The sequence below is a fragment of the Rhinatrema bivittatum genome, chromosome 14 (assembly GCF_901001135.1).
Source record: "Rhinatrema bivittatum chromosome 14, aRhiBiv1.1, whole genome shotgun sequence".
Taxonomy (NCBI): Eukaryota; Metazoa; Chordata; class Amphibia; order Gymnophiona; family Rhinatrematidae; genus Rhinatrema; species Rhinatrema bivittatum.
In genome coordinates, this window is record NC_042628.1 from 26,594,017 (window position 1) to 26,666,105 (window position 72,089).

At 41.9% G+C, this 72,089-nt stretch overlaps 1 protein-coding gene across 1 annotated transcript; it reads right to left on the reverse strand.

Annotated features, from left to right (window-relative positions):
• Positions 1-19,263: 19,263 nt before the first annotated feature.
• C14H16orf72 (chromosome 14 C16orf72 homolog) lies at positions 19,264-52,129 on the reverse strand. The gene is made up of 4 exons (XM_029576292.1): positions 51,720-52,129; positions 50,533-50,613; positions 42,613-42,888; positions 19,264-23,005 (listed from the first exon to the last, which is right to left on the reverse strand). The coding sequence occupies exons 1-4, from the start codon at positions 51,913-51,915 to the stop codon at positions 22,761-22,763; spliced, it is 798 nt and encodes a 265-aa protein (XP_029432152.1). The 5' UTR covers positions 51,916-52,129; the 3' UTR covers positions 19,264-22,760.
• Between the last annotated feature and the right edge of the window lie 19,960 nt (positions 52,130-72,089).

Here is a 72,089-nt window from a genome sequence, read left to right on the forward strand (position 1 = left end):
CAAATCATAGCTACACAATGCATGGTTCCACATTTGATATCACTACCCAGGAAAAGGATCTAAGCATCATCATGGATAATATTTATTTATTTGTAGGGTTTTATATACAGTTATAATATGGTGAAATCCTCTGCTCAGCAGACAATGACAGCCAAGAAACTAGACCTAAAGTTATCTGGATAACCTAGCCGGATGTACCCAATATTTGGCTAAGATAGCTGGATAACTCAACCCCTCCTATAATGCTCCTTTTTTTTTTTATCTGGCTAAATTATAGTTGGATAACTATAATTTAGCCAGAGAAGTGGCAGAATATGCCAGATTTGCCATTTAAATAAATAAATTAAAATAAATTTAGATGGATAATTTTTGAGTTATCCATCTAAATGCTTTTGAAAACGGACCTCAGGGGATCTCTGAGGGAGTGGTAGGGATTGCAAAGTTGATTTGGAATGAATGAGCAGACTAGATAGGCCGTATTGTCTTTCAGCCATCATTGTATGTTTCTTGATCCCTGGCAGTTGCCTCTCATCCAACATGATTCCTGGGGGTCCTCACTCCCTTTATGGGCTGTCATTCACTCCTGAACCAGGTCAATCATGGGTTTCTTAATTTCCTTCATTCCTTTTCCCCTCATATTGACTCACATTCAAGTGTCAGTAAAAGGAAAAAGAAAGAACATGAACAAACACAATTGTTTCTCCAATTTGATCAAAATATTTTAGCTGCATTATCAAGCCAAGACAATCATATATTAGGCACTACCAGCAAGAGAATGAATGGGGGAACTCCCAGTGAAATCCTTTATCAATTGCATGACATTAATTAAGGAATGGATGCTTAAGAATGGCCTGTTCTTGAATACTGGAAAAAACAAATTTTATGGATAGGCAAGCAACCATTCTGCCAGGATACAACCGATTTACTGAGTGAGGGAAAACAGCTCCACTGTCTTACAGAAATATGGAGTCTTGGAGTCATACAGGATTTGGCTCTTACATTAAAACCTCATATTAGTCAGTTAGCTCATACTGCATTTTATTAGGGATGTGAATCGTTTTTTGACGATTTAAAATATCATCCGATATATTTTAAATCGTCAAAAATCGTTAGGGCCACGCTACAATACCAATTCCCCCGATTTATCGTCAAAAAATTATAAATCAGGGGAAGGGGGAAGGGGGAAGGGGGAAGGGGGAGGGCAGGAAAACAGGCACACTAAAACCCCCTAAAACCCACCCCCGACCCTTTAAATCCCCCACCCTCCCGAACCCCCCCCCCAAATGCCTTAAATTACCTGGGGGTCCAGCGGCACACTAAAACCCCCTAAAACCCACCCCGACCCTTTAAATTAAATCCCCCACCCCAAATGCCTTAAATTACCTGGGGGTCCGTAAAGGCGGTCCGTAGCTTAAATTACCCCCGGGTCCGTAGCTAAATCGGGGGAAGGGGGAGAGCAGGAAATCCGGCACACTAAATCGTGGTGTCTTCAGCCGGCGCCATTTTGCAAAATGGCCGCCGCAAAATGGCGGCAGCCATAGACCAATACGATTCGACGCAGGAGGTCGTTCCGGACCCCCGCTGGACTTTTGGCAAGTCTTGTGGGGGTCAGGAGGCCCCCCCAAGCTGGCCAAAAGTTCCTGGGGGTCCAGCGGGGGACCTGGAGCGATCTCCTGCCGCAAATCGTTTCCGTACGGAAAATGGCGCCGGCAGGAGATCGACTGCAGGAGGTCGTTCAGCGAACCCTCGCTGAATGACCTCCTGCAGTCGATCTCCTTCCGTACGGAAAATGGCGCCAGCCATACGCGTATGGCCGGCGCCATTTTCCGTACGAAACGATTCGCGGCAGATCGCTCCAGGGCCCCCGCTGGACCCCCAGGAACTTTTGGCCAGCTTGGGGGGGCCTCCTGACCCCCACAAGACTTGCCAAAAGTCCAGCGGGGGTCTGGAACGACCTCCTGCGTCGAATCGTATTGGTCTATGGCCGCCGCCATTTTGCGGCGGCCATTTTGCAAAATGGCACCGGCTGAAGACACCACGATTTAGTGTGCCGGATTTCCTGCTCTCCCCCTTCCCCCGATTTAGCTACGGACCCGGGGGTAATTTAAGCTACGGACCGCCGCTACGGACCCCCAGGTAATTTAAGGCATTTGGGGTGGGGGATTTAATTTAAAGGGTCGGGGTGGGTTTTAGTGTGCCGCTGGACCCCCAAGTAATTTAAGGCATTTGGGGAGGGTGGGGGATTTGATTTAAAGGGTTGGGGGTGGGTTTTAGGGGGTTTTAGTGTGCCGGTTCACGATTTTAACGATACTCTAAACACCCAAACGGCGACGATACGATTCCCTTCCCCTCCCAGCCGAAATCAATCGTTAAGACGATCGAGGACACGATTCACATCTCTACATTTTATAAATTGAAATTAATGAGATCAGTTAAACCATTTCATCCGAAAGGCTTATTTCAGTTGGTCATTAGTGATGGGGTACATTGATTATTGTGCAGTTTTACTGGTAGGCCTACCGGAAAGTTTGTGAAAAGGGTTTTACAGCTCGTGCAGAATCCTGTAGCCCGAGTCCTTTGATAATCCCCCAAAGTCTGAGCATGTGTCATCCAGGCTGCAGCAACCGCATCTGGTAAAATGGCAGGCTACGTTTTGGCTTTTGGTCTCAGACCATAAACTGCTGTACTCTGAGGAATTTTGTGCACTGAATCACAAATTGCCATACCTAATAGGACATTGCGGCCCCAATGAGCCTGCTTGTTAGAGGAGCCCTCATTGAGCAGAGGTAGAATGGTTCGGACGCGTGGGAGGGCGTTTTCTTGTGCAGCGCCAGTAGCTTAGAACACTTTAGCCAGGCATCAGAGGGAAGTGCAAGATTGAAAGGTCAGATAGGATTTGAAATGTTTTTTTTTTCAAGAAGCATATTACCAAAAGAAGAGTGATGCATACCAGATATTTTGATGCATGAAGTGTTTGTTTTATGGTGCATGTGCCATTGTAATCCACCCTAGACAAGTGTTCTTTTTGGATTTCTAAATCAATAAAAATGTCCTCACTTACAATCATCAGCATCCAAAAACGGCCCAAGAATATAGTCTATGCTTAATGACACATGTAAAATATTTTGAACTGGGGAAAACAATTGATGTGTTTATTCATTTCCCCTCCTATTGCCAGCTTCAGTCCTCTTTCCTCCTCTCCGCCATTCTACTCACTTGGTTGGTGCAGGTCTCCTCTCTCGCTGTCAGGGTAGCCAATCAGTGGGAGAGCAGGTGGTAGAGGCAGGAAATGCTCCTCACTACTGCGCTTTTTTTTCCCCCTCAGGGTGCAGCAGCGACTGCTGAAGGTTCACATAGGCACAATCAGCCCTTCTCTTCCCCGTGCCTCCCAACAAGCAGCAACACGATTTATGGCTCATGCAATCAGCCCCCCCAACAGACATGCAGCATTGGGGTTGGAGGTCCCCTCTTCCCCCCCCCCCCCCCATCCCCGAGGAATGCAGATTGGAATTTCTGGGAAGACAATGGGGTCTGCTCTCACACGCCCAACCCATTCTTTTTTCTCCCCCACCTAAACTCATTTGCATCCCTTCTGGCAGACCATTTGCGATGGTCTCACATCTCCTGGGGGGGGGAGGGGGGGGTCTGCCAACCTCAGTTTGGAAAACAATGTTATAATTTTTCCAAGTATGTTGTGAAAAAGGCAGGGAAAAGTTAAATACCTTCAACAGCTAGGAAGTTTATTGAACTACTGAGGTTGCCAGTGGGCTCTATATCTGCTAATACTTCACCTGAGTTGTGCAATAACATATTAGATGACAGCAGATAAATATAAAATTGGCCCATCCAGTCTGCCCAGATGAAATTCTGCTACTTTGGGTACATGAGCCTATGAATTTCATATGCAAATCAACACCAGTTCTTCCCCACCCAATCTTGGGGTCTTTTCTCTGACCTCTCTCCCCTTTCCCCCACCATCATCCTCAATATGCCGTGCCCAAACTCTACTAAACGTGCTATCCTCCAAGATCAATACTTAATCCAACACGCAGGTTCCTTCCATATCTTATTCCCAACTTTTGTAATAATTGCCATAGCTCTCAAAATCAACAAGGCTATTATCAAAAATATGCTGCCTCCCTAAGCTCATTGAAGTTTGGGTTTTAACCATGGTCAATGCATGCAGGTTACTCCAGCTTCCTTGGTGTAACCTTGCCGATCCAAGGTAAATAAACGCTCCTTGCACGGTAGGCCGATGCCTCCTTGGAAGCCTGATCTAGTCACACCCCTGCTGTTTAGGATTATGCATGGATGTATAATGCCACTTTCTTAGGGACATAAAAACTAGAAGGCCATGTATGCTAAAGGTCAAAACCAGACTAGAGTAGCTGAATCAATAGGAATGGAGATTGCTGCGTGGAACCTGTAAGTTTCCAACTGCCAGGCCTATTATTAAGAAATGTGAGTTACACTACCTTCAAGGACCTTTGTTTTCACCGTTTTTATTTTATTTTTCCTGTGAATATAATCAGTCTTTCTTACAATGAACAAAACTAAGTAAAAGCAGTGGGAAATAAGCAAGTCATTCATTTCCACTCCTTCTCTCCCATTTTTGTTTATTATAACAAACACTGAAAAATAAAATCTGAACGGAAAAGGCTCTATGCATCTTGTATGTGCATGGCAGAAGTGCTCAATTTTCATTTCATCAGTTAAAGTATTTTGGCAGCAAGGTGTAGATGCAGTTTTGCAACTCTGACCAGTTTTCAGGCAGTTCTGATTTTTCTAGCACCTGCCTTGACTTCAATAAATGTTATGTAACTTTTTTTTTTTTTATGTTTCTGATAGTTAAAATGGCTATTGGGAAGCATTTAGAGATATTTTTATAGTCTTCCTCTGCTTTGTGAGAGTGAATTATCTTTATTTTCAAATGTACAACCTGAGAGGTTACACTGACCTGTCTATTTATTCAACCATGCACTTCACTAATTAGACTCCTACAAAGTCAAACTATTTGAGCTTTAACAACCTTTAAAAAAAAAAAGTAGGAATGAATTAACTGGAAGTTTCCAAACTTTTGCAAATGGCATAGTATCTTTTTATTTTCAATCTGTTAACATCAGCAAATAAATAGTAATTTTCAAATAAAAAGTTGATGTGTTTAACTTCCTACCATGTAGGAGTTCTGCCATGTGTCAGCTTCTGTTCACTTAGAGATTCATTGAAACATCCCAGTTGACCAAAAGGTAACTAAATTTTTGCATACAACTGGAGATACTCACCCCATGCAGAATAAGTTCCCAAAAATTAGAAACATGCAAACAAAAACTGATTAAAAAAAAATATGGTGCAATATTGGAGAAAAGTAGACAGCCCCTGTTAAGACAGTTGGCTTCAGGGAGATATAAGTAAGGAGCGTATGAGAGAGTGAGAAAACATGACAGTATGCCTACAACTCCCACTCCTGAAGAGAAAACTAACATTTGCTAAACAGTAGAGCAGAAAGAACAAACAAGAACAAAAGTAGTGACATCTTGGTATTTAAAAAAATCCATCGAAACATTGACAGCAAATGTACAAAAATTGCAAACTTCAATTAAAAACAAAAATCACAGTCTGATGTACACTAAGAATATTTTTCTACCTTTATCTATTTTCTCATCATACTGTTTTCAGACTTCTCCAATTTCAGCTGGTCTGTCTTCACCAGATAGCTTTTCTTTGATCTCTTTTCCTTCAAAGTCTATTCTCCTTACTCCATCTCTTGCTTCCCTCCATCTCAAACTCCTACACTATCCTCTTCCTTCTATCACCAATCTCTTTACTCTGCATCTTGCTCCATCTTACACCTCACTCCTCTCCCCTTCCTCAACCTTCTCACACAAATCGCCCTTCCTACCTTTCTAATACCATCTAACTCCTGCTGCTCAATGCTTATCATCTTCTCTATTCTGTTGTAATTATGTTGAATTGTTGTATTTTCAGTTTTGAATTTGCTATTTGATTGTGTTATTTATTCTCTCTTCAAACCTGTACTATCATTGCCCAGTTGGCATCGATTCCCCACCCTTATCTCCTTGTTTCAATGTATTTTCCAATCATTTTGTTAAAATGTGAACCGGCATGATGTTTCACACTAATGCCGGAATATAAAAGCTATTAAATAAATAAATAAAATAAATGCTACATCTATTCTGTCTGTAGCCCAGAACTTCCTTTCTCTCACTGCTCCTCGCAGCCCTCTTGCCATTGCTCCCTTACCATCCCTTCTACCAAGTCCCTTTCTCTGCACTCATTTCCTTCTCTCTCTAGCACCATCTCTTTCCCCCATTCTCTCCCTCTTCTTCCCAGCATCCCCTCTACCTCATTCCATCTCACGTTGCAAGGTGAAGGGAGACCTGCAAAGTACGTTCTGCCAGTTCTCACCCTGAGCATTTTTAAGACTCGTGATATTAGCTTAACCAGTCAACCAATGAGTTTTAAGAATGCTCATGACGACAACCAGCAAAAATGCTCTTTTCCGGCTTAAGCTTCACTTTGGCAGCTGGTGGCATTGAGTTCGCCTGTCACCCCCTTCCAGCTCTGTGCTTCCTTAACAAACTAAAATGAATAAACAAGCTGCAGCTAACAAAGAAATTCCATAGGGACAGCAGCAGAAGCTGGGGGAGGAGAGGGGAAGAGAGGAGGGGCTAAGGACAACAGCACTGCTACTAAATTTCAGAAGCTGTGACCACGTATGCTGCCACCACTGGCTGTGCCTTCCTATCTCCCCACCCCTGAGGGTGCAGATGTAAGCAGAGCTCCTGCTTGATCACTGCTGAAACTCATTCAAGCCCTGCCTAAATTGGCAAACAAAACCCAGGTGTAAGGTTCAGTAAATATTGTTAGTGTAGTTATTGGATATCATTATACCTTTGTTCAGAATAAGAAATTTTAAGAAAAGGATTTAAGCTAAAAAAAAATAAATAAAGTTTAGATTAGCCAAAAATAGAAATATGTTGCCCAGCAGAATACATCAGGGGTAAGAATCCATCCAGTTCTTACCCATGATGTATTAACAAGCATGGCATCTCTATAATGACAATTTACTTGTCACAAGAGTGACCGTAGCTAACGAGAGATTTCCAGAAGATAATGAACGTGTATGCATGCAATGGTATGTAAAACAGAGGGAATTTCATCCAGTATAAGCAAGGGTCTTTTAGATTTGGTTTTCAATGTGTTAGAAACAAATGCTATTCATAAAGTTAGCATTCAAAGAGCTATAGGTTTAGTCTCATCATGCCATTTCTTATTGCCACAGTGGGTCAGATCAAAGATCCATCAAGCCCCTCATCTTGTTTCCAACAGTGGTCCATCCAGGCTATAAGTACCTGGCAAGTACCCAAACATTAAATAGATCCATCCTTTGGGCCCCACCCCTGGGACATCTGGAATCTGGTCATGGTTCTCTCTTAGATTATTACATGCCCATAACCCAGGCTATGGCTCCCATTGGTGGTCACCAGGCTTTGCTACAGTAGAAGCTTCAGCGATTGTGTAGACCAGATGCTGCTTGCACTCCTCAGTATCTTCCACCACTTTACAAACTCTCTTCTTCAGAGTTTAAGGACTCCATGCGGACCTTCCTTCCAATACATTCATGTAAACTACTGCACCACAGAGCTAGGATATTGCTAATACAGGAACTCTGCCTGGAACTTCAAAAAAGGTACCTAATAATTGGGGGTCTTTATCTGGCATAGTGTTAAAAAAAAAAAAAAAAAAAATCACCTTAGTTTTCTTTAGGCTATTGAGAAGCTTCCATCACTATAGAATGGTGCAGGAGGTGTACCACCTGACCACAGGCTAGACTGAAGCTCTCAGGGCACGCCCTACCCAGACATCACTGCTAAGGCTCCCAGAGGTTCCAGGAGCAGCAGCACATCAAAAACCTGTTCTTGAAGACTTGTGGAGGCTACCCTCCAAGAGGAGTGGTTCCTCTGACTGGATTCATAGGCACACACCAGCAATCCTGGATTTTCCAGGCCATGACTGCAGGACCCAAAGGACTTCTTACTGCAATGGTAGCAGTTTGCCATGTTATGGTCCAGGCCAAAAACCTGTTGCAGACTACACTAGGGATCACTGATCACCATCTGTCACCCACAGATACAAGACCGGCCACTGCTGCCTGGGTTCTTGGGCCTTTTCCCTAACATCTTGAAATTTTATTTTTTTTTATTTTATTTTTTTAGGATAGCACTAAGCAGTGCTATTGAGAAGCTGCCAAAACAAAATGAGAAAAAACTGGAATGAGGCAGCAAAGAAAAATACAAAATTCAGGAATATTTGAAGAGAGGCAGACATGTGCAAGGAAAAGCTCTGATACAAACTTGGAGTTAACATAGGAGCATGCATACAAGAACCACCGTGCATACTCAGCAAACTTTTCTGAGCCCAGAGCGATGGATCTGTTCAGTGCCATCTATATCACATCACCTACACCCTGGTTAATTCAGCCCTGCTTGGCGAGGGAGAATTCATGTTTTATATTTCACACCTTTCAACTATCAATCACTTTCATCAACTATTAATGCTACTGTAGTCCTCATTTTAGAAAGTGTTGCCCCACTTAAGATAGTGAAATCTCTTAGAATCTCTGCTTATGTTTGTAGGTTTTCACATAAGTTCATCCTTTTAAAAAGAAAGCTTTATCAAATTGAGTGCTGTTTGGCATAAGATCCAGAATAGACAAGATGAGTAAGATACAGGTTGAGATGAAATTATAAGAGATTGAAGCTACAAAAAAAAATAAATTGCCCTTCACAGCACTAGGCTACTTTAAAAATTATTTCCAAGTTATTTTATATTGTTACAAATTTAATAGAGCCACATATCAAGCAGCAACCCAGAGAGATCAACTGTGAGATGTTTGGGTAGTTTTCCAGATCAAAAGTTGGCATTCTTTAAGACACCATGCACTCTACTACATACCAGCTTTCATCTCCTACTGTAATATGGGATAACTTTCATACTGCTACATCTAGCATAGATATTTGATTAAAGTGATATCAAGTATTACCACCTTTCAGTTGCCCAAATTCTCACTATAATCATAGTCCTTTAATTACATTCTCTTCAGAAAGTTCCACACCTACTCACATCGTCTTTAAAACCTCTAATTTGAAAATTTGCCTAGTATAGGGTATCAGAGAAAGCTTTAGCAAAATCTAGCTAAATTATAAAGCAAGATTTCCTATATTTCATTTGCTAATGTTCTTTAAAAAAATTTTAAAACATGGTTATATATACACACACACACACACACACACACACACACACATTTTGCAACAGCAGATGTTATCTGTTGGGGCATGGTGTGATGTGCATGCACGTGCCAGTGCACCCGCCCACTACCTCCCTCCCCAGCGAGCCTAAACATTTATGTGCTCTTGGATCCAAGAATAGATGTATGCATACTCCAGTCCAAGCCTCTGGACTTCTTGCTGCCCTAGCCACTAGAGGACAACAGCTGCAGGACCAGGATCGATACCAGAGCCAGGTAAGTGGCCTGGAAGAGAACAGCAGTCAGCTAATAGCTGCTGGACTTGAAATTAAAGTCTGAAATAGTCACAAGACAGGAGGATTGGAAGGAGCCTAATGGCAGGAGAGGATCCCAGATCAGGGGGCTGGCCTGACCAATATCCAGGGTGGAGAGAGACTAGGGGTGGACAATAATGGTGGGAGTATGCCTGGGATGCGCAAGTGCTAAGCATCTTTGAGCTGCATTATCTTCCACTGAATTTTTAAATGGGTGTCAGTTAGTGGAATGTTGCAGTTCACCCAGGATTTGCCTCTGGCACCAAATTCTTCTTATGGATGCCAGGGCATCCCCACTGCTATTTATGCCTAAATCCAAATCTGCTACAATGGGGGGGATCGAGGTGTAGCAAGGATGAAGAAAAGTCAGCATGGGGCCTTCAGCAAGCCTCTTGCATTAAGGGACCCTGCGATGCCCCACCCCTTCACAGGTTTCTCTGGTAACAGGAAGCTCATGTGAGAGGGCTGCAGCTCCAGCTATGACTGAGCTAGAGGTGGAAGGGGACTCCATGAGAGGATCTGGGCGAGGGATTAATCTGATCCCCCCCTGCCACAGCAAGGAAAGGGAGGTTAACTTCTCCTGCCCCATTGCCTATGCACATACACCCCAGTAATCTGGCTCTACTTGAACCCATGCCAAGTCTCACTAATCATGTCTCTTTCCTCCCCCCCATGTGCAATGATTTAGGATATCAGTTTTAGATCACAAATTGAAGCTACATCTACATGCTACCAATCCTGAAAAACCATTTCCAGGCCAAACAACCCCTACAGTATCAGGTAATCACTTCTGTCACAGGTGGTATTTCAGCTGAATTTTATACTGTATTAATTTCCACAAACTACTTTATCAGCTCCTAGTTTTCATGGCCCTATTATCTTTGAAAGTTGTTTACAAAAAGCTTGTTTCTCATTTCCCATCTGTGGTAGTATAATTTAAAAAAAAAAAAAAAGTTAGAAGCAATTTTAGTTTAGCCATATTTCATGGTTAATTTTACAGAGTTGGAAGGCTTCCTCTTCCCCTTTAATATTCATTTAAAAGGTACTTAGATATTTCTTCAATTGAGCCAAATGTGATTTATCCTTTTATTTTTCAATGGGCTTCCAAAATGGTATACATACTTCATAAGTTTGTCCAGTTCACAAGGCCTTTTCAATTGACAAAGCAAAAAGTTTATAATAGGTCTCTTTTGTTGCAAATCAAGAATGAGGCAGAGTATACACATACAAATATTTAATATCCCTCCAGGGTCCTTTCCCTATTCATTTACATCCCCACTTACAAGAGCTAGTCAATTTATTTTTATATTCCACTTTTCAGTACTTCTAAGTGTACAGCAAAATGGTGCAATGTCAACAGGAGCTTTTAAAATACAATTATTTGCTCTTGCCTGTTTTACTTGTGTCATCTTAGATATGATTAAAGTTCCTCAACTTATCAATGACATGGGTAAGGGTCATGAAATGAAACTCCAGAGGGGTATCTCAGGACCAACAGAAAATATTTCTTCATAGAGAGGGTGTTGGATGCCTGGAATGGCCACTGGGAGGAGGTGATGAAAACCAAAACAGTGAAAGAATTCAAAACTACATGGGATAGATACTGTGACCCCCTCAACCCTGAAGGATGGAAAAGAAGAAAGCATAGATTAACTTACTAGTATGGTGGTTACTACCCTTCAACCAATAAGCCTTAATAGTGTTGCTGCAACTCCATCCTTACGCTCTGATTCAACATCAGAGGAAAAGGGGAAATTGGATTCATACAGCAACCAACAAAAGCCCTAACTTATACGATAGGGAAAAACAAGGGTAACTTACTGATAGTAGTTACCACCCTAACCCCATAAGCTTGGATACTGTTGATGCAAGTCTAACACTAGTTTCTGCTTCAACAGCAAGGCATAAGGGGGAATTGGATTCTACCACCAACCAATGAGGATCTTGTCTTTTACTGTGTGGGAGACTGATAAGCATGGGGTAAGCTATAGGGAACAATAGATATTACCATAAGCTTACTGGGCAGAGTGGATTGTGCATTTGGTCCTTTTCTTTCAACATTTCTATATGCCACTCAATTCTGGATAGTAAGGATTAGATTCAAAACTGGCCTTAGTAAGAGTGTGTGTGTGTGGGGGGGGGGGGGGGGGAATCTAAACTTACCCAATTAGAGAGAACACCTACGTCAGGATATAGGATCTTTGCTTGTGCAGACTGACTTATACAATTGCTTATCCCTTTCATACCACCCCCAATTACCCAATTGCTAAGTACATCTGCTCAATTAATGTAAAATGGGATTTATTTTTTTTTAAACACTAGAACAGTGGATGTCATATTTCAATGTTTATATGCAGGCCATCATTCTTGCTCCTAATTTCAACCTGCTACATGTAGCCCACCATCAATATCTAAGGTTCACCCCACCCTTTAAATCAAGCTTCCTGCATCATAGTCAAAACAATGAAGCTAGGACCTGCTCCATTTTATTTTCCTATATTTAAATAAAAAGGGAATGTTGCAGCACCCAGCCAAAAAAAAAAAAAAAAAAACCAAACCCACACACTTGGGCCTGCTTCACTAACCTTCCCTTTTTCTCCCCACAGAAAAGGATAAGGGGGAAAGCTTTAGTAAGTTGGGTAGATAAAATGTTTTATATACTAAAAATACTCGAAATTAAATGCATGGAGTAATAAGATCTTTTCCTCAACAGCAATGTATGCTGCTTCTTTAAATAACATTTTTGAAGAAAAAAAAAAGAAAATGCCTAGCTAAAACACTTACCGATGCATGTATTTACAAAGGATCGTACATTACAGCTGGATAGAAGTTGAAATATCTACTTAGAAAATGTATTTTTTTACTTTTTAGTTAAAAGAGCAGTCCCTGACGAAGGCTGCGACACACAGGCTTGTATCAGGCAGGCAGAGTAATGCCGATAGATTTGGACAGAGCAGATATGACAGACTAGCACTAGAGCAATGGGTAAGGATAAGTGTCTTCAAAATTTTCATTGGAAGGGGGTTATAATTTAAGTGGCTTATGGACATAAATGTTAAGTGTTAAACCCCGTGATTAAATTTGCCAAGCAGATACATTGTTACACTTTGCAATTAAAATCTTGCATTCTGTGAACAAGTTAAAAAACGTTTTAAATTTAATGCTTATGTTTTCTGCTCATTTATGAGGGTTACCACTTAAATTATACAGTGGTATTCATATATGTGGTTCACTTAATTCCTGTAGCTAAAATACTGGCAGCAATTGGAGAAAATTACTTACCTGATAACTTTGTTTTCCTTCATGTAGCAGATGGACTCAGGACCAATGGGTATAGTGTATTCCTGATAGCAGTTGGAGACTGATCAGATTTCAATCTGATGTCAGCCCTAGTACATATACCCCTGAAGGAAGTGCAGCTCTTCAATATTCTCCTCAAAACGTATTGTTGATATATGTATGACTGAATAATTTGAACAACTTAATTAACTTTATAACTTTGATACCTTAATTTGAACCAGTTGAATTGATTATAGCAGGAGACCGCCAGTACCCTCAACCGAGAAACATAGACACCCAGTAGGATGGGTGTCCTAGATGAAGGAAGGCATGGCTGACCTGTGAATCACTCGCTCTCGGGGATGTCCCCCAAGAATTCCATAAGTAACGGCAGCCGTGGCTGGGATGCTGAGTCCATCTGTCTACACTAAGGAAAACAAAATTATCAGGTAAGTAAATTTCTCCATTTCTTAGCGCGTGGACTCAGGGCCAATGGGATATATAAAAGCTACTCCCGAACTGGGTGGGAGGCTGCCCATGAGCCACTTCGTACTGCCCTTGCAAATGCTGTGTCCTCCCGAGCCTAAACATCCAGGCAGTAAAACCTGGAGAAGGTGTGGATGGAGGACCATGTCACTGCCCTGCAGATCTCGGGGGGAGTGGGGGGGGGTGTGACAACATCTTGGTTTCTGCCCAGGACACTGCCTGGCCTCTAGTAGAATGTGCCTTGCCTGCTTCTACATAGGCTGCCTTGATGACTTCTTTGATCCAGCAGGCTATGGTTGCTCACAAGGTCACTTCCCCTTGCTTCTTCCCGCTGTGAAGGACGAATAGATGGTCTTTCGTACAGATTCCACCCTTTCCAAGTATCAGACTAGGAGTCTGCCGACATTGAGATGGCGTAGACCTCGAGCCTCTTCTGAATTCTCATGCTCATCTGGCGATGGTAGCGAAATGGTTTGGTTGAGATAGAAGTGAGATACCACTTTGGGGAGGAACGACAAAACTGGGCTTAACTGGATGGTTCCCAGGGTGAGTCTGAGGAACAGCTCCCAGCAGGACAGTGCCTGTAGCTCGGATATACAACAGGCCGAACAGACTGCCAGCAGGAAACATTAGTTAAATAGTCAGAGAGAGAGAGACAGGCCACAGAGAGGTCTGCAGGAGGTTCCTGCTAGGAAATCTAGGACCAGGTTGAGGTTCCAAAGAGGCATCAGCCACTTTAGGGGTGGGTCGGAGCTGCTTGACTCCTTTCAGAAAGTGGGAGACATTCGGGTGAGAGGCTATGCTGCCGCTCTCGCTCTTGTCTCCGTAGCATGACAATGCGGCCACCTGTACCTTGATGGAATTGAGAGACAATCCCTTCTGTAGGAATTCCAAAATTGCAGGAATTTTGACTGATCGTAGTATGGCATCGTGGTCCTCGCACCAGGCTTCAAATACTCTCCACATCCTTATATATGTTAGGGATGTGGAGAAGTTGAATGCTCGGAGTAGGGTGTCAGTTACTGCCCCCGAGTATCCGCTCTTCCTCAGGCGAGTCTTCTCAATGGCCAGACTGTAAGATAATCAAGCTAGATCCTCATGGAGGGTCCCTGTTGGAGCAGGTCTGTGTGGAGGTAGAGAAAGGGGGCTCCCTGTCAGCAGTTTTCGCACATCTGCGTACCACAGTCTTCTTGGCCAGTCCGGGGCCAATAGAAGTACTGGTCCCCTGTGGTGTTCTATCATGTGGATTATTGCACCCAATAGGGGCCACAACGGGAAGACGTATAACAGTCTCCTGCGGCCAGGTCTGTACCCAGGTATCGATTTCCCTGGGATTGGGGTTCTCGCCTGCAGCTGAAGAAACTGGGCACTTGGGCATTGGACCGGTTTGCCAGGAGGTCCATGTTTGGTGTTCCCCAACGGTTTACTATCAATTGGAATGCTGTGGTCGACAGCCTCCATTCTCCTGGGTCTAGACTTTCTCTGCTCAGGTAATCCGCAACGATGTTGTCTTTCCCGGCGATGAGGACGGCCGAGATCTCTTGAAGATTCGCTTCTGCCCATGACATTACGAGGTCTATTTCCAGAGACACCTGTTGGCTTCTGGTTCCTCAGACGGTTGATGTAGGCCATTGTGGCGGCGTTGTCTGATATTACTCTGACCGCTTTGTCTCAGTCTGTGAGCGAACCGTAGGCAGGCTAGTCTGACTGTCCGGGCCTCTAGGCGATTGATGTTCCACCCCAATTCTTTTGTTCCATTGCCCTTGAGCGGTTAGCTCCTGGCAGTGTATTCCCCATCCTCATAGGCTGGCATCTGTAGTGAGCAGGATCCAGGATGGTGAGGATAGTCTCGCTCCCTGGCTGAGATGGTCTTCTTGTAGCCACCATCTTAGTTGGGTCTGGACTTTGTCCGGGAGCTGAAGGCGTAGGGTATAGTTCTGGGACAGTGGCTTCCATTGTGATAGTAGTGAGCGCTGTAGGGATCTCATATGAGCTCTTGCCCATGGCACTACTTCCAGTGTGGATGCCATGAGGCCGAGGATCTGTAGGTAGTCCCATGCTGTGGGGCGAAGCTCGCTCAACAGGGTTCGCAACTGGGTCAATTTCGATCTCCTTGTCTTGTCTGGTGTCGAACTGGACTCCCAAGTATTCCAAAGATTGGGAGGGCAGCAGACAGCTCTTGTTTGTGTTGACCATCCACCCAAGGCTCTCCAGTAGAGTTTTGACTTTGTCGCCTGGTGGCTCTCCTCTGGGGATTTTGCCCTGATCAGCCAATTGTCTAGGTAAAGGTGTACGTGGATTCCTTCCTTAGTGTTGCTGCCACCACCACTATGATCTTGGTAAACGTCTGGGGTGCTGTGACTAACCCGAATGGTAGTGCCAGAAATTATAGTGACTGTCCAGGATCATGAAGCGTAGAAAACGCTGATGCTCTTGATGGATCGGAATGTGTAGGTAGGCTTCAGACAGATCCAGGAATGTAATGAACTCTCCTGGTTGTATTGCTCTTATTAGCGAGCGTAAGGTTTCCATGCAGAAGCGAGGAATCTTCAGGTGACTGTTGACCGACTTGAGGTCCAGGATGGGCCTGAACGTTCCTTCTTTCTTGGGAAGGATAAAATAGATGGAATAATATCCAGCATTTACTTGTTGCGGAGGCACCGGTGTTATAGCCTCTAAGGCTAGTAATCTGGTCAGTGTAGCTTCCACTGCCATCCTCTTGAAAGGGTCGTGGCAGGGGGATTCCACAAACCTGTCTGGAGGGAGGTGGTGGAAATCCAGGTAATATCCCTCTCAAATGATGGCTAGGACCCATTTGTCCTAAGTTATCTTGACCCAACTTTGGTAGAATAGGGCAAGCCTGCCTCCTATGGCTTCCTCCTTTGGATGGGTCGGCTGATTTTCATTGTGGGGTGCGGCTGGGGCCTGGGCCTGAGCCGGCTCCTCGTTTGTTGTGCTTGTTCCAAAAGGACTGGCTCCGGCCTGCGGGCCAGGTCGCTTGATATGTGCTTCTATATGGGTTGAAGCGCTGTGATCCTCTGCCCCTGGAAGTTCGGGGGAAGGGTCACTGGTTTCTCTTATTCCTGTCCTCTGGTAGCCATGGCAGTGGGGACTCGCCCCATTTGTTGGCTAGTTTCTCTAGTTCGCCTCCGAACAGGAGGGTTCCCTTGAAGGGCATCCTTGTGAGTCTCATTTTGGAAGATGCGTCGGCTGAACACTTTCGGAGCCAGAGTTGTCTTCTGGCTGCCACGGCAGATGACACTCCTCTAGCTGTGGTTCGCACCAGATCCGAAGCGGCATCCGAATGATACTGCTGGTTCCAGGGCTTCCCCAGGAGTGTTGTTCCTGGTCTATGACAAGCAGGCGCGTGTAACCACGGCACAGCAGGCCACGATCTGTAGAGACATAGCGGAGACGTCAAAGGACTGTTTGAGGATAGATTCCAGACGTCTGTCTTGAGCATCCTTGAGTACTGCTCCTCCCTCCAATGGGATAGTGCGCAGAACATTGCATCCACTATCTGACATGCCAGGAGATCTTTGACAGCTGGATCCAGAGGGTACATGGCTGCCAGAGCCCACCACCCCCCCCTTTGAACATAGTTTCTGGGGCATCCCATTCCAGGTCAATTAGTTGCTGGACCACTTGTAATAGTGGGAAATGACGAGAGGTCTGACGGAGTCCCTCTTCTAGTAGGGGGTTCGTCTTAGGTTCCCCTGAGGCGCTTGTGCCCGGGATAGCAAGCTCTTTTAAGCTGTGTGTGATCAGGTCTGGAAACTCGTCCTAGAAGAAGCGTCTCATGGTTCGGTGGGCCTCTGTCCCCGGAGGGAGTTCCCCTTTCTCCAGGGGTTTCTGAATCCTCATCCGAGTTGTCCGTGTCCCCGAAGGTGGGGCTTTTGGGTGGTGGGATCACTTCCCTGGGCATAGAGGGTCCCGGGATGTTGAGGTCCTCTGGTGGAGCTTGAGGCCGTATTATAGGATGCCCCGGTTGCATGTAGACGAAGGTATGCAGACCTTTGAAGAATTCCACCCAGGAAATAGATGCTGGGTCTAGACTAAACTGTGTCCCTGGGGAGGCCCTGCTGTGCAATGCTAGGTCCGGCGTACTGTTCGAGAGACTGGAACCCGGTACTTGCTGGGGAGAGCCATGAGTTGGATCCCGTAGGGCTTCCTTACACTGTATACAGAGGGCCGTGGCTTCCTCATGCTGCACAGCTCTAATGTGGCATGCTGGGCAAAGGCCCTGAGCCTTGAGTTTCTTTTCCAGTGGTGCCGTGGCTTGTGCGCGTAAGATACAGTTGTGCGCTCCGGTGTGTCAAAGTGGTGCGCGCTGTTGTGCGCACAGATCAAAGTTATGCACCCAGCCCAGTAAGCGCGTGGCTATGCGTGTCGCTTGTGTGCACAATACTTGGGTACGCGATGTTGTGCGCACAAGGTATATGTGTGTGCACGGATCGGAACAGTAGACAGGGCAGCGAACAGATCAAAATGGTGACTGCGACCACGCGGACAATATGGCGACCACCTCAGAGGGTCTCCACCTGAGAGGACCCTCGTTCTTACTGGGGTCTAGCTTGCTAGGGTAGATCAACCAGGTGGCACTGGTCCCGGCTGGTGACCTGTGCGACTCAAGAGCTTTGGAGACCGGAAACTTTTAAATAGATTTCTACCTTACCTTGTCTCGGTGCTTCCCAGTCTCGTTCCGGGCGGTCTCTGGCTGCGGGGGAATAGAGACCTTCACCACCGCACTCAAGGTTGCACCCGTTGCCTCTCAGCCTCACCTGATGTCGGGGGCTAGGTCCCTGCCAAGGCTTACCTCCAAGGTATCGTGGAAATCACCTCGGGAATTCTCAACTGGAGGAGGGACCCAATGGGTGTCACCGCAGGAGAGCGGGGCTCGTCTGTAGAGGTAAAATTTCTTATTTTGGTTTTCTTTGGTAAAAATACTAATGCTGTGCGAGCATGCATAGAGTCCCTAACTGCTATGGAGACAAAGTACTAAAGAGCTGCACTTCCTACAGGGGTATATGTACTAGGGCTGACATCAGATTGAAATCTGATCCGTCGTCTCCAACGGCTATCAGGAGGACACTATACCCATGGGTCCTGAGTCCATCTGCTACACACTAGGAAAAGCAAGGTTTCTCCAGTGCCTGGAGATCCTAAGAACTGGTGAATGACCACGCTGTTAATATGCAAACCAATCAAGGAATCTGATTTGCCTATCCTTTACAATAAGGGTCTCTTCCACATTATTCAAATATATTTTTATAATAGAAAAATGCTAGCTTAGTTTGAAAGCATACCAATTTTATAGAAACATTGTTAATATTAAAAGGATTCTAATACTCAATTGTTCAGCAAGACAGCATGTATTACTACCCCAGAAGCTCACTCCTAGCCCCTTTTTTGAAGAGGGGAATACAGTTTACCCCGCAAGGGTCAATAAGAGACTTCTGTAACAGTAAATGGACCCATCTTGCCTTATGAAAAGCTGTGATCAGTATACAACTTTAGATTCAGGACGGAGAGATGGGTAATTAGGCATATGGATAGCTTTGTTAGATCTTGCTCCGACCGATTTTTCTGTAAAAAAGATAAGCAGGTAAAAGAAATCAAACTTTTGGCAACTGGTAACCAGGAAATATCAAAATTCTTTTCATACCCAACTTTAATGATGAAATGGATTTGATGAAAAACTTAAGTAAACCATGATTCAGCAAATGAGAAAAGGATAGATAACCGTGAAATGTAATGTGTTATTCTATGCACAAAATCTGTCCAAGTTGTATTAAAAATAAGCATGTTAGAATCTCTAAAGGGTGCATTTCTAATATTTTGAAAGGGTAGAAAGTTAGTAAAACTAGTTTCTTCCCTCTGAATGCCTTAAAGAAACCACCACAAACAAGCCCTGTGTGTTGTGTTTAGTTTTTATTATCTTTATGGCTTTAAATGTTATATATCAATCAAGTTAGGTATACCACATTTAAAATTAGTAAAAGGGTAACTGTAGACCTTTTCTGCATAAGTCAAAAATCAGTCATTAAATCATGTAAGTAACTCTAAAAATGGAGTTGAAAGAAAAGAGTTGGAAGTAATTGACAATCATACCTGGCTCACCAGCCCAAAGGGCAAGATGGACTATATGAAATGTTGCACATGAGAAAAATGAAACAGACAAGGTCCACTTAAAAACAAACAATCTTTGGGCCATAATTCAAACTTGCAGTATCTGACAGTTCCTGCTAGTTTTCCCTGCTATTTCTCAGTTTAAAAAAAAAAAAATCACATTTGATAAGTTAGCCTGTAGCTCAGAGTAATGATTTGTTTTTATTTAAAAAAAGGTAGGACATGGCTGTTGTGCGACTACCATCTCCAGTCCCAAAATCATGTTTAGCCTTCCAGCAGTACTTCACTGCAACAGCAATCTAACATTTTAGAATTTTACTGTTTGTGAAGGGGATAAATTGACTGCAGTGAAACTTAGTAAAAAAGTAGAAATGATTGCCATAGCTAGAAAATGTTTAATGAATTTTTCAGAATGAACACTGTATCCCTTTAATGATTTGAACAGCAAAAATGATGAAGTTGCACACCTAAAAATTAGGACTAACAGGAGAAATTGGATTACTACATCGATCTCCCCATAAAAATGTAAATACTACAAACCAAGACAAAAACCTCAAAGTGCTATTAAGTATATTAAAATAACGCCAAAAAGTATTCCCATTTTACAATGAATTTTATGCTGTTGGCACAGAAAGTGACATTTGAAACCTGAGCTTTAGCTTTCAATACTTTCACTGTAAATAGCTCCCTATAACTAAATATTTGCTTTAGCTTTCATGTCTAATTTAGGAGGAAGCCACAGAACATTAGAAAATATAGGGGGTAAAATTTAGGAAACTGACATATGATTATCCAAATACAAGAAGCATCCTATGTATTAAGTCCATGGCACCAAAAAAAAATAATAATAATATATATATATATATACTGGCGTGAATCGTACTACCAGGAATAGGATAACTAATTGCCAATGTTAAGGAATAAAAGGTAGAATTAGCCTAATATAAAAATGGTGAAGCCTCATCAGGTTATGTGCTCAGATATCCTAGCTTGCAAAAGCAGCATGAACATACAAACTTCAAAGCAAATGGAAATACAACAAATTAATCAGAGAACCATGAGATTTAGTGCCTTTTACACTTAATTGACTTCATGGTTTCCAGCCACTAGACCGAGCATAAACAGGTATTTTTGTAAACTTGCAATATTGTAGCTAATATAGGTAAGGGAAGTCTCCTTTGCAGTTGGGGTGGAAGTATGGTGAGCTGTAAACAATCTGCTTTCCTTTACCCCTTGTAGTCAGGTGGCTTATGAGCCCCATAAATCAAGTGCTGTCTTCTGCTGCCAGTTACAGAAATGTTGGTAGCAAAACAGAACTTCAGCTATCTGCAGCACATCCAATACAGGAGGAAAGTTTACAAAAAAAAAAAAGCCTTTACTCTTAGAGGCAGATGTCAGAATCTGTTTCAGCTATTTTCATTTCTTCAGCAATTACTGATATAAGCACCTCCTGCCAACTACTTTCAAACATAAGGATGTAACATTATGAAGATTTTTTTCTTTTTAAAACTTCTATACAAAAGTCATAATTTCCACAATTTTTTGCTGAACAGCTAATTTCACATACCTGATGAAAGGTAAAAATGCAACAAAGATGAGCGAGTGCCTACAATTCTTTATATTAATTCTAAGTCATTCTTAGTATTTGAAATGTGAACTTAGTTATTCCATTGACAAATTTATGTATTAGTAGGTCAAGAACGGTGCTATTCACTAGCACTTTTGACAAAACTAGTCTGGAGAAGTGTCTAAAACCAGACTAGCAGGCTTTCAAAAGGTTGTGCACTGTTAAGATCTTGAAGGTTCTGTTATCTGCAAGTGTTTTGTGTTCGCTAGAACAGGAAATCACCACAATTGGGTTTTTTTTTAATTGGTGGTACAAATTAAAGAGATTTTTTAAATTTCAATAGACTACAGAAATACTTAATTGAAAATCTCGATAGAAAGAGGGGACCTTTTCACACCAGGATTTAAAACTGACTAAAGAGATCTCTAAACAAGAAAACAGATAAAGCTAACAAATAGAATCCCTATGTTGCAAGTTTTGTTTAACCACCGAACATGCCATTATAAGAATTCAAGCCACTGGAAGATGAACTCAAATCTTCAATGGCATTATGTATGTTCAGAAAACCATTCAATTTAAATGCTTCTCTAACCTGTTTGTACAACCTGCATGGTTATACTTTTTTGTTGTTGTTTTTTTTTTGGGGGGGGGGGGGGGGTGGAAACAGACAGATGGGCAGAAATATTGCAGAATAAAAAAAAAGAAAAAAAATTGACTGGATCAGAATTGTCCTAAGCAGATAAAACGTGTACTTTCAACAAAAATGTGCTTACTTCCCAAAGTATGAATTACTTTACAAGCCATATATAAAAGGGATACAACTGCATATAAATATCTACCCTTCACTAGCAATGAAAAACAAAATGATCATTTTCAACTACAGAACATTTTCCTTTAAAAAGGTGGATCAGTATTTAGTGCAGTCTGTACTGTTTACATTTACAACCACAAGGATACCAGCACGTAAATGAGTGCATACACATTCTTAAACTGACAAATTTAAAGCCTACAAGGTTAATTGGGGAGAAATTTAATATTGTTACTTCAGAGCACTAAAACACACAAAGTGAATCCAATAAAGATCCTCGTATTGATTCAATATTAAGTATTAATTGCATGACCATCATAGCACCTCTCTACATTATCACACAATCACCAGAATCATCAATTGCTTTTAAAACTGAAAAACGGGTACAGTCCAATATTTATAACTTGCACACTGTTACTATATAGAAACTAGGTGCATGGTAGTACAGTGCTGCGAGAATGGAAGCCTGCAGATTTGACAAAAATGCCAAGTCATGTTTAGACAATTTCAGTCAAATTGGCAATACTGTTGAAGCAAATACTCAACACAGCGGGAAATAAATGACAAAAAAAAAGCATTCTATAAACCAAACATCTGATATTTCCTTTCCCTTGAAGAATACAAGTAAGGTCACTTTTAGCATTGGAACAGATACATGTTCGCCTATGATGTTCTTGCTAACTACTACACAATATCTGATGTCCTCTGCCATGAATATAGTTTAAAGAAAGCCATAGCTACAAAAAGGCATCTATTGTAATACCTAGAACTTCCTTTATCGCAATCATTATTGAATTCACTTGTTTTAAACAGTGAAAAAGGGAAGATGGCCTCATGTTTCCTTGTCAATAGTATGTTGAGGATCAAGTGGCTTTCAAGCAGCATGGTGAGTTTGAAATTTTGTGCAGTTTAGATCATTCGGTTGCGTTTATGGGTTGGCGAGTCTGTAATGACATCGCCACACTGGGCCGAGGTACGCTTTCTAGTTCCACCATTGTCCAAGTGGAGTGCCATTTCTTCTGATATGAAAGTGTTCAAATCGACATCATGAAGTCCGTTTCTCCTACGACTAGCATTAGAACCACCGCTAACATGAGTAGGAGAGCCTGGGGTGCTTGAGCGGACGCTTATACTAGCCATTGCACCACTGAGACCTGTAAAGAAAGGGAAAAGATAGAAATTTAAAGAATGATGCATCTTTCAGCAGCACAGCTAGAAAAAAAAAGTTATCAGTTAAGATACATTTTCAATTGACATTTTTCTATCACGCAAGTATTTTCTGTTTTGAAAAAAAAAAAAGACTGCTACTTGGTCACACCACTAAAGACTAGGGTACTGCTGCTCGTCAAAAGTCTTAATGTATGCATGCTGCTGACATGTAAATTATGAATATGGCATGAACTAAGAGGCCTTGAAAAGATTTTTGCCCTCGGCTGTTTCTGCAAATCCTGCCCTCCCCAGATGATCCTGGTCCAGTTGGCTTAGATGACATTTCCTGGGCACAGAGCTGGAAGGGCACCTCATCTGAAGCAGACCCTCAGCACTGCTAGTTGGTGAGTCGCTAGAAACCACAACTGTAGTAACAGCCATATCACCTCCTTGGGTTTGAGTTGGCTACCTCAGTAACAAAAAAGGAGATGCTTTGAAACAGGAGTTGTGGTCATAACAAAAGATGTGCACCGTGTTAAAGGGAGATGCTCAAAGAAAAAAAAAATGAATTTCAGTTTTTTGTTTTGTTTTTTTTTACAAAAAATGCAGAGAAATAATAAATTGTGATTTGAAAATTTAAGATCATACTGGTTTGCAACATACTGTCTGAAACAATGTGTGTGTCATTTGTAAATTTGTAATCTTGACATCTCCTGACCTTGGGGGGGGGGCCCCAAATACTTTTGAAAGACACTGTGTGCACACGCAAAGGCTTGCAAAAGTCAGATGAGTGGAATGACAGATACTGTCTGGAACAAATGTGTACTGCAATCCAGTATGCTCTTAAAAGTAAACATTTTCAAGTCACAATTATTTCTCTGCATTTTTTTTTTTTTTACACAATAAAGACTGAAAAATGCTGCTTGCAAACGTATTCAACCCCTTCAGACTTGTACTTGGTAGAACCACCTTTTGCTGCAATAGCAGCTTTAACTCGGTTGGGATAGGTTTCTACCAGCTGTGCACACTGCTTGGGAATGATTTTTACCCATTCTTCCTGGCTCATTTGCTCCAGGTGGTTCAGACTGGTTGGATGACGCTTATGGACTGCAATTTTCAAATAGTGCCACTGATTCTCAGTTGGACCGAGACCTGGACTTTGACCTCACCATTGTAGAACATTCACCTTTCTGTTCGACCACGCGTGTTACTTTGACCTTGTGCTTGGGATCATTGTCCTGTTGAAAGATGAACTCCCCCCCAAGTTTTAATATTTTTTTTTTAGCAGACTGAAGCAGGTGGTTTTGCAGTATCTCCCTGAATGTTGCCCCATCCATCTGTCCTTAAATTCTAACAAGATGTCCACTCCCCGCTGAGGAAAAGCATCCCCACAATATGATGCTGCCACCCCTATACTTTACTGTTGGGATGATTTTTGTTGAGGAATGAGCAGTGTTAGGTTTACATCACCCATTTCATTTTGAATTTTGGCCAAAAAGCTTCATTTTTGTCTCCTGTCCACAAAACCTTATCCCACATTTTAGCTGTCTCACTGATTCTTTCTGGCAAGCTACAGATATGCTTTGATGTGGTTTTTCTTGGAGAAGAGACGACTGAGGGGGGATATGATAGAGGTGTTTAAAATCATGAGAGGTCTAGAACGGGTAGATGTGAATCGGTTATTTACTCTTTCGGATAGTAGAAAGACTAGGGGACACTCCATGAAGTTAGCATGGGGCACATTTAAAACTAATCTGAGAAAGTTCTTTTTTACTCAACGCACAATTAAACTCTGGAATTTGTTGCCAGAGAATGTGGTTCGTGCAGTTAGTATAGCTGTGTTTAAAAAAGGATTGGATAAGTTCTTGGAGGAGAAGTCCATTACCTGCTATTAAGTTCACCTGGAGAATAGCCACTGCCATTAGCAATGGTTACATGGAATAGACTTAGTTTTTGGGTACTTGCCAGGTTCTTATGGCCTGGATTGGCCACTGTTGGAAACAGGATGCTGGGCTTGATGGACCCTTGGTCTGACCCAGTATGGCATGTTCTTATGTTCTTAAGTAATGGCTTCTTTCTAGCCACCCTCTCATGCAGGCCAGTTGTATGCAGAGCTCTTGATATGGTTGACTGCTGCGCCTCCACTCCAGTCTCAGTCACTGAATGCTGTAGCTCCTTAAAAGTGATTGTTGGCCTCTCTGGCTTCCTTCACAAGTCTCCTCCTTGCTCTGATGCTGAGTTCTGAGGGACGGCCTTGTCTAAGCAGTGTCTGGGTGGTAGGATGCAGCTTCCATTTCCTCATAATTGATCCGACAGTGCTCACTGGGATATCCAAGCACTTAGGAAAAGGCTACAAAACAATATCCTATCTTGTGCAGGTCTATAACTAAATTTCCTTAGAATGCTCTTTGGTCTTCATTTTCACAGCTTTCCTTCAGATTCACAGTCTGACCAATGGTACTGGAATTTGGGAGTCTTTTACCTAGAAAAGCAGAGTTGTTTTTTTTTTTTGTTTTGGGTTTTTTTTTAACACTGATTCACAGGTAGAGGCCAATTGCAAGCCAATTTATAGGGCAATATCTTTAGTTTGTGTACACTTGAAGCTTCCACAGCACAGGGGTTGATTACTTATGTAAACAGCATTTTCAGTTTATTTTACAAAAACTGCAGAGAAATAAATTGTAACATTTTTCTTTCAGAGCATACTGGCTTGCAAACATACTGTCTAACAATTTGTGTTAAGTGTCATTTGTAATCCACACAAATCTAACTTTTTATGCAAGCCACTATGCGTGTATATATACGCACAGACAAATAAAGGGAAAGGCTCCTTAGCTGCAGTTAAATAAAGTTAAAGTTACAGATCAAACAGGACCTGTAGTATTGCCACAGGAGGGGGAATATGAGCAAATTAGATGGGCCATGAAGAGGTTTCCCACTTAGGTTATGAGGAATGCATCCTAAGAGCGTCTCCTGGTTCTTGGGTAGACTGAACAGAACCAGCATAATTTCCTGTTGTATTCTGTCACGAATAGGTCCATACATGGCATACCCCATGTGGCAAAGTGATTAGTCACCTTCTGCTGCAGGGCCCACTCGTGGGGATGGAATATTCTTCTGAGTGTCTGCTTTCATGTTCACAACCACCCAGTAGGTTAGCTGCTCGCAAGTTGATGAAGCAAGCTTCTGCCCATTCCAGAATCTGCACCACCTCTCTGCACAAGGTTCTGGAGGCTGATCTTTTTGTTTATGTGGAACATCACTACTTGATTGCCCATGTGTATCATTACACACATTCCCCGAAGTTGAAGTGTAAATATGCAAACATTTATCACCCTTAATTCTAGAAGGTTGATTTGACATTTGCTTTCAGACCATAATCCCTGTATTATCAAGTCCAGATAGATGGGCACATCAACCTTTTGTTGATGCTTTTATCATTAGTTAAGAGTTGGTGCATTGGGAAGCAAAATGGTGCTCCTATTGTTAGGACAGACTGTTTTAGCCACCAGGCTATTTCCAGTTTCATGTCAAAATGTTAACGCCAATCTGGTGGAATTGGTTACCTGAATTAAGACTATTGGTATTTGAGACCCCAGAACAGTATAGGATGATTGCTGCTGCCAAGTGACTCCAACAAGGTCAGGACATCTCATGCAGAGAAACGAGACTGCTCCCACAGTTGAACTATTTAACATAGGGCTCTGACTCATTTGGCTAGTAGATACACCTTGAAAAATATTTATTTTTGCTCCTATAAATTGCAATATCTGCAGGATAAAAGTTTGATTTTTTGGAATTTGATGAATCCCAGGTTTTCCAGACAGAGAACAGTCTCAGATGTGTCCGCAGTGTTATTGACTGTGGGGAAATGATCAATCGTCCAGGTAAAGAAATATTCTTAATTCCCTTCCTTCTGAGATTGGCCACAGCTATGGCAAGGTATTTTATGAAGATTCTCAGGGCAGATGAGAGAACTTTGTATTGATGGGAGTGGACTTGGAAGTGAAGGTAACGCCAAGAAGAGTGATGTGTTGGGATGTAAGAATATGCATCTGAGATTCAGTGAGCACATCCAATTGTTAACTAGAGGAATGTGGAACTGATTTGAGATGTCATCTTTAACTTGTTCAAATAAATTTGTTGAGTGAGCCAAGGTCCAGGATTGGGAAAAAGCCCCTGGATTTCTTTGGGATGAGGAAGTATTGGGAATAGAATCCCATTGCAGTAGGGATGAGACAGGGTACATATCACCCTGTGATGGAGCAGTGAGAAAACCTCTATTTCAGGAGTGTAGTTTGTGTTTGGTCCTGGAACTGAACTATAGGATAGGGATTGACGGGAGTTTCTTGAAGTTCAGCTTGTAGTCATTGTGAATGATGTTCAAGATCAAAAGATCTGATGTGATGGATTCCCAAGAATGGTAAAAATGTGCGTTTCTGCCCCCAACTCAGTGGTTGCCGTGACCCAGGAGTATTTAAAAATTCTGCTGTCCTTTTGGACAGAAACCTGTAGTTTTGAGGTTGTTGGCTCAGACTGCCTCTAGACTGGTTTTGTCATCACCATTTCTAGGCAGCTGGTACGGCTGCATCCAAAAGGATGAATATAATCTGTAGGGACACCTCTGGTAATAGTTTTTTATATTGGCTATAATACCTTTTCGCAGAGCCTTGTTGATCTGTGAGGAAGGCACATAAGAGAACCACTATATTGTTTTTAATTTGGGAGAGAGTCTCCCTAAGTCTCCCCAAATCCCCTTTGCATGGCAAGTCCGCCAGCTTGCCATGCACGTCCTCCCTGATAGCAGTTCGTAGGGTAGTCTGGCTCCATGCAAATGCTATCAAAGCTGCAGACATGCGTGCAGACTTTTCAAAAGCTTCGTAGATGGTGATCTTCTGGGGGGGTGATGAAGGCTTCGTAGGGTCCTCATATCTGTGGAACTACCCAGGGAAGTTGGGGGAGAGTCCCTCGGGTCCAGGTGTTGCTCCGTGTTGAGCAAGGAGAATGTTTTAAAACTGGCCGATATCTGTTGTCATAGCCTGTGAGGCCACACCCCCATGAGCAGAATGTGTTCCTCTGAGCAGGGTCAAGATTTTTTCCTTTCCCAGTTGTGGTGTCCTGTACGTTTTATGAGATGTAGGCACAGCCGCCATCAATATAGAGGAATCTGGCCCTCTATGGAGCTCCAAGTTTGTCTTGATGGGTTGAATTGCCTTTTTTTGTTGTGATAAGGATGTCATATCTGAGTATACTCTGTGGGAGGATGTTGTTGAGGATCCCTCTAATAAAACCTATTGGAGAAAACAATGTCTTCTCTATTAGATGGGTCCATCCGTCCATCCCCATGAGGTCATCTGGTAGGAAAATTAGCCAAGGATCCCGTGACTTATGGAGGGATGCATGTTCACAGGCTTCACTTTGGGCTAGTGACTCCCAACCATCTCTTGTTGTGGTTTCTTAATAGACAGTCGTCAACTCAAGACTGCACCAAGACGACTGCGCCAAAGGAGGGGCTTCCTTTGATGCCTTCAACTCTTGCGTTGTGCATCAATTGATGCTGTAGACGTAAACCAGACTACCCTTTTGCATTGCGTTTGGGTGTGCCAAAGGGCGCATCTCTGGCTTCTGTTGTGATTCGGATGTGCAGGGCAGCCCTTCAGCTTCTGCCCTCCCAACGACAATCTCCGACACATATACAGTCATTTTGCGCCTTTTTTCAGCAGCCTGTGATAGCTCTGGCTCTTTGGGAATTTTTCATATCTGGCCATGTTTGGTTGAGGTATCCATTGGATCCAACGCCACCCTTTTTCATGTGGGATCTGCTGCATCTTGTGCCCAAGCAAGGACTGGGCAGAATGGTGGCCTAAGACCCTGATGAAGCCTAACCTTCTCACAGCTGTTCAATTTGAGCCATATGCAGCCTCCTGGCACGGGGGTACATCCTTCCATAGTCACAGCATGAGGCTTGCTAATGATTCGGCCTGAGGCAGAGGTAGCAGTATTTATGTCCATCTGTGATGGTCGTAATTTTGTCACACTGGCAATACTTAAACCCCATGTTTTTGGAGCCATGGAGGCACTTAAGTCCTGTTTGGGGGGTTACTTAAAGTGATGAAAATAAGAAGATGAGAAAGGCCTTCCGTACTACCATCCGGCTGCACGGGAAAAGAAAGTCTGAGGGGAAACCTCCGCACATGCACGCAAAGCTCTGCATTCTAAGAGAAACCTCTGTCCTGTGCCGCCCGGAGGATGTCACCCAGAAAGCATGGCTAGTTCGGCCTGCTTACAGAGGGGAAAATAGATTTAAACAGAGAAACCATTTGAATTAGCTTACAGTTAATGAGTGATTCACAGCTGACATAGCTAGAAGTCCTAAAGTGAGTGACTAATAGATCTTATTTATGTTAAGTAGGTCAGTCAATGAGCAGGTGGTTTTTGCAGGGAAGACCTGGGTAAAAAGCCATGCTTTAGCTTTTTTCTCCTGAATATGAGGTAGCAAGGCTCAAGGCATAAAGTTAATAGTAACATGTTCCAGATTTTTGGTGCACAGCAGTTAAAAGGATTGAAGTTTAGTACATGATAGTCTGGCAGAGGGGTAGAAAGATGGACCAATTGAACTTATGGTCAGACCAGAGTATAAAATGTAAATCTTGTTCATGTCAAGAATCAAGACAGGTAAGAAAAGAATATTTGTAATTGAGTAACTTAAAATCCTAACAATTAGAAATCGACCAAGTTTTTAAATAGCTTTATAAATACAGTGACCATCTATAGTTTATTTTGCTGCTATACTTTATGAACAGTCATGCCTTAGCAACATAACACACTAGACCAGGGGTAGGCAACTCTTGTCCTGGAGTGCCACAAACAAGGTCTGGTTTTCAGGATATTCAAAATCAATATGCATGAGGCAGTGTATACAAATATACTTCATATATATATATATATATATATATTCATGATTGACATCCTGATAATCAGACCCGTTTGTGGCACTCCAGGACAAGAGATATCTTATCACCGGATTTAGACATTGACAGTGCTATGCAATTTGTTTAGCATTTGATTCCTGAAAAATGTACAGATTCCATAAATGAAATAGGATGTTAAAACTGAAGTTCACTGCTAGTGTTAGACCAAAGCTTACTACACAATTGCCATACCTGGTCAGATCAAGGGTCCATCAACCCCAGTATCCTGTTTCCAATTCAGGTCACAAGTATCTGGCAGGATCCCAAATATTAGATAGCAGCATGGGATCTAATGCCCACATATAAATAATGTCTACCTAGTAAATAAGAACATGTCCAAACTTTTTTTTTTTTTTTTTTTTTTATAAACCTAGCTACACTACTGTCATTTCTACATTCTGGCAATGAATTTAGGAAGGCCAACCTACTGAATTGTTCCATCTAGATCTTGAGATCTTAAAACTGAAAGCACATCACTTAAGTTATGGAAACTAGCAAGTCACACTAGCATATCAGAAGTGTGGTCTTGAAAAAATAACCCAACACCACATCTTAGGGAACATTCACAAAATGTGTCAAATGCTCAGAAATGTAAAGCATTATGGGGTCTATTAACTAAAATGCAACATGTGCTAACATGCATTTAGTGAACAGGCCCCATTAGAAATACTGGAAGCAGAAGTAAACATGCACTACAGTTTAGCTGAAATAGTGGAAAAGGAATTAAACTCAGACATTAAACTGCAACTTAAACCAGGGACAGTGAACTAGAGTCCTTGAGTGTTGTAAACAGATCTTTTACCAGGTTATCCTAACCTGATAACATATGGCAATATCTAACAAATATTCATTATGGAAAGCCTTTAGAAAAATAAAAGGCTAAAATCAAACCTGCTTGAACACATTCTTCCTTAGAGCCATTGCTCCTAACTATTGCCTGGGACTTAACACATACTACAAAGGTTGAATGCAGTCCAAACAATCCACTGTTACTATTTGTTTGAATGTACACTAGAATACCACTTAATACAATTAGAGCAGGCAATCTAAATAATTGTAGTGTATGTACATTTAGCATGGGGCACCATATACTGTAAACAAACATTTGGACAGAATAATAATGCACACACCACTGAAATGTTTGAGCACATTTCCTTTTTGTGGGTTCTTGAGCATATCCCTCAACAAAAAAAAAAAAACACAGTTTTGGTACCATTACTAGTTAGTCTCTAACTGCTGGAAATGGGGAGCAAAGGGATTAAACAAATAGGGCAGGATAACTAGCACGCTAAAAAATGTATATTTTCACAATATGATACAGCTGCTCTGCTTATTCCTGGGTTGTCTTCTTTAAACCTCGGCTTAAAAAAAAAAAACAAAAAAAAACACACACCAACAAGGGTTCAAAATGTGTTAACATTTTTTGCTAGTATACACAATACCTAAAGTTTTCCTAAAGGCAACTTCTCTCAGATTCTAGACAAACATCTGTTCCTGCATTATATGGTAACTTGAGGCAACAGGTTATTCCCTGTAGATGAAATTCCATAATTTTCAGCCATCTGGCTTACAAGACACAGATTACTGTGCAAGGACTATGCCACTGTATTAATGTTACATGATGGGCCTCAATGCTAAGAGCATCTATCACCATACCAAATATAGAAGTATAATATCCATGTGTACTATAGCTTTCTCCAGAAGCACAACACTGTTAGAGAAAACCACAAGATACATTTGTTTTTTGCATAATTTAAAAAAAAAAAAAAAAAAAAAAAAAAAAAAAGGTATTTTACATGTTCTTTATTTACAAATTCTACACTTACTCTTGCACTGTAGGGTCAAGAATCAAACTCCTCCAAAACCTTATACTCGTGCTATCTACTAAAGGCAGAATTAATGACGTTTTCTCTTAAGATTTCCAGGAATTTATGGGATTACATTTTTTAAATGAGAAAAATCAGTGAAACATACCTAACACTTACAAATTAAGTGTAGCCCATCTCCTATACTTTTGCAAACTCGCAGAAAAAGCGAGCCTCAGTGTGTTTAATAATTGTGAATTCTGAGACACTGGCCATTCAACCATTCCCAAATTAAAAAGTCTTAAAGTAAGCAAATGGGACACTAGATTCAATGATTGCTTATGCCATGACTAAAATGAGAGCACTGTTTCCCTGCATGAACTGAAAGCCAGCCCTTACAGCCAGACAGAACCACAAGCACTGTATTTCCAAAAGCACTTCCATATTGGTTTGATGCTGTGATCCAAAAAAAAACCCAAAACAAAACTGAAAAAAAAAAAAAAAAAAAGATACCCCACACACAGAAGATAAAGTTCCTTCTCTTCTTTGCCATGCATCCAGCCATAAATTGAGTGTTTCTGAAATGGCGGTATGAAAGGGAGCCACCAATGTTTGCTAATTTCTCAACTCATGTTCCAATAAGGTTGTGCTACCAGTTTCTCTTCCTTATTGCTAAAAAGACTTCTGGGGGTTTTTTCCCCCACATTTATGCAGTTTCAAACATTACAAGAATAATCTTTATTGAGAAACTGCAATTGCAGTATATTTCTATTTTGTATTTCCTAAGTTTGCCTGATAGAAAAATCATTTCATACTTTCCAGAAGTGCACAAGAGAGGATTCCAACAACACTGCTCCCAGGAATTTCCAACAAGGAAAAAACTAAAGAAAAGCAGAGATATTAACATTGAGGATACTCAAACATCCAGCTGGGAATCAGGCAATAGTAATTCAATCTGTCTGACTGTCTTATGGAGAAAGACAGATGAGGGGGCAAAAAAAGAAAGTATGAGACCCTTTTACATTTAACAAGACATTTACACGGAAACTTTAAAAGAAATAAGGCTCCAATTTGAAGTACTCTAGGTCTCTCTCGATATATAGATATATCCCCTGACCGTAAAATGTAAAAAAGTTTGTGTGATGCTTGAAATACAACATTAAGACCCAATCACGATCAGGCTCCAGAAGAAACTAAACTAACATTGTAGCAAATTCCACCATTACACTGTCGGATGTCTCCAAAAAAAAAACTTGGAAATATCCAACTTAGATGGTAATAAGGGATCCATACCTTGAGAACCCATTTGGACCTCATTGCCCCTCTTGAAAGAGAGCAAATAAGAGACCAGGAAGGAACCACTTGCTCCAGCACCTTAAATAGTTCCATTAGATATTTCTTAAACATGTCCTTAAGCAGATACAGGTAGAACTTTAGGAAATTAAAAAAAAAAAAAAAAATGGACAGAAGTCTCCAGATTCTCCAATGTATTCTGTAGCAACTGGTTCTCTTATCAAGAGCTCCCAAGTGTTTTAAATAGCTTATTTCCTGTTTTAACATCAAGCTTCTGTGAGAAAGTCACATTAGAAGATTCAAAGTATTTTTCTCATTTTCCTTAGCTTTCAACATCAAGGGATTTCATTGCATAGTGTTAGAAGCATCAAGATTTTCAATGGCTTCCCATACAGTCAAGTGTAATCTGTGTGGGCCTTACTAGCAAAAATTGCTTGAATTTTACGAAGGTTCTTCTACTCCTGCTGAAGTTAACTCTTCCTTGTTCTTAAAATTTCCCTCTGTTGGCAAGTCAGCAGACCCTACAGAGTAGCCCTTCACTGCCATCTGCTCTCTCTCTCTCTCTCCACTGGAGTCCCAAAGCATCGGTGCCCTCAGCCTGCACCCTCTCCATCAGTGCTTCTGGGTCTCGGGAGACAGTCTGGTTAGCTGGAGCAATCCTCAAGATCAGGGATAAAGAGATGGAAACGCCTAGGGGTGAGGCATGCACCACTTCCCCAATGTCTTCCTCCCAACCGATCCCCATGCACAAGGTGAGTGGGGATCGATCGGGAAAGGGGTCTGCCACAGGGTAAGACCTCTCCTTCACCCTTTGCTTTCGGCTTGTATGCCATATTCTAAGAAAGGAATAAATTACGAAGAAAAGCAGATAGCCTTCATGCTGTGAGCACTGCAGTCGCCATCTCGGATCCTTCCAAAAAGACTGTTTTAATAATTTCTGCCACAGGGATAAGTATATGGCAACACCTTAAGCCCATCCCCTGTATTGGTTCTGAACTTGTTCCCTTTATCAGCTTTGTTTGATGTACTTAATACAAACTTTAAGCAATGATTTTGATAAATACTTAAATTTTTGTTTGCTGTACCTTTATAAGCATACAACTCACTAAGCTACTCTGCAAGAAACCAATAGCAACATACTCTGGACCAGTTGAGGCTGAATGGATACAATATGCTGAGCGAGTCAATTAAGAAGCCAAGTCAAATGGTTAATGACAGAACAAAAATTTTCCATCTCCAACTGACAAGTCTGCTGTAACCTTTTAAATCTAAACAGTGAAAAGGGGGAACCCTTAACTAACTATATTGGGAAAGGTCAATGAGGGTGTGGGAGAAAATGAACATGAAAAGTTGGTGGAAGGCATGGGTTATTAAAGGCCATGCAACATGCAGAGGAATTTCAAGGAAATGAAAGGGTATGCTCCAATTAAAGAGAAAAACAGAAGCAATTCAGAATTAGTGGTCCCTCTTGCTAACAAAATTAAAGTAATTCTTGCACATTATTTTGTAGTTGAAGTCTACTACAACAGACCATTTAAGATAAATACCTTGCCTCCCAGATAGGAATTTATGAAGTGTATTCCACTCATTTCCAATTGTTTCAGTACTACTGGGGGATTTAGAACACCAAATACTGAAAGCAACAAAAGACTGCAAAGGAAAATTCAGTGCATAATGCAACAAATAATGTAATACAGGAAGCACTGGACAAAAGACTGTAAATGTAGAATTAGCTTTTTGGATCCAAATGAGAACTTTTCCCCCATGCTGGTCAAGTCCAGGCTGTCAATTATCTACATAGCTCAGGCACAACTGTGCACCAAATGAAAAGAAAAGATATTTCAGCTCACAAAACAGCCATTAATGGCATTGCACTTACTTTCTCAGGTTAATATATAAAGATTCAATACATGAAAATTCTTCTCTTTCATAACAGTAACCACCACTGTTTCCTATCAATCACAATGTAAAGCTACTTATTTTCTTCATATTCCACAAAAAATAATCTCTCAGGCAAGTCAGGAAACAGATCCATCTGAAATGGCAGACCACCTTGTGCAGTGGCTAACAGATATACAAAGCATGCTATTTAGAAAGGATACAAGAGCAGAAGATTTAAAAAAAAAAAAAAAAAAAGCTTACTGCATGAAAAGAATTACCCCTAATGCAACACATGCTCTTTCCTAATTTGCTATTTACCAGATTCTTTGAGATTCTACAGCAAGAGTTGGCAAACTGGCAGATTTTTCAAAATTCTGTGGCAATTATATGGCAACTTTGCATAATCTATTTAGTTTTTTGCTTTATAAAAATTTTTTCTGATATTTGTGTAAAAGAAATTTGTGTTCTTTATTAGACAGATTTTGGTGATCGAGCTAGAGTGAGGATATCTCAAGAGGAAAAGGGAATCTCAAGAGGGAAATGAAGGAATGTAAGGCAAGAGAGGATGGAGGATAGAGAAAGGAAGGGAGGGGGATGCAAAGACAGAGTTAGAGAGGAAAGCCTGGAGATATGTGCCTCTTCTACAGATTTCAGTCCCCCTCCCCCATAGGACCTCCTTCTCAGACTGGGGGGGGTATTGGGGGTGAGATCTATAGAGGAGCAAGAAGTGCCCCCCCCCCCCAGGCCCTAGTTCTGCTCCCCCTCACATTACAGTCTGCGATCCCTACTCTAGCGCCCTTTCTACCCCAGTTTTTTTTGGGTTTTTTTTTATTGCCCACCATCCCATCTGTCCATTCATACACACTCTCATTCACCCTTCCCCAGCATGCGTCTCAAAACCCCAGTTCTCTCAGTCTGCCTATCATCCCCCATATCTCCAACCCCAGTGTTTCCCAATCCTCTGCTGGAGTTACAACTAGCCAGTCAGGTTTTCAAGATATATATAATGAACATGCATGAAATGAGATTTAGAGTCACTAAATTTGCATACTTTGGAGATCCATCGCATGCATATTCATTAGGATATCTTGAAAACCCAACTGGTTAGGTGTGCCTTTAGGAAAGGGTTGGGAAACTGACCCAGCCCTTTCCCCATAACCCCTCCAAACTATCACAACCACCCCATCCCCTCTTCCCTTGTCTTTCCCATTTCACACAGCCTCCTCCATCTTTCCCTTATACCCCCACCCCATTTCACAAAACCTGCCCCCCCCCCCCCCACTGCCAGCACAATGCCGGTCAGGCTGCAGAGGTGGTGAGGGGCAGCATGCTCCTCCTCTGCTGGCAGGGCCTGACTGCAGCTTTCAATCACAATTGACTAGTGTCCTATGAATGAAAGCAGCATTCGACATGGTCAACAAAGAACACTGCTCCATCTTCTCCTCCTTGATGCATGATTATTTTTTTTTTTGGTTGGGGGGGGGGGGGGGGGGAGGAACAGGACCCACACAAGAACCAGGAAGTTGTTTTACATCCAAACAGCTGCTGAAAATGCTGCCAGCTGATAGGACAGGAGAGCTCAATATTCCCTGGATTGATGTAGCTCCCTGGTCTCCTGCAGCAATTCCACATGGACCAGGAAATTCCACAGCCCTTCCCCTCAACATTGCATAAGCTAGGGGCCCTGGCTATTTCTCCCATATTAAGTTACTGCTTGAAAATATTTTTATTTTTTTTAACCCAGCCATGTCCAGCTCAGTCAGAACCAGGACTGGAATCTGAAACAGTGAGCCTTCATAGCTAGTTAAAGAGATGTTTTAACCCTATTTAATATCCCTGTCCAGCTTACTGCAATCATGGGCCCTGAATTCAGAAACTAGGAGTCATAATTGCATGACAATTGACTCCCTACACCCAATCCCCTCCTAAGGCTGTGAATGCTGTCACTGCAGCATCTCCAGCCTTAGCTTACTCAAAGAATAGAAGATCTGAGCTGGGAATGAAACATTAGTACATTCTGGAAAAATGTAAGATTGAACTTTTTTATACAATGTGGATATGGACAATGGTTACCTATATGCAAGCAATATAAGAAGAAAATTATCCATAATATGATGTAGTTATGGTTCACCATGAAATAGTAAACCGGCACTAATAAGCATGAATAATTGTACAGAGACTGTACAAATGCATTCTGTATTTTTACTATTAATCAGTTTACTTCCGTACATAGGGCTCCATTACCGATGTCACCCATATGTGAGGACTAGCATCCTGCTTGTCCTGGGATAAAGTTTAATTTTCAAAAAGTTAGATCGTGTCTAAACTCTGCAAGTTACCCATACCCATTCTTATCTAACTCTGCAAGTTAACATTATTCCTCCAAATCTAGTTTAAGTTGAGTCACTTATTTTTAATCAAAGAAAAAAAAAAAAAGTATTACCATCTATCCTGACATTTTTATTTTAGAAGGCAAGGGTCCTCAACAGAACAGCATCAAAAAAGGCAAGGATGTAAAGATTATAAAGCTCCGCTAGCACTACCAGAATTATTCAAAAACATTTAAAACAGACTACAAGTGCAGAAAGCAGCACACAAACCAGGAAAGATTTTATTCTTAACTGTTACTATAACCAAACAGAACATCCATATTCCACAAGCAAAACTACCTACAAAACCTGGGAAATATATTTAAGGAGTTAACTGAATTTTGCAGTAGTTTACCGCTAAATGTTTAGTATCCCTAACTTCAGTTACTTAAACTACATTTAAAGATCAGCAAACACAGATTTGATCCTTTATCAAGTTCAAGGTATTTCCCATTATTTTAATTTATAAATTACATGGTATAAAACAATGAAAGTACAAATGAAATGCATTCAAATACAATTTTGTGCAATTTAACAATAGAAAAAAAAGTATTCAAAAGTGTAAAAACAGTGGTGACTGTATTGCTGCACCAACTTGGTTTACACAGGTTTCAAAAATCAGACTATAGGACACCAATCTGAAAGAAGCCAATTGTTGAAATGTGTTAACTTGGGTGATAATTCTCCTTAAAACAAGATGGTATCTTCATACCCATTCTTATCTAATCCTACAAAATCAGTAATTTAGTCAATTTGAAAAGGCACTTCTATGATACCTACATGTAAAAAAAAAACTTTGGTTATATTATGGTTACTAGCATAAAGTGTCAGATGAAAATCAGTAAGGCCAGAATCTGGTTGTAAATGTAGTTTAACAGTGAACTACAATCCTTGAACTAAAAGATTACCATTGATATAACTGCAAGCCATTTAAAATATCTATGTTGGTAATGCTGTGTGACAGAACACCCTTACTTTCTCCTTTAAACCTGCACAGAACCAGGTTGGATACCTGGTTCACCTTAAATCCCACAAAGGGAGAGAGCTCTGTGGGTGGAACCCTGCTGGGCAGGGGGAGTCCTGAAGGTGGGACCAGCTGGGGCAGGATAAGTTTGTGAGCCCAGCTGGGATCAGAAGGCCCCTGTGTCTCCAGGAAAGGCAGCTCCTATAAAACTGTTCTAACCAAACCAGAAGGGATTGAATGTACATTGTCCAGAGGGAAGACAGTTTACAAACTGTGTGTAAACTGAATACTGCTAAGGTAGGCAGTCTGCTATGATGTTGATTATATTAATAAAAAGTAAATAATGCATTAGAAAAGGCTGGATTCAGCGTGGTTTACTGCTCCAACCCAGCAGCTTTGCTTGGCCATCCTCCCATGCTGCTTTAGGACCAAGCTCTAGTAGAGGCTCCGTTGTCTCTCTAATGCAGCACCATCATGTAGCTTTTCATCCTTCTTACTTTCTATAGTTCTTGTCAGGATACAGCTGGGATATCAATGCAATCTAAAATTCACATTTATTAAAATCAATCTCCTGCTCAGTCTTGAAAATAGGCATTTGAAATGCCACAACAAAGTAAGCTCAGACTTGCACAGTTCCATTAAATGCATGAAATTAAATTTCTCTATGCTGTACATTTATGGAAAAAGAATCATTGTTCCTTTATTGGACACTTCCTAAAGGAGCTGGGAAAGAGAAAACTACTTTTACCAACATAACATTCTGGCAATATTTGAAATATAAACATTTCAAGTTGTCAAAAGTTCAGTTGCTGCCATATTTTTCAGTAAAACTACCTTTTTCCTCTCTACTGCTCTGTAAGTATATTATATTTGCTATCTAATCAGAATGACCAAGAAACATAAGATTTTTAGAAAAACAAAGTTCTCTAGCTTCAAGACAACTTTGTAAAGAAGAAAAAAATATGGAACACAAATGAGAAATTTCCTAGCTCCAATTAACATGAACATAGTAACTGATGGCTGTTAAACACCAAAAAGCCCTGCCTAGTCTGCCCAGCTGCAATTTTATGCTCATTTACCCAAAGTGGATCAAATTCCCACATGGAACCAGACTGCCAAATTACACTTTAGGGTTGCAATTGTTCCATCCAGGAAACACAATATAACCATATCACTGCTGCCTTGGTACTAGGGTGGTGTTCAAGGTAAGCCTTGAAGGGGGGGGGGGGGAAATCAATGGCAGTTCCTATGGAGCTGCTCCCTTTGGCTAGTAACCACATTTTTTAAACACGTGCAGGTATCATAGAAGTACCTTTTTAAATTGACTAAATTACCCTGCTTGCATATTTTTCTCCATCATCGTGAGGCTAAGACTAACTCCAGCACAGTCAAATGACACAAAGGAGAAAGTATCTGTGGACCCAAACCCACTTAAGAGCAGCTGGAAGGGAGGGGCACAGGAAGCAGAAACAGCAAGGAAGGAGTCTGCTTCAACAGCAGGTATGGCACACTGGCAATTATAAGACAAGAGGAAGTACCACTGATCCTGTGGCAGACCATAGTAAGGGGTTGCTGTGGCTTGAAAAAGGCTGAGGTTACCGCTGCTGCAGTGGGGAGCGGAAGGGGTCAGAAGAAGTTGCCATGAGGAAGTTAAGGGAGAGTTGCAGCTGCTGAGTAGGGAAGCAGTTAAGAATGGGTGAGGCAAGTTCAAGAGCAAAAGAGCACAAGTGCATGGTGGCACAAGGTAGAGGGGGTTCAGAGAGAGTGGTGGGGGACTTGACGTCATTAACACATGCAGTCAGTAGCGTTATTGACCCACAGCATGAAAATTTGTTGGCCTTCTTCCAGCCCTTCTGGATCCAAAGTGGCCAATGCTTAAAAATTAGTGAAGACCACTGCAGTAGGAATTGTGTGTTTATCCTGTTTTTTGGTTTTTTTTTTTTTATTTAAAGTCTGTCACTGTCCTTGTTATTACAACCTCTTCCAGGAGGGCATTCCAAGTATCCACCACCCTCTGAAAAAAGGTTACCTTGACATTATTCCTGAATCACCTCTTTGGAGCTTCATATTGTGACCCCTAGTCACAATGGGCCGGATTTTATAAAGTTACATGAGCACGTACTTTTGTTCGCGCACCAGACGCCGCGCGTATCTTATAAAATCCGGGGTCGGCGGGCGCAAGAGGGTGCCTCGGAGGGAACTTCCTTTCCACCCCCCGCACCTTCCCCTCCCTAACTCCCCCCCCCCCCCATCTAAACCCCCCCCCCACCTTTGTTGGGGGGGCGTAAATCTGCGCGCGCCAGCGGGCTGCTGGCGCACCATCACCCGACCCGGGGGCTGGTCTGGAGGCCTCGACCACGCCCCTGGGCCAGCACCATGCCCCCGGTCCCGCTCCCTCCCCTTTTACAAAGCCCCGGGACTTAGGCTCGGCGTGCCCAGGGGGGGGTTTGGGGTAGGTTTTCGGGGGTACGCACATATCCCTTTGAAAATCTACCCCAATATGACTAAATATAAAATAGCATTTTGAGTTTACCATTGTTACAGTTTGTTGCAGAAATTGATCAGTAAAATTTCTAAAAACATTTCGAAAATCGCTAGCTGAAGAGTTATTCGACTCAGATTTAGATTTCAGATCGTTGAGCTTCCAATAAAAATCACCTTCTCCACTAGTGACTGACTACACTAGCCAGTTTTTGTTATCTGAACTATCCTAACAACTTAAAATATTGTTTTATGTATGCTGCATGAAGCCTCCAAAAACTTGATTAGGCTCTGTAAAAACCTCTCTAGCTACTAGATACTGTGTTCATATTTCAATCTTATTCCATAATAGTAAAGCCATTCATTACTTCAACATACATTACTAACAAAGGATCATATGCAAATTTGAGAAAAGTTAAAATTGAGATCTCACAAACATTGTATACTACTGGCTTCCTTACAAATTTAAAAGAAAGAACCTTATAGCCAATTTGAAACCCTAAATCAAAGCTATAGCAATCACAGATTAGAAAAAAATAATCCCTATGATAAACCAGACTCCATATGATTTATGTCAAGGACGGTGAACAGATTCTTGCACATCACAACTGAGTTTGTTTTCAGGAACAAAAATACAGATTTTCACTGTGTGGTAATTGGATTCAAATTGATGCATATTATTGCAGCTATCCTGCAATCCAGACAGATTGCAGGACTTGTGCCCTAATTTTCCATCCTTGTTGCATCTAATTAACATTCTCACTTGAGATTGTTCTTAAACATTTCATGTGGATTTTCCAATCCCTTAACCCCCTTCAAAAATCTCATCTCCCTGCAAAGTTTACTCTGCACTGACAGAGTAGCAATACTATTCTATCCAAACTCTGTAGTTGTAATAAAGTTGGATATATAAAATGCTGCTACTTAACTAGATGCAAATCTATAATATTCCTTACAATTTTCTACAACACTTTTGTAAAGTGTACTGCTCAAAATTTACAACACTAGATTTGTAAAAAGCAAGGAAATTCCTCAAGAAAACAATGGTAGACTGTATTAGCTCACCAAAAATAAAATTTGTTCAAAGGAAAAACAGGTGGGCAAGAATTAGGTCAAAGAATATTTTAATATGCACGTGTTTTCAGAGTTCAAGTTGTTCCCTTGAGGTGCCACTACAGGTGGCTTACCATTCAAACATATGGTAATCCTAAAACCAAATGTCTATGAATGAAACTGCAGAGTATTTAATGCATTAAAATTAGTTTTTTTTAATGTAACCTAGCTTCAAAAATATCTGAATGTATGCACAAGCCTAGAAAACTAAGTACTAATGCTTCTGGCCATTTTAAATGCCTTGTTGATAAAACTAATTATATTAATAGCTTTAGCACTATTAAAAAAGTAAATGTGCTAAGTCTTTGGCAAATCTATATTTGTAAACAGCAAGATCAAAGCATACAAGATACCAAAGAAGGCCAAATTCTTTTCAGTGCAAAATGTATTTTACATACTCAAATAAGTGCAATACTGTGCAGTTAGATTGGTGCAATAGTCAAATTCTCAGATTTTTCACAACATAAATATTGAAGACTAGTACATATATGCAAGAAAGCTTAATTTTAAATTTGACAATGATACCCTCTGTTTAAATCAGCAAAACAAAAAAAATATGAAAATTACTTCTATAAAAGTTATTCTGAGGACTAATACTGCTATGAATATAACAAAATACATTTTCAATCTTAACCATGTTAGGAACATGTCATTCAGGTGAAGAATGATATCCTAGTTTTTTGATTTGGTTTTTTTTTTTTTACATTTAGTAATATCAAAAAGGATGACAGTTACCATGGAGAGCTATGGCTTCACGGAAAGGCTGCAAATCAGTCTCTACTGAAGAGCTAGTCTCTGTTGAAGTAGCTCGATTAGGTGATACTACAGTCAGTCTTGGGGGAGCTCTAGAGTTCCGTGGAGGAGGAACTTTTCCACACAGAAAGCTGATCAAATCTTCCCTCCGAATAGTTCTTCTGCGTTTTTTTACCCAAGCTAGCACATCCTTGTTACGGCGTTGATAACCAATTTGAATTCCCAGATCAAAGCTTCTTTGATGAGCATCTACACTTTCTGTAAACACAAAACATTCTAATCAGTAGTTACACTTAGAAAGCAGCTTCTAAACATTTTGTTTCAGCTCCAAAATCCTACTGACAATACAATGGCAACTCTTTCGAAACATGACAAAGTGATCAATTCAGACAAAAAGATATTATGCAGTTGTTTAAAAAGTATTTCATTTTCATAAGATGCTGCAGCTCTGCATTTAGTATTCTAGCAGAATGTTTAACATAAGGTGACTAAGGGACCAATCAACTAAGACTTCTCACATTCTGTGTCTCAGATAAAATCTTAGTGAATCTGGTCCCAAGTTGTTAAGCTAACTGCTATTAACACATCCATTAGCAGATCCCCATATTGTACTGCTATGAAAACTGTAAGCTTAAATACAGTTACAGGTTGTATTAAATGTATACAAAAAATTTATAGTAGCTATATATAAAATGTATTACTGTGCTAAATAGTCGCACTGAAAGAGTTTACAATTCCATGGTATCCTAAGCAGACCACTGAAATCAAACTTCTGTGTGTTCCACAAGGTACATTTAACTTGTTTACAAATCAGCAAATAAGTTTTGATTCATGAGCCAGAAAAAAGAGGGGGGGGGGGGGGAGGAGGAATCAAGTTTGCTCTTTAATATTTGCTCTGACAATTCATAATTTTTTAAAAACTTTTACAGCATTAGGATTGGTTACACTGAGCTGTATGCATATCCCTTACCAAATTGCTTTATGTGGGCATTTATAAGCCAATCTAATATCAAGAGGTGCCAACTCTGGTCCTTAACAGCCACAAACTAATCTAGTTTTCAAGATTTTCACAATGAATATACATGTGATACTGCCTCCACTGTATACAAGTATTATGCATATTCATTGTTGATATCCTGTAAACCAGACCTGTTTATGGCTCTTAAAGACAGGAATCAGCCACTCCTGTACTGTAAGAAATTCTCAACATCTAGATGGAGTGAAGTACCCTAGTGTTTAGAGCAGGGGGCTACAAGCCAGGGTTCACATTCTGCTGCCACGCCTTGTGACCTTGGACAAGTTACTTCACTCTCCGTTACCTCAGGTACAAACTGTGAGCCCTCTGGGTACAGGGAAATACCTACAGTACCTGAATGTAATTTGCTTTGAAGTATCTGAAAGGCAGAATATAAATCAAATAGATGGGTTGTACCTTGTTTGCATAATGTGGCAAAATGCATTTCATCACAAAGTTTGATTTGACACCATGCTGAGGACCATAAATTCTCATAGCAAACTGGAGGAATATGGATAATCCTTCCACAAAGAAAAAATTAGAAGAATGTTACCTTGAAGTGCCATCCCCATTCAAATTTAGAAATTGTATCCATATTCATGCAATGGTGATATTAATAACTCTGTAAAGTCTGAACAATTGTAGTATAGTTGTATGATTATTTGAACTGCAACAAATTACAATATCTAGACCATAACAGATTAAGAAAAAGGAAAATTGATACTGAAATATCATTGATTTTAATCTGAAATAAAGAGTTTGAGCCAGTACTGTGCCCCTTAGAAGAGGAGAAACACTTTCTAAGTTTATTTCTGCTTAAAACTGAAGTAACCAGTCATGTAGACTTGAGTAATCTGTTCCACAAAATATCTGCAAACTAGTTCCATTTTTTCTAGATGGAACAGGTGATTTTACTTCATTCTGCAGTTTGTCTTAGGTATCATGCTCCTTATTGACTGAAAATAATCCATTAGAAGGAAAAACTAGGAAAGAAGACAAAAATAATTAAACTGGTCTCATTTTACACTTTGTTTTGCCATACCATTTAGTGGGGAAGTGTTAGCATATTTGATGTTGTAAACAACTATTTTTCAGGTGAATACTGTAAACATATTGTGATTGTTTGGAATAAGGCAGCATATTAAGTTTAATAAATGAAACCTGCTTTAAGATACTTCTTAAATCATCCTGTTTTAAAAAGAGGCTTTTTCTAACCATATTATCTTAAAAATTACAGTTTGTCAGACTGATATAATCAAGGATGAAAATATTTAGAAAATTCTTAAGCAGTAGTCAAAAATATTAAGAGCCAGAAAACCTCTCCCTTACTTTTCTCTCATCTTTTTGCTTTGATAATTGCTATGTTGACTGGTTTTTCTAAAACTTTTTTTGCTTCTTTTCATTTCCTTAATTTTAGGTATCAGATGCTAAATTTTAGGCACCCAGTTGAGCTGTTGCTTAGGAATATTTTCAGCTCCGATTATTCAATATTGGGGAAAAAAAAAAAAAAAAGATAGTTCTGCTTCAAAAATCAGGAAATCAGCAAAGAGCTACAATTTTATTTACAATGTAACAAGGAAAAAATAGGTTATGTCTACTATATTTTCATGAGATTTAAGCCTTAGGTGCAGTCAGCATGTTTTTTATTCAGTATTCTAACCTAAGCATATATGCATTTCACTAAAAAGGCAACTTTCTGAATAAACTGCCTAGCTGAAAATGACTATTTTAACAGAGATGTTGCACATCTTTTTATGAAATTACTACTTGTTACTCATTTCTTTCATATTTCCCATGAAAAAAAATTGTAAGTTACATAAGGATGCAAACAAAAATTTCTACTTCATAATACAAGTTTTATTTAAAATATGCAGCAAAAATATGAAAGTGGAAATAAATGATCTTCCATCACAGCAAATAAGGTCCTAGTTCAAGATGCAGATTATGTCATACATCTTCCTCATAATGAAATCAAACACTCCATTAGATATAATTCCTTAACTTTAAGCAGATCTAGACATCTGGGTAACAAGGGTTGCCAAATATCAGTATATTTACTGACAGTAAAAACAAATTAAAACAAAAAAAAAGTGTCCATGAATAGAACTTCACATCAGGACAAGTGTCATGAGTACTGTATTTTTCGCTCCATAAGATGCACTTTTCCCCCAAAGGGGGGGGGGGGGGGGGGGTGTGGGAGAATGTCTGTGCATCTTATGGAGTGAATATAAAAAAATAATGAACACCCTCCCCCCCCCCCACCCAAGACTTGCCAGAAATCCCTGGTGGTCCAGCAGGGGTCCCGGGAGCAATCTCCTGCTCTTGGGCCATCGGCTGCAAGTAATCAAAATGGCGCCATGGCCCTTTGCCCTTACTATGTGACAGGGGCTACTAATGCCATTGGTTGGCCCCTGTCACAAGGTAGTTAATTAAATTTGAAGGGTTCAAATTTAATTAAGGGTTGGGGTTTTGGTTTTTTTTTCCCCACAAAAGAGAATAAAAAGTTCTGATCCAGGAAGTGGACCAAAATGGCCCTCCCCAGACCCGAAAACAAAACCGGGACGAAAAAAATTGTATGCACACCCCTAATTTGCTCCATAAGATGAACAGATGCCCAGGAACAGAGCCGGTTTAGCACACCATATTTTGGTTTTTTTTAAGTTTTCCCCCTCTGAATTTTAGGAGAGTCTTATGGAGTGAAAATTATGGTAATTGTCTGTCTAGTGCTGTAGGATCCAGCTATGCAAAACTGCAGTACTTGGAAATCAAAGACTATACAGTGGCTATATAAGGTCTACACCCCCTTCCAACACTTTCAGTTTGTTGCCTCAATAGCTTGGATGTAAAAGGAGTTAAACCAGTGTTTATTCTATCTATCCCAAAACTGCCTAATGAAAAATGTATTCCTGAATTCCTTAGAAAATGAAGCAGAAACAGATTAGCTTGGTTGGAAAAGTGTCCACCCCCTTGTACTTCTACAGAAATTCTAAAAATGTAAAGTTCTGGTGTAACTGTCTTCAAAAGCACACATCTAGTGAACTGACCCACCTGTGTTAAACTGAACTGATTCACATGCCAGGATAGGAAACATTCAGCTTTTCCTGTTGGTTCTCTCTACTCAGTAGTGCATCTCAAAGCAAAGACCCAACCATGAGTACCGAGAACTGTCAAAAGAACTCCAGGGGTTGTGGAAAGGCATAGATTTAGGGATGGGTATAAAAGAATTGCTTTGAACTCCCCTTGGGGCACTTTCAAGACAATTAAGAAGTGGAAGGTGTACAGTGCCCCAAATGGAAGGCTTAAGCAAGAAGGCAACCTAAGGCCAATGGTAACTTTGAAAGAGCCACATGATTCCATGCCCAAGACTGGTCAAAGCAGTGACAACAATATCCCAAGCACTCTACAAGTCTGGCCTATATAGTAGGGTGACCAGAAGGAAGCAGTTATTTGAGAAACTGCACCTTGAATTCCATTTGAAGCATGCAAAGGAGCACTTAGTGATACTAGAGCCATATGGCAAAACATTTTGTAGTCTGATGAAACTAAAATAGAATTTTTTGACCTGAATGCAAAGCTTTGTATAGCATCACCCAGAGAACACATCCCTGTGAAGCATGGTGGTGGCGGCAGCACTGGGTTATGGGGATGTTTTTCATCAGCAGCAACTGGGGGGACTCGTCAGCATAGAAGAGACAACAAATGGAGAAAAGACCAAAAACGTCCTTGTAGAAAACCGGCTGCCCTCTGCAAAAAATCTGAAACTGGGACAGAAGTTCACTTTCAGCATGATGATCGAAGCATGCAACCAGAGCTACACTAGTGTGGCTAAAGAACAAAAAGTAAATGTTTTGGACTTAACCTCTCAAGAGCCCTGAACTCAAGCATCAAGACTGCTGAAACTCACAATGCTTGAACAGTATTACAAAGAAGTCAGGAGACTTATTCCAACAGACTCATAGCTGTAATTGCTGCCAAAAGGTGCTTCCACCAAGTATTGACTCAAAAGAAAGAGGGGGGGGGGGGGGGGGGGGGGAAGGCCCATGAAGACAAACTGGATTTCTTTTTCTTTTTTTTAAATACATATTTTATCCCCCAAAAAAACATTTTTGGACTGCAAAGGTATGGAGTAAAATATGTTAAGTTGGGAAAAAGATCCTCATGTAAATACATGCAAATCTGATGTACAAACATAACAAAATGTGAAAAATGTTCCAAGCCTTTCTATAGCCACCATATCTCATGGCAGAGAGGGGTGAATCTAGGCTATGCACAAAACAAGAAAAATCTGTCAACAGAAGTTAGGATGTAGGTAAAAATCTCAAAGACTGTTGGTAAACAATTTTTATAAAGTGCAACCCTGTTTTCAACTGAGCAATAACTGTTATAAAAACTTCAAATACCAAAAAGAAAAAATGAACACAAAATGACAACCAAAAGTAGTTATAGCCTGTTCCACCATAAGAATTTACTGCAAACCTCTTAAAAACCTGCTCAGACGAGAGAATTAAGTTTTGCACTATTACAACACTTTTTAAAAATGAAGTTAATGTCACAGGCACTACAAAATTCTCTTCAAAGAAAGTTCAAGAACCACAATTTTCAGGACATTTGTGTGACTATACGTGCATTCCTAGAACATCTTTGAATGCATATAGTACCTGCTGCCAAAATATCCCAATTACTGCCACTTTGTGATAATCTATTCACTGTTTTGGTTCAGTTTTATTACAGGATTTAGATAGTCACACAAGTCAAAGTTTCTTGACCACTTAAATTAACTTTCGTAATGTCATTCAACAGTTCCAAACCCATCCCTCCTCTCCCTCTTCACACCCCTCTCCAAGCTGAACAAGCTACAAAGTTTCACCATAAAATACATCCAAGAAAGTTAGTCTACCAAGTCTTTCCCCTCCCCCCACATACAGTAACTTCAGTCAAGTGCATTTACAGTATAGTTGTATGAACAGATCAATAGTATTTGCCACTATCAGGCCGATACAGTACAGTGTGCTCCAACGGAGTGCACTGTTAACCTGCCATTGGCCGTCAGCGGGCTCAAGAACAGACGCCTGCAAAATTGAGCGTTAGCTGTCAAACCCGCCGACAGCCGCCGCTGCGGGCTAAAAGGAGGCGCTAGGGACGCACTAGTGTCCCTAGCACCTCCTTTTGCCCGTTTCTACCGCCGGACCTAATTTAAATACTGAATCACGCGCACAGGCAAGTGGCCTGTGCATGCGCCGGGAGAGCGGGCGTCGCTCTCCCGCGGACTTTACTGAATTGGCCCGTATGAAAGGAGCTAGAAACATGGTAAATGTGTGCTCATCCTATTTATTTATTTATTTATTTTTTACATATGCCAGTCTGTGCGTAGTAATTTTCATACTATTTCAGCTATTCTGCCTAATATTGCAAATATACTAACAATTTTTTTTTTTTTAACTCTTTATACAATTTGTCCACAAAAACTCATGAAGAAGGCTTTAAAATAAATGCTTTGCACTTATATATATAGGAAACCATTGGGGAAAAAAATCTGATACACTATCAAATGTGTCATTAAACCCAGTTACAGCTGTTAGTGTAACTGGGTTTAAAAAAAAAGTTTGGATAAGTTCCCAGAAGAAAAATCCATAAACTGCTATCAAATAATAAGCAATAGAAGCGTGAGATTTATTTAATGTTTGGGTACTTTCCAGGTACTTGTGACTTGGATTGGCCACTGTTGGAAACAGGATATTGGGCTTGAAGGACCCTTGGTCTGACCCAGTATGGCAATTCTTATGTTATGTACAAGACAAATATTAGGATGCTGAACAAGAAGTAGGACAGCAAGACTAGTAATTCATCTTCAATTTTGTTAAAAGGGGAATGTTTCACTATTCAGCAGAATCTGTGAATAGTTATTTAAGCTATTTGCATGTACTTTGCACTGTACATAACATTAAATAAGGCTTGCATTCCTACAGCACAAATAGTCAGTACAATAGTCTGCAAATAAAATGTGTCCAACTGTAGCAACTTTTGCTATAGTCTAACAAGCCAACATATTCCTGCAACTACTATATCAACCAAACAGAAGCATAAGTCTTTAACTCAGAAATATATATGGCTAAGGACATTAGAATTTGTGAATTTCTTCAGTAATGTATCCATATATCAGAGTAAACTTTTCTTTCAACTCTTAAGCTGAAGTTAGATACAAACATTTCCCATTTTAGCACTTAACACCAAAGTAGAGCACTATACTAATGTATTAGAATGTGTATTGCCACAATTTACACAAGTCAACATACATTCAAGTCCCCTAATACATAACCATGAAGAAAATAACTGACAAAGACAACCCCTTTGTGTGTGACAAGGCAAGAATGGATATGAGAAATAAAAACAAAAGTTCTAAAATTAAATAAAAATACTGTATAGTACATTTTTAACTAGCTTCTGTAAACAAAACCGCAGGGCAATCTGTGAAACTAACGGACTTTTATCTCCAACTCATATCCGCACAATCTGTTGACAGATACCAGAATACAGGTGTAACAAGTCAACTTAGTTTAAGGCAAATAGCACTCAAGTTCCCTCACACTAATCAAAATCTGTACTGTGTATATCCGTTTACTGCAGTCGCCGGTTCCAAGAAAGTGCATGCTTATCGCAAATCCAACTGGCAGATCTTTAACAGCAGCATTTGAGACTGCATTGCATTAACTGCAAACGCTGGAGAATTATCGTAAAGTCACTGCAAGATAAAATCACGATTCAGAAAACGCCAAGTAACAGTCCAGTGTTGAAAAACTACTGAGGCCAATAAGCTTTGTGTATCAGGAATATGCTTAATTCGTTAAGGCTCAGGGGTGTCGGTCACCACAAAGAAACTTTATAGTTACCTTTATATAGATTTGTAACAGCTGTGGCTGCATTTTGAAAGGGTACCCAAAGTGAAAGCCCCTGCTGTTGACATACACGATCTGCAAAATAAAAAAAATAAAAAAAAATTGATACATAAAATGGATTTTGGAGCATATTCAGAACGGCCATGTTTGATTTCGCCATTTTGTTCATCAGCCCTTTTTCTTCCCGAGAGATGAACCATTCAGGTTTAAAGACTACAGACACCTTTTCACGCAACGCGAACAGATTTTTTTTTTAAGCTAAAACATAAAAAATATCTTCGCAAATTGAAAGGGAGCATAACATACAAACCCCCCCTCTCACAATGAAGTCGTCCTTCGCCATTTTGTTTTCCCTAAAAAAAAATTAACCATAACTAATTTTACAGCAACAACAACAAAAAAAAAAAAAAAAAAAAGGAAAACAAATCTCAATACCGTTAACTGCCAGCGCTTGCTTTTCCTTGATCTTAATTATTCCTATACTCCCGCTGTCTATAAGTCAGGGTGGAACTGACCGGGGGGGGGGGGGGGGGTCGCACTGCAGCAGCCCTGAGATACTGCCTAGCCTCCCCCTAACCCTAGAACAGAGCCCGAGTGCAGATGCCCTACCCTGCCCAATTAAACTTAACCAGGCCGACGTTTCCCCCCCCCCCATAAAAAACCCAACCCAACACCGGCAAGGACAAATCAGATCCTCTTCGGCACACCCAAACCCACTCAAGTTCAATATGCCGGTGCGCTCCCTAAGCCTTCGCCATTTTGGGTTTTGTTTTTTTATTTAGTCATTTAAATTCACGGGATCTTTTCACTGCCAAGATCATCTCAGCTGTCCGACTACAGGAATATTGTCCCAGAATTCGTTATTCTTAAGTGAGGGGAGCCTAAGGCGGCTGGTTCCTGTTTTGACTCTGAATAGCAACGTGCCGGCTCGGATAAATAAAGGTCTGTTTTGAGCGGCTTTGCTATTATTTCCAGGGCAGATCCTCTCGCCATTTTGTTTTACACCTCCCTACATTCTGTCACCGCTCTAGTCCTCCCGGTTGCGTCTTTGAGAAGGGTTTGTTTGGGGGTTTTGTTTTTTTTTGTTTGTTTGTTTTAACTATTACTTTGCTTTTTTTTTTTTTTTTTTTTTTCCCCAGTCTTCCGCTTCCTCCCCCGCCCTCGCGTCAGTCCCCCCTGACCTTTGTAGAGCTGGGCGACGGCGGTGGCAGAGTTTTGAAACAGATGCCAGAGTTTCTGCTGACTCTGGTCGGCCTCCTCCTCCGTCTGCTCTTCCTGCTCGGCCTCAGCCAGACACTGCCGCTCCCATTTGGTGAACCAGTGCTCCGGCCCGTGCTCCTGTATCTCCGCCTCCCCTTCCTCCTTTTTATCTTCCATTCTTCCGCGCACACGCAGGCGAGGCGTCTCCCCCTTCGTTTTCCCCCACGAAAAAATATCGACAGACGCTACCGAGGGCGTTCTGTCCTCAAGCGCCGTCTGAGAAGCGTAAACTGTCCAGCCGGAATTTTCTTCATGAAAAAAAGACGCTGTTTTCTACCTCACCCCCATCTTCCCCCTTCGGCGACTCCAAACAAATTGAACCTATTACGCCACTGACCCAACACTAAGTCTAGGAATGTCAAAACTTGCTGGCGGCTAAGCTCCACCCTCTCCTCCTCCAACGGCAACTGTCACTCGCTGAGCTGTAGCTTTAGAACTCGTTTGAACTTCAGATGGCCCAGCAATTGGAGCATTAGGATGTCAATCGAGTGATATCATAAAAGGCTGGGTTGGGTCAAGCTAGGTTGGCTAGGCAAAAAAAAAAATCTTTGCAGTACTGTGCGCTTGCGTGTTCATTTCAGCTGTCTCCGCTGTAATGGGCGGCCACGGTCGCTTAACCGTGAGTGACGTTTCGGGGCATGGCTCTGGCTCCTCCCATTGTCTAGTTAGTAACAAACAAGTCACGTGGTTGTATTTTCTCCTGCCTGGCGGACGGGAATAGCTTTAGAAAGCTATTTTTTGTATTGGTAAAAATAACTGGTTTGCCTGCGTAATGAATTTCCCCTTATATTACCTTTGACAAATCCGTAAGAAGATATTGTACATCGAAGGACTTATTTAACTACTTTAAAAAGTATTATAAAATGAATACTGCATAGAATAGCAGGAGCTGATAACATGACTCAGCTTGCCTTTTGCCTATGTTGCTCATTGTAATATAATCTGCATTTCACTGGATTACGATCTGACTCGATGGGACAATAATTGAAGCATAATTACATATACCAGTCATGTTCACCATTCTGGTACGAGGTGGTTCCCTGTCCTCGTGCGTCTAGTTCAGCTCTTGAAAACAATCCTACAAGACAGGATGTGAATGAGTAAATAGTAATACATGACAGAATATATATATGAAGGAATTTCAGTACATACCCTGGGTGCCTTTTGAGTCGCAATGCTAAAGGTCAGCTCAGTTTAAAGCCAGAAAGGAGAATGGGGCAAATAGCTGGCTGTTTGAAAAAAGAAGGCTAATCAAAATACGAGATTCAGACCTTGAGTAGAGGCTGCATAGGAGGCCAAATAGTCCTGGGACAATAAGGGTCAATATTCAGTGTCATTTAGCCAAATAACTGCTGACTGTTTAATATTTTCCCCACTTATCTGACTGAAGTTTAGCCAGATAATTTATTTTAAATTTACACCAGATTACATAAGGGTTTTCCAAAGCAGAGTTAAATTAGCCAGCTAATTTATTGAGTTAGCTAGATTATTTACCTAGCAAGGTCTAGTCATGCTATAGATTAGTCCTAAAGATAGCTGGATAAATTTATGTCTAGCTTTAAAATAACTGGTTATATCCGATAGTGCGGTCGCACCACTGAATATCCTTCCAAAGTTAGCCATCTAAGTTTACCTGGCTAATCTTGCAATCCAGCCAGTGATTATGAACCTCTAAGTATATAATGTGGCATTTGAGACCAGGCTGGCTCCAAGCCACAGAATACATTATCAGCCTCATTACAATATACATGAATCTGATTATCCTTTTTTAGATATGTAAAGTCCATCCCCAGGCCTCTGATGTCCCTATAAAATAAAGGCTGTAAAAATATAGCTGCCATGATATCAGAGTAAAGTAAGGGCAAAAAGCTAAAAATGGCTGCCCACAATTCATTCCCAAGCCTGCTTCATTTACATATGCTCCACAACACTTACTTGGCCCCATTCCATAGGACAGAATGAGGGTAAGAAAGAAAGAAACAGTAATCACACACACATATACAAAAATGCTTATTAAAGTGAGAAAAAAGAATAGATGCTTAGCAAGCAGTAAAATCATTGGGAAAAAAACGAATTTCCCCAGTTAAAAAATGTCAATTCTAAGTATTCTAATATCCTACTACTACTTCTTATCACTTCTATAGAACTATTTGATGTACAAAAATATACCATTTAAATATATATTATTATTTCAGCATTTATAAAGTACCCAAAGCAAATTATATACAGCCCCTGATAGCTTATAATTTAAGTGGATACAGGAGACAACAGGATACAAAGTGACATAGACTTATCTAAGCTCACAATGCTGTCATAAACAGGATCTGAACAAAGGTTACCTAGCTCCCAGTCCTGTCTCCCTTTATTCTACCACTAGGCCACACTCTTTATTTTTATGCTGATCAACAAGCCTCTTAAGCATTAAACGGATTTAAATAATTGTCTCAGCTGATGTTTTCTTAGGTATGCATATGAGGGGTGTGGGTATGGGGTGGGAGTTTGTATGTGAGGAGGAGTGTGTTCGGGGTGCAGGTGAGAGTGGATGTAGTAGGGGCAAATATGTGTGTGGTAGGTATATTTATGTGGAAGACTGGGTTGTGGGGATTGACAGTGTATAAGGGGTGTGTGAAGGATGAGAGTATAGGTGTGATGGGCTGTGGGGTTATGTATGTGAGTAAGCGGGTGGGGGGAATGCATGAGGGTGTGGGGGAGGGAATATGTGTGAGGTGTGGGTATATGGTGTGCTCTGTGTGTAGGGATGTGTAATTGGGGGCACGCAGGGTATGGATGTATGTGTGTAAGGTAGAGATGGCAATGTGTGTGTGTGTGGGGGGGGGTGACATATGGGTGTTGGGTGATGTGGGTGTGGGTATGTGTGAGATTTTGAGGGGGACAATGAAAAGGTTGTGGAATAAACTTAATCTTGTCTATTTTTTTTAATAAAAGAAGAGCATTTATTGGTACTTCAAGATCCAAAACAAGGCATTCACTAATCACAGCATAGACTGCTAGAGGTCCTCCCAATATAGTCCGTTTTTTGCAAAGACTGCATCAGGGGGAATTGAATCTAATATATATATATATATATTCACACAGGACAAGATAATACAATGGCAAACAGCAAAATCCAAAACAATATCTTAGAAGTAAACACATTCAGTAATATCCATAAGAAGAAACACCAGGAGCAACTTAATCCTGAAAAAAATGTTTTCATTTAAATATAAATAGTTAATTCATAAGTAAAGAAAAATATAACTCCTCAAAACTTATAAAGGACTTGTAAGCACTCTAGCGCATGTACGTTCTAGACAAGTGCCGAGGCGGTTTAAATGGCCATACAAACCTCACCAAAATAAAAATAAGTCACATGACAAGATGCCAATCAAAAATATCCAGTAAAGTAAAACATCTACTAATTCTTTTTCACTCAACGCACAATTTAACTCTGGAATTTGTTGCCACTGTTGGCTAATCCAGGCTACAAGAACTTGGCAAGTACCCAAAAACTATCCCATGCTACTGATGCCAGTAAGAGCAGTGGCTATTTTCTAAGTCAACTTGATTTATAGCAGGTAATGGACTTCTCCTCCAAGAACTTAACCAAATGTTTTTTAAACCCATCTACACTAACTGCACTAACTACAACCCCTGGCAACAAATTCCAGAGTTAAATTGTGCGTTGAGTGAAAAAGAATTTTCTACATTAGTTGTAAATGTGCCCCATGCTAACTTCATGGAGTGCCCCCTAGTCTTTCTATTATCCAAAAAAGTAAATAACCGATTCACATTTACCCATTCTAGACCTCTCATGATTTTAAACACCTCTATCATATCCCCCTCAGCCGTCTCTTCTCCAAGCTGAACAGCCCAAACCTCTTCAGCCTTTCCTCACAGGAGAGCTGTTCCATCCCCTTTATCATTTTGGTTGCCCTTCTTTGTATCTTCTCCATTGTAACTATATCTTTTTTGAGATGTGGTGACCAGAATTGTACACAGTATTCAAGGTGTGGTCTCACCATGGAGCATTTTGGCATTTTCCATTTTATTCACCATTCCCTTCCTAATAATTCCTAACATTCTGTTTGCCTTTTTGACTGCTGCAGCACACTGAGCTGACAATTTCAATGTATTATCCACTATGACACCTAGATCTCTTTCTTGGGTGGTAGCACCTAATATGGAACCTAACATTGTGTAACTATAACATGGGTTATTTTTCCCTATATGCATCACCTTGCATTTATCCACATTAAATTTCATCTGCCATTTGGATGCCCAAGTTTCCAGTCTCACAAGCTTCTCCTGCAATTTATCACAATCTGCTTGTGATTTAACTACTCTAATAATTTTGTATCATCTGCAAATTTGATTACCTCTCTTGTTGTATTCCTTTCCAGATCATTTATAAATATACTAGCGGTACCCGGCCACGCGTTGCAGTGGCAGAGTCAGGTTCTTTACCCTCCCTCCCCCTTCCCCTTGCTCATTTACCTCAGTCACTCATCCTCCTCCCCCTTGGTCACTCACCCCCCTTCCCTCCCCTATCCTCACTCCAACTCTCTCCCCTCACACTCACCTCTCCTCTCATTCTCCCTCCCCTGACACTCACCTCCCCCCTCATTCTCCCTCCCCTCACTGTCACCTCCCCCCGCCTACAGAAAACCTTTGTCTTTCTATTTCTGTGGGAACCCCCCAATCCCAACCCTTTAAATCAAATAATAACCCCCCACCCTCCTGCCCCCTCCCAAGACCTGGGAAATTAAAATTGTTGGTGCTACATGTGGTCTGTCCCTGGGCGTTTGTGTGCATTATGTAGCCAAATAGGGGAGTGCCTAACCAAATTTGCACTTCCAAATTTGTTTTGTGGTCTCGGGAGGGCTATTTTGGTGCGTTCCCGATATCGTGCACGTTTAGTGTATGTATTTGTGTGTGAACCTCCCCCTTCCCCCAAAAAACAACCCTATGAGAAAAGTTCTCTTAAACTAACCACCCCACACTCTCCTGCCCCTCCCCCCAGCCCTGCAAAAAACAGTAGCCCACCCCCCTGTCCCCCCAGAGTTGCTGAATGAATGAAACCTGTCCCCCCCTCGTGACCCCTCCCCAAGATGTTCGCAATAAATTCATTACCACCCCCCACCCTCCAGACCCCCCGAGACCTGATAAAAATGTCAGTCGGTGGAGCTGGCATTCAGGAGCGGTCTGGGAGCGATGTATTGGCGTTGGTCCGTCGGCTGCGAGCACTGAAACGGGCTCAGACGGCCCTTTGCCCTTACTATGTCAGTGGATGGAACAATGGCAGCGGTAGGTCCTCTGACATAGTAAGGGCAAAGGTCCGCCGGCTGCCAGTCCTGAAAATGGCGCCGAGGGGCCCTCGCCCTTACTATGTCACATGGACTACTGCCGCCATTGGTGTCCCCGAGTGGCATAGTAAGGGAAAGGGCCGTCGGTGCCATGTTGATTGCTGGCAGCCGACGGCTGTAGTGCAGGAGATGTGTCCCGGACCAGTCCTGGCCCCCCGCTGGAGCCTCCCGGACTTCTGTCAGGTTTTGTGTGTGTTGTGAGGGCCTGGGAAGTAAATAAATTTGGCATGTGTGTGGGGGATGTGAGGAGGGTGGTGGGTATATTTTATCTGTAAAGGAAATAGTTATCTTCCGGCGAAAAAAGTGCACGAATGTGTTAAAATGGAAGTGAAACATGGACCTGGACTGGCGAAATGATTAGTGTAGCGTGTGCTAGTGTAAGGTGTAACAGATGGCGCTTACGTCCAGCAGATGTCGCTGTTTTCGCGAAACAATTTTTAAACCTATTTTACCTGTCACAGGTATGACATATCTGTAATGTAAGTACAGAAGAACCTTCCTGTATGCGAAATGAAGGTTGTGTCCACATTTGAAAGCAATCAGTTCAGTGGTTTCTGAGATTAGTGATTTTGTCCAAACTATTTAATATTTTTATTTATATAGATTGAAAAGCATGGGATCCCTGAAACACTCCACTGCCCACCTCTCTCCACTGAGAAAATTGTCCATTTAATCCTACTCTCTGTTTCCAGTCTTTTAACCAGTTTGTAATCCACGAAAGGACATCACCACCTATCCCATGACTTTTTACTTTTCTTAGAAGCCTCTCATGAGGAACTTTGTCAAATGCCTTCTGAAAATCCAATACACTACATCTACCGGTTCCAGGTCTTAAAACAGTGCTTGCCAGACCCCAAATCCTCCTTGGCCACTTAATATTAATTTATTCACTCCTTCACTTACTGAGGATTTTGATCCAAATCCATTCACTGTCGTATGTCAGGGAAAGAACCAAGCCCCTTTCAGAAGGCTGGCCTACTAGAGGATATGATAGAGGGTATTTAAAGTCATGAGAGGACTTGAATGGGTAAATGTGAATCTGTTATTTACTCTTTCGGATAATAGAAGGACTTGGGGGTATTCCATGAAGTTAGAAAGTAGCACATTTAAAACAAATAGGGGAAAATTCTTTTTCACTCTATGCCCAATTAAGCTCTGGAATTTGTTGTCAGAGATGTGCTTAGAGGAGTTAGTACAGCTGGGTTTAAAAAAAGGTTTGGTTATGTTCCTGGATGAGAAGTCCATTAACTGCTATTAGGTTGATTTAGGGAATAGCCATTGCAATTAGTAGTATGGGATCTATTTAGTGTTTGGGTACTTGCCAGGTACTTGTAGCCTGGATTGGCCACTGTTAGAAACAGGATGCTGGGCTTGATGGACCCTCGGTCTGACCCATATGGCAATGACTTATGTTTTTATGCTCTCATGTTTATTAACCCCCTTCAAAAAAGTAAAGAAGATTTGTGAGGCAAGACTTCCCTTGGGTAAAGCCTTGCTGACTTTGTTCCATTAAACCATGTCTTTCTAGATGTTCTGTGATTTTGATGTTTAGAACCCTTTCCACTATTTTTCCTGGCACTGAAGTCAGGCTAACCGGTCTGTAGTTTCCCAGATCGCCCCTAGAGCCCTTTTTAAATATTGGGGTTACAACCCTCCAGTCTTCAGGTACAATGGATAATTTTAATGATAGGTTACAAATTTTAACTAATAGATCTGAAATTTAATTTTTGAGTTCCTTCAGAACCCTGGGGTGCATACCATCTGGTTCAGGTGATTTACTACTCTTCGGTTTGTCAGTCAGGCCTACCACATCTTCTAGGTTCACTGTGATTTGGTTCAGTCCATTGCAGAAGCAATATTCAAATATGCAGGTTTTAATCACACATATTGCTTCCCCCACATATAAAAGAGGGCAAGGACAGAGGATAACATAAATCACCTCCTTTGAAGCACATTCAGATGAAAAATGTAATGTATACATTGTGTGAGAGGATGTAGGTTGGGGATGTAGTGGACGCCCATGTGTAATTTGGTTCTACTTTATGGTTCATTACTTTATTTACATCCATAACAGGTAGTGGTTTTGATTTATTTTCTGCAGAGAATTTGTCATTGTCCGTTATTTTGGATGTTTTGTGGTTTGTAAGACACTTAGGGCACTGTGCATCAAGTAGCGTGTAAATGAAATTAAATCAATAAATAAAATAGAGGTATGTAGGCAGAATGTGTACAGGGTAACTGTAGAAGTATGGGGAAATGTGAGGTAGCCAATGTATGGGAGAGGTGTGTGGGGGAGTGTGGGTGTGAGTGTAGATGGGGTGTATGGAGGGGGTAGGGGATAAGTAGTGGGGTCAAGCAAGGCTTCTCAACCCAATCCTCAGGACACACTTAGCCAATTAAGTTTTCAAGATGCCCACAATGAATAAGCATGAGATAGATCTGTATATAATGGAGGTAAATGCATGTAAATCTATCTCATGCAAATTCATTATGAATATCCTGAAAACCTGACTGGTTAGGTGTGTCCTGAGGACTGGGTTGAGAACCATTAGAACTTAAGAACATGCCATACTGGGTCAGACCAAGAGTCCATCAAGCCCAGCATCCTGTTTCTAACAGTGGCCAATCCAGGCCATAAGAACCTGGCAAGTTCCCAAAAACTAAGTCTAGTCCATGTTACCGTTGCTAGTAATAGCAGTGGCTATTTTCTAAGTCAACTTAATTAATAGCAGGTAATGGACTTCTCCAAGATGTAGATGTAGAAAGCTGTCTATGTGGGTGGGAGGGGTATGTGTATGGGAGAACATGGCTGTGGTAGGTGTTTGGGGTGTGTTTGTGTGCATATGGGATGTGTTGTGGGTTGCAAGTATGAGATTTGCATATGTGATGGGTGGGAAGGGGTGAAAGTTCTTGTGATGGTGTAGGAATGTTTAAGAGGTATGTGGGGTGCGGGTATATGTAGATGGGGTATGTAAGGAATTTTTATGTGTGTTTTTATATGGGCTGAGGTTTCTTTTGTATGGTGAGTGTAGGGGTTGGGTGAGTGACACATGAGTGGGAGGAATGGATGAATGCGTGGGAGTTTCTGTGTAGTGATATGTGTGTGTAGGTTGAAGCAGAGTTGGATGTGTGTAGATATGTATGAGGAGTGAGGGTATATGTATGGGTGTGGGGAAATGAAAAGGCAAGTGGGTAGTGTATGTAATGGTATGTGCATGGGTATAGATGTGTCAGTGGGTGACAGATGAGTGGGAGTAAGCAGGGGATTGGCATGTGTGTGTGGCCATGTGTATGGGCATGTGTGGACATGTGTAGGAATGGGGGAGTGTAAGTAGGTGGTATATGTATGTGTAGTGGATGTGTGGGGAGGAGTGTGTTGGTGTGCTGTGAGGGTATGTGTGTATTTACTTTGGAATTTGGGGGAGATGGCTTTAAAGCTACCTTTTGCTGCCACACATTCCCAGCTATTTCAGTTCTTTGCTTTGTCTGCTTGTGCTACTCTGTGCCAAAGTGCTGGAAAGGTAAGGAGGAGGTTTTGGTCAACATTTTGCAGTGCTTACAGTTTCCCATAGAAAGCAATGGAAACGTTTTTTGGAGACATGGTTCTTTGAAAATATTGACCTAATGTATTGGCTGTTGCATGAATCCAATTCCCACCCTCCCCCACCATCGAAGCAAAGAGCAATGCTGCAGCTGCATCACTATCATATAAGCTAATTGGCTGAGGGTAGTAATCCCCATGCCTTCAGTTAGAAGTATCAGCTGCTGCTCCATGCTGGTTACCCCTCATGCATACTTTTCTTCATTTCTAACTCTAGCCTTTAGGGACCCACAGTATTTATCCCATGCCTTTTTAAAATTTTACTGTTTTCGTCTTCACTTCTTCCAGAAAGGATTTCCAGGTATCCACCACCCTCTCCGTGAAGAAATATTTCCTGATAATGGTTCTTCTGAGTTGTTCCCCCTGAATCCATCTCCCCCCCCCCCCCCCCCCCCCCCCCCCCCCCCGAGTCTTCCCCGCTGAAGTACACGCATAGGAGTTAATTTTCAAAGGAGTTACGCACATAAATGTAACATAGTATCATAGCAATTTTCAAAAGACATTTACTCGAATAAAGTACATTTACACATGTAAAACCCAATTGTAAGCATGTAAATGCTTTTGAAAATCAGGTCCATAAAGTTGAAAATGCAAACCTTTGCATAGACTTTTCTTCCTCTGACCTGAAAGCTCCCAGAAATACCTGCTCTCAACAGAGCTAAAAATAGGCACGTTGTTCCAAAAAGTATATACTTTTAGCACAGTGTAACACAGTAACGTTGGCAGGAAAAAAACGGTCCATTCACTCTGCCCAGCAAGTTTCATATGGTAGTAACCGCCGCTCTGTGCAGATTACCCTTTTGTCTTGTTAAGGATAGGGTAGTAACTGCTGCTCCGTGCTGGTTATCCCAAAGCCTTATGTTAAGGGAAGTATTATTCTCAATCAGACCATGCAGCTTGAACATGCTTTCCTTTTGGTCTTGGCCGTAGAAGCAGTCCTGTGCTTTTTTTCCCTGATGTCTGCGAATCAGTTCACCGGACTGTAAAAGTCAGAGCCCAGCGTTAACTCTTGTTTTAATCCAATTAGCCTACCCCTGCCCCCACCTTCGAAATGGGGAGCAATGTTATAATTGAACCAAAAGCATCAAAGTTAATCAGTTAATGGTAGTAATCCCCATGTCTTCTGCATAAGGGCAGTACCTGCCACTCCTTGCAGGTTACCCCCATGCACACTTTTCTTCATTTCCAATCTCTAACCCCTAGGGATCCACAGTGTTTATCTCATGCCCTCTTTAAATTGTTGACTGTTTTCATCCTCCCCACCTCTTCTAGAAGGGCATTCCAAGCATCCACCACCCTCCCCATGAAGAAATATTTCCTGACGTTGGATCTGAGTTGTACCCCCTGGTGTTTCATTTCGTGACCCCTTGTTCTACTGTTTCCTTTCCAATGAAAAAGGTTCAGACGGCTGATCTAGGAGCATAAATTCCTTTTTACATGCATAAATTCCTTTTAAAATTGTCCTCAATGGGCCAGATATTGAAAGTCTGTTTAGCACTAGATAGCCAGATAAGTAGGACTTATCTGACTATGTGGTGGCCACTGAATATCTGGCTTTGTTCAGCAGCCACCATTCAACTGGATAAGTTACTTATCCGACTAAGTAGATATCCGGCTAGTCAAGGGGTGAGGAATGGGCAGATTGGGGCGCCGCAGCTTATCTGGTTATCTTAACTGGGTAAGTGCTTACGTTCAGCCTTATCCAGTTAAGATAACTGGATATTGAGCAAGTCTAAAGTTATCAGATATAACTTATCCGGATAACTAGAACTTATCCAGATATATTCAGCAGCGTAGCCATGCAGCTCAATATCCCTTCTAAATTATTTGGAGTATTATCTGGAAACTTAGTGTTGCGTCCATCGGTCGCAGACGGCTGCGACCACTCTGCCTTACCTCTTTTTTTCCCCTTTCTCTCTCTTTGGGGAATATGGCTGCCTCCGGTGCCATGCTGAGGGCCTCGGCATTTCCAAACCAGCATGGACATCCCCATCTGCCATGCTCACTCCCGTGGCCTCCTAGGGCACGAGCGCGCACATCTCCTATCCTCAAATACACATCATGGCGGGAACCTCAAGGGCAGCCCCACTGCATGACGTCAGTACCTCTGGGTATATCTAGCCTCCGCCTCTGCTACCACTTTGAATTAGCAAAGACTTCGCTTCACTACTCTGACTGCTCTAAGCTGCAGGCTTAGATGCCGCTTTCATGCTAAGGGCCTCGCTCCTGTAAGAAGCTCTAGACACCCTCTCCTCTGGGGTCTCTCGCTTCCAACTTCCCTTCGGGGTTCCTCACTAACTAAGACAACCGTTCCTCGGGAGTCTTTCTCTCTATTCTACTTTCAGGATATTGGACCATTGGGTACTCACTCCTCAAGGGCTTATCTACCTTTATATCCTGCACCACAGACCTTCGGTCCCACCATTCTACCACCAGGAAGATGCCTTCATTCTGTGAGTACCTCTACAATCCGGCGCTCCAACTCCACCCACCAGCCGTGGCGTTACCCGCACTGCAGGCTCCCGCATATCGTGAACATCTGGGTGAGACTATACTTCTGAGCCTGTTGAACGTACTGGCACTTCTTGGATCAGTGCTTTACCTTCCTGCTTTCACCATCTATCTACAGCAGTACAATAAAGACTCTACCCATTCTTTGCTATCTGTGTCAGCCTATCGCAGTGGTTCCCCACAGGGCCCCTCCCCGTGGGTGGAGTCATCTCCATTGCAACCAAGGGTCCACAATGCCTCAAACACAACAGATTGCTAACTCCATGGACTTGGCTCAGCTCGCAGCTCTGCAGACCATCCCTGGCCTAGCCCAGCGGATCACAGAACAACAAATGTCTTTGGAGAGCCTAGTTGCTGCCTTCAATCAGTTACACGCTCAACTGAACTCTTCAGCGCCTCCTGTGAAGGAATTGCTGTCACCAGTGGTAACCCTTAAGACCACTGTACCTTTATCCACACCTACCCATTTCACAGGTGAAGCCAAGATGTGCAGAGGGTTCATTAATCAATGCAGCATGCATTTTTCATTACAGCCTACACTCTTTCCCACTGAAGCTTCAAAGACCACCTACATCCTGTCGTTCCTTGAAGGACTAGCCCTGGCCTGGGCTTCACCACTATGGGAACATGAAGATCCTATCCTGAATGACCTACCAGGATTTCTACAACTTTTTAAGTCTGTGTTTGATGACCCGGCTCACCAGACCGTCGCTGGATCTGCCTTGCTCAACCTTCAGCAAGGTAACAAGCCACTTGCAGACTTTGCTATTGAATTTAAGACTCTAGCATCCGAACCTCATTGGGATACTGGATGCTTACATGCCATTTTCATGGAGGGTCTCAACTCTCACATGAAGGACGAATTAGTGGCTCACGATTTGCCTGATTCCCTTGAGTCCCTGATGGAACTAGCAGGGAGAATTGACCACCGTATCCACGATCATACTCAAGAGGCTAAGAGTCCACGAAAGTCTACAGTGGGGGCTAACCATCTTAAACCTGTGCCTATTGCTTCCAGTTTACCGTCTGCACCCCTAGAGGAGGAAGAGCCTATTCAACTAGGCCGAAGCCACTTGATCTCTAAAGAGAGACGTTATCGCAAGCGCATGGGATTGTGCATGTACTGTGGCCAATCGGGTCATGCAGTCCAAACCTGTCCCATTTGTCCAGGAAACTGACGGGCCTGGGATATGCAGGAGGACTTCTCCTGGGCGTCACCTCTCCTACTCCTCCATTATCATTGCCAGTATCTCTGCTTTGCGGAGGTCTCGAATTTCAGACTCTCGCTCTCATTGACTCCGGTGCAGAAGGTAATTTTATCCTGAAGCGCTTGGTCGAACATCTACGGATTCCTACCCACCAATAGCTAAGCCTCTGCTATTGTCATCCATCAATGGAGAACCACTTCCTGGAGAAGTTTCATTGAACACCCAGGCCATCGGCCTGCGTACTGGAGCTCTACACTTAGAATCAATTTATTTTCTAGTGTTGGAAGAAGCCATGCATCTGGTGGTATTAGACCTACTGTAGCTTCAAGAACATATGCCACAATTTAATTGGGCTACCTTGGAATTGTCCCGGTGGGGACCAGACTGTCATGGTTGGTGGCTTGCTGAAGTTTCACCGCTCATCTGCATGCCTTCTACTCCATCATTACCTGGCTTACCTCCAGGATGTTTTCTCTAAGCAAGCAGCTGATGTTCTTCCACCACACAGAGAGTTCGATTGTGCCATAAATGTGAAGCTAAATTCAGAACCTCCCAAAGGAAGAGTTTACCCTCTTTCTGTAGCTGAGACCAAAGCTATGTGTACCTACTTACAAGAAAATCTACAAAAGGGATTTATCAGACCTTCCAAATCTCCTGCTGGTGCAGGCTTCTTTTTTGTAGGGAAGAAGGATGGCACCTTACGCCCCTGCATCGACTACAGGGGTCTGAATGAGATTACCATCAAGGACAGGTACCCCCTGCCCTTAATATCTGAACTGTTTGATAGACTCCAAGGGGCCAAAATATTCTCCAAATTGGACCTAAAAGGAGCTTACAACTTGGTGCGTATTCGAGAAGGAGATGAATGGAAGACTGCTTTTAACACCCGTGATGGACACTTTGAATATCTCGTCATGCCCTTTGGTTTAAGTAACGCATCTGCAGCCTTTCAAAATATGATGAACGACATCTTATGGGGCTTACTGTATCAATGTGTAGTAGTATATCTTGATGATATACTGATCTTTTCTCAGGATCTGCAAAGTCATCAGGAGGATGTTAAGAAAAATCCTAAGATGCCTGCGTGAGTACTACCTTTACACAAAGCTTGAGAAGTGCAAATTTCACAAAGAAGCTGCACTCTTCCTGGGATACATTGTTTCTAAGAATGGTTTCTAAATGGACCCCAAGAATCTTGAGAGTATCCGGGACTGGCCTCAACCCACAGGCCTGAAGGCATTGCATCACTTCTTGGGATTCACCAATTACTACCGATCCTTTATTAAAAACGACTCATCATTGACAGTCCCTCTAATTGCTATGACCAAGAAGGGAGCCAACCCTGCCAATTGGTCTCCAGAAGCCATCTCAGCCTTCTTGATGCTCAAAGAGGCTTTCCAAAAGAAGCTGTGTCTCCACTACCCTGACCCACACCGTCCGTTCATCGTGGAGGTCGACACATCCGACATTGGTGTGGGGGCGGTTCTATGTCAGTACAGCGAATCCAATGTGCTCCATCCTTGCTCCTTCTTTTCTAGGCGATTTATTTATTTAATGAGTTTTATATACCGTCATTCGGTAAAGCCATCACAATGGTTTACAAAAGCTCAAAATGCAGGATTTTTAACAATCCATTCTCGCCTGCTGAGAGAAACTATGGGATAGGAGACAATGAGCTTCTCGTGATCAAGCAAGCTTTTGAAGAGTGGCATCCCTGGCTAGAAGGCACACAACACCAAATAGTAGTATACACCAATCACAAGAATCTAGAGTACTTTCGACATGCTCAACAACTCAACCACCATCAAGCAAGATAGTCTCTGTTTTTCAACAGGTTCGACTTCCTTCTGAAATACCGCCCAGGAGAGAAGAACACCCGTGCTGATGCCCTATCACGCTCCTTCTCACGACAGGACGTGCCAGATGAACCCCGTCATATCATCGATCCCGAAAGAGTGGTTCTCGCAGCCACCCACACGGTACCTGCCGGGAAGACGGTGGTGGCCAGAGGTTTAAGAAAAAGACTGTTGAAATGGGCACACAATTCCCGTCTGGCAGGCCATCCAGGACAGAGTCGTACCTTAGCAATGTTGCAAAGATACTATTGATGGCCAACCATTAAGAAGGACGTGCAAACATACTTGGGTTCCTGCGCTGTCTGTGCCAAGCAAAAGCCACCACCCGGGTGACCTTGAGGCTTATTACAGCCTCTTCCATCACCGGATGAACCATAGACCCATATCGCTACCGATTTCGTAGTGGACCTACCATCATCCAATGGCAATAACACCATATGGGTTACGGTCGACCAATTCTCTAAAATGGCACACTTTGTAGCATTACCCTCTGCTACTGAGTTAGCAAAAGTTTTCATTAAACGCATCTTCCGTCTTCATGGGATGCCCAAACATATCCTATCCAACAGAGGAGTGCAATTTACTGCAAAGTTTTGGAGAGCATTATGTAAAACATTTGACATCACCTTGGACTTAACCTCTGCCTACCATCCTCAGTCTAACGGTCAGACTGAGAGGATGAATAGGACGCTAAAATAATTTCTGCAATCTTATGTCAACTCTAGACAGAACGAATGGGCTGAATTACTGCCTTGGGCAGAATTTGCCATCAATTCACAACCTGCTTCTTCTACGGGGTCTTCCCCTTTCCAGCTTGTCTACGGGAGACAACCATTACCTCTGCTGCCAATTCCATTGTCAGTAGCCTCTCCTGCTACCCAGGCTACCGCAGCAGAATTATCCCAACTTTGGAGACAGATGAAGGAGCTCCTCCTTAAAGCAGGAGAGAAGGCAAAGAGAACCTATGATGCTCATCATCAAAAGGCACCCCAGTTTCAGCCTGGAGACAAGGTTTGGTTAAGCACAAAGTACCTCTGACTTAAGCTTCCTTCCGCAAGATTTGCTACTCGCTTTGTGGGACCTTTTGCCATCCTTCGGCGATTAGGAATTCTAACATACAGTTTAAATCTGCCTCCATCAATGAAGATACGCAATGTATTTCATGTATCTCTACTAAAGCCAGTGATACTCTCTGAGTTCTCCAGGAAAGAACCAGAGCCTACCAGCCTGGACACAGAAGATGACATTGAATATGCCGTAGATGACATCCTTGATGTATGTAAAAGAGGCAAGACATGAGAGTACCTCATCTCTTGGGAGAACTATGGCCCAGAGGAAAACTCCTGGGAACCACTAGCCAATATTACAGACAAAGGGATGGTACGCCAATTCCACCTGGCACACCCACGCAAGCCCAGACCACCTGGAAGAGGTCTTCGAGGGGACCCTTTGAAGGGGGGTACTGTTGCGTCCGTTGGTCACAGTGGCTGCGATCACTCTGCCTTCCCTCTTTTTTCCCCTTTCTCTCTCTTTGGACAAGATGGCTGCCTCCGGTGCCACGTGCCTTGGCGTTTCCAAACCAGCATGGGCGTCCCCATCCGCCATGCTCACTTCCATGGCCTCCTAGGGCGCGAGTGCATACATCTCCTATGCTCAAATACACAACATGGCGGGAACCTCGGGGACGGCCCCACCGCCTCCGCTACCACTTTGAGTTAGCAAAGCCTTTGCTTCGCTACTCTGACTGCTCTAAGCTGCATACTTAGATGCCGCTTTCACGCTAAGGGCCTCGCTCCTGTAAGAAGCTCTAGACACCCGCTCCTCGGGGGTCTCTCGCTTCCAACTTCCCTTCGGGGTTCCTCACTAACTAAGACAACTGCTCCTCGGGAGTCTTTCTCTCTATTCTACTTTCAGGATATTGGACCATTGGGTACTCGCTCCTCGAGGGCCTATCTACTTTATATCCTGCACCACGGACCTTCAGTCCCACCATTCTACCACCAGGAAGATGCCTTCATTCTGTGAGTACCTCTACGATCCAGCGCTCCAACTCCACCCACCAGCTGCGGCATTACCCGCACTGTGGGCTCCCGCCTGTCGTGAACATTTATTTTATTTATTAGTTTTTATATACTGGTGTTCAATTTATAATATCACATCGGTTTACATTGTAACTGTGTTCAAGAAGAAGGGACTTCTTGTTTTACAGTAGATCTTATTTAACATTGTAACTATTTCCTATTAACATTGTAATGAACTCTTATTTAACAATGTAATTAATTCTTATTTAACATTGTATTTTTAAACTTTATTAATTCTTGTTAGGAGGTTAAAAGGTTAAACTTGAGACAGTGTCGCCATTATGTCCTCAGTGGCATCTTGTAATTGTGGCTTTGACATTAATTCTTGCAGATGACATTAATTGGATCATTTATGACAATGCGGTTTATGGGGGTGTCTTGTTGTATTGAGTATTGAAATGTAACTTGTATGTCCTTAGATAGTGTCATTTCGTATGGTGGTGTCTGAAGGGATATTAGGTGGTTGTTGTGAATGCTTTTTGAAAAAGCCATGTTTTTAGTTTTATTTTGAAGGTTTGCGTTGTTTTTTCCAGTCTTAGTTGTGTTGGTAAGTTATTCCAGAGATAGGGTCCGGCTATGGAAAGAGCGCGTTCTCTTATTGTGGTCAGTGTTGTTGGAGCGGAGGTTCCTTTGTGAGTTGCAGAAGTAGAGGGATCTGTTCATCCAGTTGAACTGGTCAGTGTAGAGAGCTTTGTGGATGAGGGTGAGGACTTTGTAATGAATTCTGAATTGAATGGGTAACCAGTGTAGGTTTTTGAGGATTGGTGAGATGTGGTCCGATCTTCTGCTGTTTGTAAGTAGTCTTGCTGCTACATTCTGGAGTAGCTGCAGCGGTCTGAGAGCGGTTGTTGGGAAGCCAAGCAGGAGGGCATTGCAATTATCTAATTTGGAGAATAAAAGTGCTTGGAGGGCAGTTCGGAAGTCATGGGTGTATAGTAGAGGTTTGATTCTTTTTAGGATTTGTAGTTTGCAGAATCCGTCTCATAGTATTGTGTTAATATGTTTTTTGTAGTTTAGGTTGCCGTCAAGGATAATGCCAAGGTCTCTAGCAGAAGAGACTGTTTGTTTCTTTGTTTCAGGAGCTGTGCAGTTTTGTGTGTTTAGTGTGGTGTGATTTTTTTTTTTTTTATGTGTAGAATCTCAGTTTTTTTATGGTTGAGGGAGAGAGACATTTGTGATAGTAGTTGGGTTATTTTCTGCAGGTGTGTATTCCAGAATTTTATGGTGGTTTCAAGATTTTTTTTCAGTGGGAGCAGAATTTGTACATCATCTGAGTATATGTAGTATGATAGTCCTAATTCGGATAAGAGAGTGCAGAGGGGGAGGATGTAAATATTGAAGAGGGTGGATGAAAGGGAGGAGTCTTGAGGGACGCCATGTGGAAGGGGGATTGGTTTAGATTCTGATGAGTTCATTTTGACTTTATAGGTTCTGTCTGATAGGTATGATTTAAACCAATTATGTGTGGCGTTGCATAGGCCGTATCCTTCTGTCTGGTTAAGAGCATTTCATGGTTGACGGTGTTGAATGCCGCAGAGATGTCAAGTAGGATCAGTAGGTAGGAGTGGCCACTATCAAGACCTTTGAGGATAGTGTCAGTGAGGGCGAGGAGTAGAGTTTCCGTGCTGAAATGCTTTCTGAATCCGTGTTGTGCTGGCGATAGTATATTCTGGTTTTCCAGATGTTCAGTGAGTTGTCGGTTAATGATTTTTTTAAGGATCTTGGCAATAAATGGAAGGTTGGAAATAGTTTGATGGGTCGGTTTTGTCTAGTTGAGGCTTTTTGAGGGTTGGCTAGATAATGGCGCATTTGAGTTTGTCCGAAAAGATGCCTTGTTCGAGGGAGAGATTGATTATTCTTGATATGGTTTTGGAGATGGTGTTAGGGATTTATTTTAGTAGTTTTATTGGGATGGGGTCGAGGGGGTGCGCTGCAGAAGTAAGGTTTTGGATGATTGGTTCAATTTTGGTTGATGCAACTGTTTCAAATTGAGACCATGTAGCAGTGGTTGGAAGGGGTAGATTAGTAGTGGTTTTGTTTGTGGTCGGGTTTGATATGATTATTTTGTCAATTTTGTCCTTGAAGTATTGGGCGAGATCATCACAGGTGGTCGAGGAGGCTGCATGGGAGGGTGCATTGCCTGTAGGTTGAGTCCGTAACATTTGCGAATAGTGCTTTAGGATTGAATTGTTAATCGTGAATCTTTTTGGCGTAGTATTCACGTTTGTTTTTTTCTGTGTCCGTTTTGTAGATGAATAGAATGGTTCTGTATTTATCTTTGAGCTGGGGGCTTGGGTCCTTTCTCCATTTCTTTTCGGTTTGTCTTAGTAGATGTTTGATATTTTTTAGCTCTGGGGTGTACCAGGGGGCTTTGTGTTGATTTTCTTTTTGATGGTTAGACACTTGATTTTCACTATTTGTGAGTTGATTGAGATCCAGGAGTTTACGGCGGAGTTTGCATCGTTCATGTTTATAGATTTTAGTGTGTCTGGTAGTATTTCAGTTAGGTCGTCAGTGGAGCATAGCTTTGTGAATTCGATGTATTTGTTGTGATTGTTATTCATTGTGCATTGTTGTTTCAGATGTAGGTTGGATTGGATGAGATTGTGGTCTGACCAGGGGATAGGGGAGACCTTAGGTGGTGCATTTAGTGAGATCTGGTCATTGATAAAGATCAGGTCTAGGATGTGTCCAGACTTGTGGGTAGGGGTGTTTATTATTTGTGTGAAGCCAGTCGCTGTCATTGTATGTTGTAGGAGTTCACAGGTGGGTGGAAGGGGTGTTTTATCCATGTGTAAATTAAAGTCGTCTAGTACGATTGCGGGGATGTCCATGCTGAGGTTAGATGTGATGGTTTCAATTAGTGCAGATAGTGTTGTAGTGCACCAGGGGGGGCGTAGAGTAGGAGGATTTGTAGTTGTTTGGATTTGAATAGGCTGAGTTCAATAGGGGGAGGTAGGTTGGTGATATAGATTTTGAATTTGAGTTTTTTTAGTACCATGAATAGGAGGCCGCCTCCTTTTCTTTTCGGTCTGGGAATGGAGAAAATATCGTAAGTTGATTTGGGTAGCTGGTTGATGAGGGCAATATCCAAGTTTTTGAGCCAGGATTCTGTCAGACAGAATACCTCGGGTCGAGTATCAACTAGTAGGTCATGAATTATAGGAATCTTTTTAGAGTAGGAGGAGGGTTACTGTGGTGAGGGCTGTGAGTTGGGTGAATGTTTTGATGGGTATGGTGATGAGCCTCCGTGGGTGGATTACGTGGTTTGTGTGTAGATTTGTTTTGTAACTCCGATTCTCTCGGGCTGCCATGGGGTCTTTTCGGCATTCCATGTTGAGGGATGAATGTGAGAAAGGGTTATTGTATGGGTTGAAGGGCGGGCGTTGGAGGTGAGTGCTTCAGTTTGAGGGGCTGGTGCGTGTTGCCGACGTTGGCGGGCCTTACTGCCGGAAGTGAGTCGCTCGGGGTTGTACGGGAGCCAGTTAAGGGGTCCATGGATGTGGAGCCCTTCACCCCGATGGGTGAGCGCCGATCGCGTGGGCTCTTAGAGGGAGGTGAGTGGCGGAGATGGTGTCCGGTGTCAGTCCTTTAAAGGGCTGGTGCGCGTTGCTGACAGGAGGCAGGCCTTACCGCCAGAAGTGAGTCGCTTGGGGTCGTATGGGAGCCAG

Excerpts from the sequence above, each read along its gene's own strand:
- C14H16orf72 (XM_029576292.1), bottom strand. The coding sequence starts at position 51,915 with ATGGAAGATAAAAAGGAGGAAGGGGAGGCGGAGATACAGGAGCACGGG. Across the intron at positions 50,614-51,719 it reads CGTCGCCCAGCTCTACAAAG|ATCGTGTATGTCAACAGCAG; the intron begins GTCAGGGGGGAC and ends TTTATTTTGCAG. Across the intron at positions 42,889-50,532 it reads TGTTACAAATCTATATAAAG|AAAGTGTAGATGCTCATCAA; the intron begins GTAACTATAAAG and ends TTGTGTTTACAG.